The sequence below is a fragment of the Aedes aegypti genome, chromosome 3 (assembly GCF_002204515.2).
Source record: "Aedes aegypti strain LVP_AGWG chromosome 3, AaegL5.0 Primary Assembly, whole genome shotgun sequence".
Classification (NCBI taxonomy): domain Eukaryota; kingdom Metazoa; phylum Arthropoda; class Insecta; order Diptera; family Culicidae; genus Aedes; species Aedes aegypti.
The window spans coordinates 51,097,194-51,158,141 of NC_035109.1; the positions used below are offsets into that span (position 1 = coordinate 51,097,194).

The window sequence follows — 60,948 nt, forward strand, 5'->3', positions numbered from 1 at the left end:
CTGTCGACCAAAAATTTCGCTCGACTCAGCTCTGTCACTCGAGTTGATCGACAATTGTCACTCTATGTGACTGGATTACTATGGGAGTCGACCGGTGACATCTGAAATATCCATGCTCACTTTGATCGACAATGACTACAAACGAGTCACATGAATCTGCTCGATTTACAAAATAGACCCCTAATAAAAGGAACGCTCATATTTTGCACAGATCAAGCTCTGTCCCAGTTTGTACGTAACACTTGATGAAAATTACTTGGTAGAAGAAGGAAAAAAATATTTGCAAAATATTAAAAGCTCTTATCCAAAGATCTATTATTGCAGCATAATGCAAAAATAGTCTATATACGAGAGCAGATTATTTTTCGTTTAAAATGTGAAAGGCTATGAACAACACATTTTTGAAAGGAACGATTCAATATAAATTTTTATTTAAGTGTACATCAAAAACACTGTCTATTATCGAAAGGAGGAAAAATTTGTGATTGAAATAATATTTTCCAGCATATGTTGAAAGGAGATCTAGTGTTTGCAAAAAAATATGTTGAATACTTACAGGTTCTAAAGTAATTATTATTCTAACAGCACATCTTGCAAGAATTGCGAAATATATAAATGGTAAACATTGAGCTTGACTAAATAATAAAATTTGAAACAGTATAAATATAAAGAACCGCCTGTTTTTAGAAGAAGGCAAAATTTATAATTAAATCAATAGAAGATTGGACGCCAAAAACTATTGCGGCATAGTAAAACGAAAAGACATCAAAAATTGCGTTCAGAATCATAGCTCTTGTCCTACTTTTTCCCTAATGTCGTTTTTCTAAATGTCGGTTCCCCGAATGCCAATTCCTAGAATGATTCGTTTCCCCGAAAAGTGACGCAGTTTAAATAGGTGCTATAATAATCTTTAGTGGCTGGAAGGTGAACGAGCAAGAACGATAAGCAATCAAAAGAAGCTGGTGTTCTGTCATTCTTGACTATACACATGTTGGCAAAAATATTGAGGACGGTAAAACTCGAAAGAACCGCCAATTAAATAAAGAAGGGTGCATATCAGATGGTCAGTTCGCTCACCACCCTGAAATGTTTAAAGTTACGACAAGTATGAGTGCCACAAACCTTTCGGGGAAGTGGACTTTTTGTTGAAGCGGGATATTCGGGGAACTAGTATTCGGAATACTGGCGTGGGGCCTTCCTTAGCCGAGTGGTTAGAGTCCACGGCTACAAAGCAAAGCCATGCTGAAGGTGTCTGGGTTCGAATCCCGGTCGGTCAAGGATCTTTTCGTAATGGAAATTTCCTTGACTTCCCTGGGCATAGAGTATCATCGTACCTGCCATACGATATACGAATGCGAAAATGGCAACACAGGCAAAGAAAGCTCTCAGTTAACAACTGTGGAAGTGCTCATAAGAACACTATGCTGAGAAGCAGGCTCTGTCCCAGTGAGGACGTAAATGCCAAGAAGAAGAAGAATACTGGCGTTCGGGGTAATGACATTCGGGGAACCGACATTACGGGAAAAGTAGCACAACCCATCGAAGTAACTGCAGTAATCGATTTCTCTTTTCGCTGATAACTTGAGCAGATCAATGTTATCAATTGCCGCCATTTTGTCAGCCTATAAACAGCCTATGTATAAAAGAAGGTGAAACTTGTTTCAATTTGTTTTCAATGTTTGAAAGAAGGGTAAATTAGTGCTAAATACATCAAAATCTTCAGTGCAAAAAAATATTCCAATAGCGGAACTCAAAAGAAGAATTAATATTTGAAAGAAGGGTAATTTCTGCATAAATTATAAAAAATAATTGACAATAACTTTCCTAATGAGCAATTCTCGCTGAAACCAGGCCGCCATCGGCACCCATCGTTGAAATTGCAATTTTATGTCACTGATCGCTAGTTCTCGATAAAACTTAAGGGTGGTCCTTTCTGTTTTCTCAAATTGGTGGACCCCTCGTACGCCAGCTAGCTGAACAATTTGCAAAAAAGCCCATTTTTTTGATAAATCTTCGGTATTTCTTCACAGGATATGTCTCACATTTCGCTTGGAACACATAGCAAACTTAGTGGCATCGTATAGAGAAAGAATATAGCTTTCATTTAAACTTGAAAAAATTTTGGCGGGCATTTTGAATTTGGCCGCCATCTTGAATTTTGTTAGAAAAATCGATTTTTCACCATTAGCGCACCGCTAGTTTTTAATTCTGAGATCACCATCAGGAAGCTGAGGAAAAATTGCGTAAGATAGGCTACAGAAACTAGGTGAGCAATGGTATTTACCCTATCAAATGAACGATTTTCTAAATCATGTTATACGATTTTGACGTGTATGGCGAGTGCAATCAATGCAATCAAAGAAACAAGTTTTCAACCTTTGGTGTTTTATTCGAGTCGAGTAAAGTATAAGAATATTATTTTTAGTGAAAAAATCTGGCGGCCGTCTTGGATTTTGACGCCATTTTGATTTTAGGTAGTAGAATTAATTTTTCACCTTGATAGCACTCAGCATGTCGAATTTAGAGGCTACCAATAAAAAAAGTTTACGTATACTCTTCTTCTTATTATTCTTCATTTTACTGACGTTACGTCCCTACTGGAACCGAGCCTGATACTCAGCTTTATTAGTTATAAATCCAGGTTATTGAACAGGAATTTTATTTTTTAATGCGATTTCTGACAACAGAATAATTCTTCGACATATCTTTGAATTCAGTAATAATGAATAAATAAATTCAATAAATGAAAACCGTCAAAAAACATTGATTGTATTAAGGTGAAGATAAATCGAAGCCAAACCTCAAATTTTCAAGAGCACGGATCTGGAGAACCGAACATCCGTTTGAACTGAAAACTTATTCGATTGGTCACTCGCTGGGGGTGACCAATCGATTAAGTTTTCAGCTCAAACGGGTGTTCGGTTCTCCAGATTTGTGCTCTTGAAAATTTGATGTTTGACTTCGATTCATCTTCACCTTAAACAAACATTTTTTGCATTGTTGTTCATTGTATGAAGTTTATAGATTGCGTGTCGGGACATTAGTAAGCCTAGTGGTAATATCTGTAGTTCTAACGTAACACAAAGTGCATTAATTTATAATGAAAGTCTTAAATTTTGAAGCAAAAAACATCCTTGATTTTCTAAGCCATGAAGTATCGTTTTTAGTACCGCCCAACATGCATGTAAAAAATAGCGAAATTGAATTATGAGAAGCAGGTTTTGTTCTAATGTGGACGTAATGCCGAAACGCAGGTGTATAATTTCGAGGTTAGAAAAACTGGCGGCCATCTTGGCTTTCGACGCCATCTTGGTTTTTAGCAGTTGCATGATTTTTTACTATCTCAGTGCTCATCATGTTGAATTATAAGGCCAAAACAAAAACAATCAGATTCTATCTTTCTTGTCTTATCTCAGCTGTTCAACTGATTGTTCATTTGTATCAATGGCTTTAGACCTAATAAATGAAAGAAATAATGCTATTTTACAACTCGAAGATATGCAGAAGAATCATTCAGGTAGCAGATAAGCGTTGAAAAAATCCTATTTGATAATTTGTTTTTAAAACTAGTTAAGCTGAAGGGCTAGCTCTGTTCCAGTAGGGACGTTACGTGAAGGAAAAGAAGAATAAGAAGAAGAATAAGTGTAACGGTAGCATTGAAATTCAACATGTTGAGTGCTAACAAGGTGAAAACTCATTCTACTACTTAAAACCAATATGGCGTCAAAATCCAAGATGGCTGCCAGATTTTTTCACTCAAATTAATACTCCTATTCTTCATCTGTCTCAAATAATACACCAACGATTGAAAACTTGTTTCTTTGTTGTACAAAAAAATATGTTTGCCTTGATTGCACTCGCCATATACGTCAAAATAGTAGAACATGATTTAGAAAATCGTTCATATCATAGGGTAAATACCTTTGCTCACCTAGTTTTTGTAGCCTATCTTACGCAACTTTTCCTCAGCTTTCTGATGGTGATCTCAGAATTCAAAACTAGCGGTGCGCTAATGGTGAAAAATCGATTTTTCTAACAACATTCAAGATGGCGTCCAAATTTAAAATGGCCGCCAAAATTGTTTCAAGTTCAAACGTAGGCTATATTCTTTCACTATACGATGCCACTAAGTTTGCTATGTGTTCCAAGCGAAATATGAGACATATCCCGTGAAGAAATACCCAAGATTTATCAAAAAATGGGCTATTTCGCCAACTGTTCAGCTAGCTGGCGACCACCCTTAAGTTTTATCGAAAACTAGCGATCAGTGACATAAAATTGGAATTCTAACAATGGGTGCCGATGACGGCCTGGTTCAGCGAGAATTGCTCATTGCTAAGTTTCAACACAGTCGAAATGACAGTTAGTGTACATATTCACAGCAGAATGAAAGAGAGGCAGATAGAAAATAGTCAATAATGCATAAAGTTTAGTAATTGTGTGACTATTTTTATTTCTGAGAGTAGTGAAAAAAATATGACGTTGGTGCAGTCCCGTATTGAAAAATAAAGGCATATTAGTCTCCATATGAAAGTTCGACCTCCATAACAACTACAGCACGTTGAATTATGTTCGAGTTTACATTTTTGCTGTTCAATAGGTAAGCATAATTGTATTAGAAATTTGTCAACATTGTATGGGAACACAAGCTTCAAACTTCAAACATTTTCTTTTGGTATATGTTTTTATGGGCAGTGCACTACACACAGCTGCGTTAGAGTAACGTTTGCATGTTTGTCTCTTTGGAGTTAATGTTTATGCAAATACAGTCAACTCTTCCTTATTCGATATTCCGTATTTCGATATTATGTATCCGGTAGAAATCAAGACCAACATTTATTTATAATTATTGATTTCTTGGGCCCCGTGCGTCGCAGCTAATATGTGAATAGTGCGCTGTGTTCATAAAAATCGTAAGAATGCAGCGCCACACTAAAAAACTGATTTCAAAATCGCGCGAGTTGAGGCGCGTCGCGAGTCTCACTGGCGCGATCCGGTTTGGTGGCGGTGCGACAATATCGAGTTAGACAACCATAGTAAATGTTGGTTTTCATGGCTAACTAACTTCATTGTCCCATGGATGGCAGTTGCAATGTTGTTGCACAGTTGTGTTCTGTAATTCGATACCTCCCTAACTCGATGGTCCCTTTAATATCGAGTTACGAAGAATTGACTGCAAATCAATTGTTTTAATTCAGTTGGCTCTCCATAACTCAGTACTCGAGGGACCTTCGACTTATAAAATTATCAAGGTATAGAGTATACCGACACTGAAAAACCTAAAACCAAAGGAATTTATTCCCAATAAATGCATAATCACTTGTGTAAGAAAGCAATCTTATTTTAATGCTATTATTTTGAAAAAAAAAACTTAAAAATGGTCGAAAAATCAGGTTATTCTTAACGACAATCAATATATTTATTTTCATGGTTTTCAGCTTAACTTTCAAGAATTTATTTGCCTCCAAACAAGTTCAAATTTTCCCGAATAAGAAGGGTTTATAAATAGATATCAAGTTATGGAGATAAATCCCAAACAACCATAAGTTGCATAAAAATTGATTACATAAATTAAGTTGTAAAAGTATACAGATTAGTTCGCAATAAAATCTACACAATTGCAATGGATGCCATTTTTCGGCATATAAAATATGCACACATATCACCTCCATTTTTGTACGTATTTGACGGCATGTTATACGTGAAACTTTGCACATGTAAGTATCGCAAAACTCAAAAGGTGATTTCGTTATACAGTCAACTCTGCCTAACTCGCTAATCGGTATCTCGATATCGAGTTAAAGAACCGTTCATGGCTACCTCGATGGTCCCTTGGATCGCAGTTGCACTGGTAACTCGATACCTCCCTATATCCATGATCCCTTCAATATCGAGTTATGGAGAGTTGGCTGTACGCACATTCTGATTGTCTGGGAATGCACTTCTCACGTGAAATCGACTAGTGGAGACACCAATTTATGGAAATATCCACTTATGGAGGGAACGGTGTATGTGAATTTGAAGGGACCGAAACATCCATCGAGTAATAGAATATCGAGCTGAGGAGAGTCGACTGCATTATATTAGTATCTTCATATAAATTTTCATATAGATTCTTATCAACGTTTTTGGGCCACCTTTCGACAGTACTCTAGTATTGCAAAAAAGACATAAGTGATGGATTTTTCAAATTTATTTGAAATTTGATCCCCCCTTATGTATACAAGAGCGGTTTAAATTACAACAAAGTTTGAAATTTCTATCTCTCATCCTTAAAATTAAAATAGGGTTTTGTCAAATTTTCAGCCATTTTTGGTAAGAATTTAATGGTGGCCCAAAGGCGATGAAAATTTAACCCTCTAATACCCAACCCCGCCAAGTTGTTGTTTTGCTCCCACCGAGTTCGAACGTTGAGTTGAACTGCGGAATAGTGTTCAATAGCACACATTAGGGGAACATGGTCCAAGACGCACTGATGGGGTAAAATGGCTCACCTCATTAAATCATTCCTAAAACATTTCAATTTGTATTCTTTGCCAAACGATGTTAAAATATGTTCACCCGAGAGTTGCCGCCACAATACTTGTCTTTAAACTCATAGATTTTTCCTTGATTTTCCGATGAAATTCAACATTTTTCACTTTTTTGCCTAAATATTAAGGTTTTCCGATGATTTCATTAAGGAATAAACGTTTCCATACCACAGAGCAAACTCATGGAGAAACTTGGTTGCTAACTACTAGTTTTCCATACTAAATGGCATTTTAACTTATTCATTTGGTCATTTTGAACCACCTCCATTTTTCAACCAACATTTCTACTCGATCTAAACCCCTCCCCTTGGTTATGCGATCTTGCCGCGATGGGAGGGCATAATCTATTAGCCCATATGATAGAAACCAAAGGCGTAACCTGTAGTGGTGGTATCACATTTTGGCTTTTTTTTTTGGCTTAAAGCCGCGTCATAATTCATATGGCATAGACGCACTAATATCTCGGATGTGATCCAACGGACATTCTGCGTCATTGATAGAATTTATGCCCATTTCAAATAATTAATCTATTCGAAGTGGACATTAAGGGGCCTATTTTGTAAATCGATCAGATTCATGTGACTCGTCTATATTCATTGTCGATCAAAGTAAGCATGCATATTTCAGATGTCACCCGTCGACTCCCATAGTAATCCAGTCACATAGAGTGATAACTGTCGAAAAACTCGAGTGACAGATCTGAGACGAGCACATTTTTCGGTCGACAGTGACTCTAGTCGCGTCATTTTTATCGACTCGACTTATAAAATAGACCCCTAATACTATTGGTGACGATCAGTTTGCCTTTTGCTAACCAGAATGATCCATAGCCATGACTGTTATAGAAGCCTAAAGTAACTTTACTCTTAAATATTCACTATAAAAATTAATATGGAAAGTAAGACGCTGAGATCGATCATTAGGGTTCACTTGATAGGTTCGAGAAATTGTTGAACAGACAAGGAAACTGACTTATTTTCTTTAAGGATATATCAACGTAATGACCAAAAAATACTTTTAACAATAAAAAATTAAATTAACTAGAACTACTACTAAACAGCCTAATTTTGTTAAGACTTCACGACAATTGACTTTTAAGCCTCTAATCTTACGTAAAAGACAGGAGTAATCAGAATAGCACTTAAATGACAAATTATTCAAAACCATTTTGACTAGATAGTATTAGTAATGACACTACTACACTACTATTTCAAACAAATTCTGATGGAGCTGCTGATTTTCACAATGCTTCCTTTTCTCAGAAGCAAGGGAATATGGGTATTTTTCAAAAACTATCACGTCACAATACTAATAAAAAACAGTGTTCATGTGGGCACCATAGCCTAGTCCGTCTGAGTACCGTGCACCCCCGCTAATTTGAACGGTACCTCATGCAAACCATCGGGGTTCATTTTTAGTTTGTGTTAGAGGAGCAACGACCTCGTAATATAAACATTTTGTGCCAGCCTAATCATTCATGTGAATTGTACCAGTCTAATGTTTCCTCTGCTGGCTATGCAATGCGCGCCATTTTCTATCTGAAAAGTGAACTCGTTGTGTGCGCATCGTTGTTTTAATAAATCGTTATTTAATTCGTTATTCAGTATAACTCAGACTTTTATTCCACTGCTGCCTAATCCCAATAGGTTATGGGCCCAGTAATCGTGGAAAGTGCGTGAGTTTGTGCCGTCGCGAGTGTGAATTGTGTTGACAATTTCCTGAACCGAAAAATCGTGTTTGGTCGTTTCGGAAAGACAAGATGGCGGACGCGAAAGTATCAGTGGAAAAGTTAAATGACCAGAACTACGCGATCTGGAAGTTTAAGATGCGGCTTTTGTTGACACGGGAGAAATTGTTGGATGTGGTAATTCAACCGAAGCCTCCAGCTGCTGATGCGACCTGGGTCAGTAACGACGAGAAGGCGCAGGCGGTCATCGGGTTGGCACTGGAAGACGCCCAACTGATCCATGTGATGCAGAAGTCCACGGCGAAGGAGATGTGGGATGCTCTGAAAGATTACCACGAGCGTTCTTCTCTTTCGAGCATCATTCACGTCGTGCGTCAATTGATAATGTTGCGGATGTCGGATAACGGTGATATGGCGGAACACCTGAAGCAGATGACGGCGTTGCGAATTCGCTTGTCTGCTTTAGGAGAGGACGTGAAGGACAACTGGTTCGTGGCTCTGATGCTGTCCAGTCTGCCGGAGTCCTACGGTGGCCTCATCATGGCTCTCGAAAGTCGACCAGATGCGGATCTGACTGTCGATTTCGTGAAGGGCAAGCTGCTAGACGAGGGAAGGCGTCGTGTTGAAAACGCGTCGTTGAGTGAGAAGGCGTTGGCGACCGGATCTTGGAAGAAGAAGCCGGCTGAGAAACCAACAGTGAAGAAAGACAAAGTGTGCCATTATTGTAAGAAGGAGGGGCACTTCCGGCGCGACTGTCGGAAGCTGATGCAAGATCGACAGGAGAAAGAAAAGTCGCAGCAAGCAAACATTGTCGTGAAATCGGAGTCAGGAGGAGAGCTTTGTCTTGCTGCTGGCGTGACTGGAGACGCTGCCGTGTGGTATCTGGATTCGGGTGCCACAGCGCATATGACGAACAACTCCAGCATTCTTGAAGAGGTGGATGTGGCGAAAGCGACGACAATCTGTCTGGCTGATGGAAAGTCGATCAAATCGGCCGGGTCCGGCTCTGGGCGGCTAATTTCAGTGAATGGAAGAGGAGCCCGGATGTGAAACTGGAGAACGTGTTCCATGTGCCATCGTTAGCAGGAAACTTGCTGTCAGTCAGCAGAATTGCTGACTTGGGGTTTCGAGTCATGTTTGACAAATCCGAGTGCAAAGTGCTAAAAGGAGAAGAAGTAGTGTTAGTGGGTCAAAGGAAGGGTGGTCTATACCATCTGAAACAACTTCCAGAACAAGCGTTCTTAGTGGATCCAAAGCACGGTGAACTGTGTCCGCATTTGTGGCACCGTAGATTTGGCCACAGAGATCCACAAGCTGTGATGAAAATAGTGCGTGAAGACCTGGGGCACGGGTTGAAGATGGGCTCTTGTGAAGTGCAATCGATGTGTGGCTGTTGCTGTGAGGGGAAGATGAGCAGAGATTCTTTTCCGAAGGCATCTGTGACAAGGTCGAAAGTAGTAGGAGAGTTGATTCACGTCGACCTAGGAGGTCCGATGGAGGTAGCTACACCAAGGGGTAATCGTTTTTACATTGCTCTGGTGGATGACTACAGCCGTTACTCCGTCGTCTACCCGCTCCAGAGGAAGTCTGATGCTGAGGAGAAAATTCGTGAGTATTGCGCTTTGTTGAAAACCCAATTTGGTCGATACCCGAAATGTTTTCGCTCTGATAACGGTGGTGAGTTCGTGGGTGCTTCTTTGATGAAGTTTTTCTCGACGAATGGCATCGTGGTTCAGCGAACGGCACCGTATTCGCCACAGCAAAACGGTGTGGTGGAGCGCAAGAACAGGTACCTTGTGGAGATGATGCGATGCATGCTGTCCGAAGCGGGACTCGATAAGCGGTTCTGGGCCGAAGCGATCTGCACAGCAAATTACCTGCAGAATCGTTTGCCATCGTCTGCGATTGACAGGACCCCGTACGAATTGTGGAGCGGAAAGAAGCCGTCGTATGCGCATCTCAGGATATTTGGTTCGGAAGCGTATGTCCACGTTCCGAAGGAAAAACGCCGTAAGCTTGACCTGAAGGCTGAGAAACTGGTGTTCATCGGGTACGAGGAAGGAAGTAAAGCCTATCGGTTCTTGAATCTGGAGACGGATCGTGTGACGATCAGCAGAGACGCAAAGTTTCTTGAGCTGTGTACCGTCAAGGAAGCTGTTCGTCGTGAGCCTTTTGCGACAGGAGGAGTTCTTGAAGTCCCTTTGGCTTTACCGCCGGAGAAAGTGGAAGAAACTGCTGAAGCACCGGCTTTGGAGACCGACACAGAATCTGAAGTTGATGACGTTAACGATTCCCGATATGGTAGTGCTTCTGAAGGCGATTCTTCTGTTCACGATTTTCCGTTGGATGAAAATTTGCGTCGTTCGAAGCGGTCGACGAAAGGGAAGCCACCGTCCAGGTTGATCGAAGAGATTTTCGTGGCTGAAAGTGGTTCCGAGGAGTTCGAGCCCAGGAACTTGCGAGAAGCCTTGACCTGTGGAAAGAAAAAGGAATGGGCAGCAGCGATGAAGGACGAATTGAAATCACATTCCGACAATGATACGTGGGAGTTGGTGAATTTGCCGCCCGGCCGGAAAGCAGTTGGTTGTCGTTGGGTCTTCAAAGCGAAGAAGAATGCGGCTGGTGAAGTGACCAAGTACAAGGCTCGGCTGGTAGCCCAAGGGTACTCCCAGAAGTACGGGGAAGATTTTGATGAAGTTTTCACTCCGGTGACCAGGTACACAACTCTTCGAGCTCTTCCAGCTTTGGCGAGTAGCAGAAAAATGACGTTGAAGCACTTCGACGTGAAAACCGCCTACTTGTACGGCAAACTAGATGAGGAGCACGGCATAAAAATTAACAAGGCAGGCTCTTTACTGATGTAAATATCAAGTTTGATTGCAAACATGTGACGTCACTCCTATCGTACCATATACCTTCCGGACCACTAGATCATTTTTTTTCGCAAATTTGTTCGAGGTGGATAGGAATGACGTCGTCAAGTAGCTGTCAGTTTTCGGAATATATCACCTTCTTAATGTAGTACACCGTGATGAGGAGTTGTTTATGAGGCAACCGCCTGGTTACGAAGATGTTGGGAAAGAGCACATGGTGTGTCGATTGAAGCGTAGCATTTATGGCCTGAAGCAGTCGGCCAGGTGCTGGAATCGTCGGCTGGATAGTGTTTTGCGTGAAATGGGATTTCGACCGAGTGCAGCAGACCCCTGCTTGTATACCAAAGTTGTGAATGGGAAGTGGGTTTATCTGCTTGTGTATGTTGATGACATTATGGTTGGAAGTGAAGATGAATCCCAGATCGGTGCAGTGTATAAAGCGTTGAAGAAACAATTTGAAATGACCGATCTTGGTGAAGTGAACTATTTTCTCGGACTTGAGATTGGACTTGAAAATGGACAATACAGTGTATCGTTGGAAAATTACATTCAAAAAGTGGCGGAGAAATTTGGCCTCCGTGAAGCGAAAAGTGCCAAATCGCCAATGGAAACCGGTTATATTCGGATGGAGGATACAAGTCCGTTGCTATCGGACACAACAGCCTACAGGAGTTTGGTTGGCGCGCTGCTATACATAGCTGTGTGTGCTAGACCAGATGTAGCGGCATGTGTTGCGATACTAGGCCGGAAGGTAAGTGCTCCAACAGAAGCGGACTGGGTGGCGGCGAAGAGGGTAGTTCGCTACCTTAAGACTACGAAGGACTGGAGATTGAAATTCGGTAGCAATGACGGTCTGGTTGGCTACTGCGATGCCGATTGGGCTGGAGATGTTGGAACCCGAAAATCAATGACAGGATTCGTATTCCACTATGCGGGTGGAGCGGTTTCGTGGGTGAGCCGTAGACAAAATTGTGTGACGCTATCATCCATGGAATCCGAATACGTGTCGTTAAGCGAGGCTTGTCAAGAGCTGGTGTGGTTGCTGTCTCTGTTCAAGGATCTTGGTGTGCAACAAAGTGGTCCAGTCACTATTCGAGAGGATAACCAAAGTTGCATAAAGTTTGTTGGTTCGGAGAGGTCTACCCGTCGTTCAAAACACATTGAGACCAAGCAGCACTACGTGAAGGAGTTATACGAGGACAAAGTGTTAAGCTTGGAATACTGCTCGACCGACGAGATGGTGGCAGATATATTGACAAAACCACTGGGCACCATCAAGCACCGGAAGTTGGCAGGAATGCTGGGTCTATCCGCTTAAGGTGGACTCGTTCGTTGAGGAGGAGTGTTAGAGGAGCAACGACCTCGTAATATAAACATTTTGTGCCAGCCTAATCATTCATGTGAATTGCACCAGTCTAATGTTTCCTCTGCTGGCTATGCAATGCGCGCCATTTTCTATCTGAAAAGTGAACTCGTTGTGTGCGCATCGTTGTTTTAATAAATCGTTATTTAATTCGTTATTCAGTATAACTCAGACTTTTATTCCACTGCTGCCTAATCCCAATAGTTTGAACATCTAGTCATCCTAGAAACGTGTTCCTGGTTACCTTTTTCACTGTTTTGTTTTGATTCTGCGTTCCGTTCTATAGCGTTCCATTTCCGCTTTACTCCGTTCCATGAGCTAAATGACGTTTGAACCATTTTTAATCTGAACGATGTGCAAATTAGCGGGGTACAGATTAAAAAGTGTTCAGATTAAATGTGGTCAAACCAACGGGGGTACCCGGTATTGGTCCTGGTAGAGGGGAAACTTGGCAAAAGCCAGACCGAGGGTTCAGCCACAGACAAACAGACGTAACACTGACGAAATTTCCATCGACCACTCATTTAACGATCATTTCAAATTCGCTATGTTACAAATTTCACAAACAGAGGCGCGCGCATCGTTTTTCTTCGCGTTTGACGTTTCACACTACCGCCATCTGCCGGTCTTGTTGCACGAAACACCTTTTCGTACAACATGCTCACCAGATGATGATGGTGTAAACTGGGCGATGGCTTTTGAAGAAATTTGTTCTAAGTGTTACGTCTGTTTGTCTGTGGTTCAGCCTTGACAAGTTAAGCTGTCAGGCAGCTCCAACTGAATACCATACAAAAAAACATTTCTACTCAATCTAAACCCGTAAAAAAACTCAAATTTGGGAAATGTTTTCATGATGGTAGCTAGCAAATATTATTAAGTTACTGTTAGGACTTCGGATGGCGTTGAAATGTGAATCTCATTAGAAGAAAACGACACAAATCCTTAAAGAGGCGCGCTTTGTTTTTTCTATCCGCTCGCCCGAAATGAGTGGAATGATTGAATTTCTGTGATATTTCAATTCCCTGAATCGGCCCAGCGGCCGTCTTGGAATGAGATAGCTGATTTCTTGAAGCAGCTATATTCGAGGGAGAGGGAGACGATAGAAGTCAGTTGCATCAAGTACAAAGTTTCAAACGCAATAGACCACGCACTTGGAACAATTCTGGACACTGTCAAGTTCAAATATGCCGACGGAAAGTCAGTTGATGTTCGCATATCGCCAGCAGAGAGAAGAACTCGCCAGGAAAAATACAAACGGGATGCATCATTACAACGACAGGCACATTTGTTGAAAGAGCAAATGCGTTCACCACCCAAGAAGAATTTTCGCACACAATAGTTTCTTTACCCATATTAAATAGAAATAAGTACATTTGTATATTTGAATTGATGACTTCGGCTCCGTAATGTTTCAGGCCGCTTGAGCCTTCCAAATAAACTGGAAAAAATACCCAACCCCACCTTTAGAGGGGGTACACTTTGTAATTTTGTGTATTTTTCCGTAGCTCGGATATCAAAATGATTTTGTTTTTAGCTTAAACCTTGGCTCATAATACACATATAAATAAGGAAAGCTTTTTATAACTTTTACAACTTTTATGTATTTTTGAAAAAAGTGTGTAAAATGTATTGTTATGACCTTTAAATGCCTGGGGTTCATTTAACGTTTTACACAAAAAAAATCGTACCATTTATATTTTCCTACAATCAACCTATCACAGAAGTAGAGCCAGGTAGTATTAAAACAAATCAAACCCGTTTTTCCGGTAGTTACATAGAAAACAAAATTTGTTCAAGAAAAAAAATATATTTTCAAAAATACAATAAAAACTTAAATTTTTATATTGCCGAAAATCAGTAACCAGAAGAGGCTTGAAAGAATGAAATGAAAAAATGAAAATGGATGGAGGTGTTCTAAAATAAAAATTATGAAAACAAAAAACCAAAATTTACAAATTCACGAATAAAAATTAATCATTGTCTAAAAAGTGTTTGGATCGATTGTAGATAACAAAAAATGATATTTAGATCCAAAATAAAAATTTGGGTGTTAGAGGGTTAAACGATACGAAGAAGCTAAAATACTTCTATTGCCAGTAGAATTATCATATGGTCGGTGTTCAGACAGACTGAACTAAATTTTTTAAAGGTTTCAGTAAAACGTACCGAACGCATACAAGATATTAAAATATTTGCATTATTTGCTGTAATAAAGGTATTTATCTGTTAGATGATACGTCTGTATCAAAATAGCATCGAAAAAATCAGAATTTATTGAGTTACTAACATATCTTTAGAACGTTGGTTAAAATATGATCTAATCCGGTCTATTTGAACACCGACCATATTACTATTATTGTTATCTTTATTTGAGAGATTTTCACCCCTAGGCTGGTTCATCTAAAAGCACTGACCATATCTACACGGAGAAAAAAAAGTCCAGTTTGAAATAGCTGAAATATTTATTGTTTTACAACCTAAAAACTAAGTTGTTTTAAAATGGAAAATTGTTGCTTTAAAGTCTTTAATTTAGTTTGAGACAAATATGCAATAGGGTCCTAAAGCCTTGTCCCCATTTCAGTGCTAAACGCTTAATTTTAGGCCAGAAACACATGTCTACTCAATTTTTTAATGTTTTCCGTTTTTTCAAGTCCGAAAAACATTTTTTTATGTTAAGTTGAAAATTTTCACAGTTCTTATATTGCAACAAAAATAATGATTACGAGAGAACTAAAAATACGCACTGGAATAAAATAAAAAAGAAGGTTTAAACCACCAACGAATACAGATGTTTTCACGAATTTGGTTGTTTTCATCATTTTTTTTCTCCGTGTATTAAAGTATAACTTTCGTCGTGGATGAGATTACCGTAATTTGACATGAAATGTTATTCGGAATATGAGAACACGTTCATAGGTAATGCATTTGCTAATGCAGAACAAATATTCAGAATTCATTTGGTTTTCATTGAAACGTTTGAAAACTGGCCCATTAGCACCCCTTCGAGGGGGTGAAATTGAGCCAAACAAACTAGAATTGATTCGCAATAAGATAAAATCAAGAGAATCGTCTTGCGCTCAAGTTATTTACAGCTTTTCCATGTTCATATGATGAATATGATCGTGAGATTGTAAAATAGTATTCATCCTCCTAAGAGTGCATTTTTATGAAAATTTCAAAGGTCTCATTTTCAAGCTTTTTTATGGATTTATACTATTATCTCCCGAGATCCCGATGGCTGTTGATAACTTTAAGGAGTTCCTCATTAAAATTTGATATCAATATACTTAGCATTTGCTTTCATATCAAGTTTTGGCCTATTGCCACCCCCTAGGCCAGATGTCACCCCCGATGACGGTACCTTTTTTTGCTCATTCCTCGCTAAATGTATGATATAGTCCTAAAAGCCATTGGTAATCAAGTATGTAGCTTGTTGTTACCGAGCAAACGAATGATTTTACATGTTACTCAACAATGCTACGATGAAGGGAAGATCCTCACCTATCTTCCAGTGGTGATAGTTTTTATCTTGGTCCATTCATTTACTTAGAAACAAGAAGCTACACTAAGAAAAATAGTTACAGAATTACTAAAGTTTATGCATTAACGACTATTTTCTATCTGCCTCTCTTTCATTCTGCTGTGAATTTTCACACTAACTGTCATTTCGACTGGGTTGAAAGTAAATTCCCTGCAGGATGAAAGAGAGGCAGATATAAAATAGCCATAAATTACTAAAATTTAGTCATTCTGTGACTACCCGTGTTTCTGAGTGTACACACTCGGTTACCAAGGGTTTTTAGGACAAGATCACAAGTTATGCGAGATTTATATAAATTTGTGCATACTAAATTCCATATAAACCTACATTTGTTAAGGCCATCTTAAAATCACTACCCAAAGTGATGAAAATTCGACAAAGACTAATTTTAATCATAAAGATTGTAAGGAACATATTTCGCATAATTTATGATAACGCCCAAAAAGCAAGGTAATGTACATTTTAATACTTTAGAATTACCACGCCTTTGAGTGTCGTTCTCAGTTGTAGACGGGAGAAACGAAAAAAATGGATTTGGGATTCCAAATTGGGAAAGCCCGTCATAGGAATCGGTCCAACATTAGGTATGTAATTTTATTGCCCACACGTGGTATGCATAAAAATAAAAGTGTGCATTTTGCATATACCACAACAGCCATCTGACAAACTCACAAGAGTCTGCCTGCTCTTACTGCCTGGATCTATGGCCGGGAAATACGGACTTCCCACGACGACGAAAGGACTAAAGGATGCATGTACATTATGTAACATAAATCCTTTCAGACTCTAGACTGAGATTACTTTGAAGATTTTGAAGAAATAGGGTGCAGAGCTACTTGGGCACTTTCATGAATCACTTTGGCATGGGAAGTTTTTATCGGCCGAATGGTCTGAAACTTTGCAATACGACGCATATTGTGACCAAATATGAGATCTGTTGCTTTCGCAAAACCCCACTGCCGAAGTGAATCAAAAGTGCCAAGAATAGGATCCGGCTACCTATTGATTTTTTTAACAGTACTCGCACAAGCATCTTGTGTTCACGAATTTAGCCGGCAAAATTTGAAAAATTTGCTTATTGAATGGTTTACAAGAAAAAAATAAGGATCTCTTCAGCAATAACAAAGTTTGAAATAAAGGCCTCAATCAACTTACACGAATCCCTCCAGGCACTCGGGTTATTTTGGATCACCCTAATTATTCAGATGAAAGCGATAAAACAAAGCTTTTCGTTAAAGGCACCGAAGTCGCCGTTGCAGTAGAACTCAACGTTCGCCTACCCTGATCGTTTCAGGCTCGCGTCACTTCGGCTCAGTTCGGTCTCCAGTCTAGTTCATCGCAGCAGTTCGCTCGCAAAAACGTGGAATAACTTGGCTTGCTTTGATTAGTATTTTGCACTAGTTGTGTTTCTCGTTATCAATCCCGCGGTTTACCGATCTCGTTAGAATCATGTCCCATTTCCACCTACAACTGTTCGCCTTTCGGCTCAATGAGATTATCGATGACTATCTCCAGCGAGTCAACTGGATCTACGAGGGCGCCGTCCCGGAGATCGATCACCTGTTGGAGGCGATCGATTCCACCTGTTCGAAGCAGCATGTGTCCAGCCCGCAATCGCTGGTATTCGGAGATATTCAGTCCTGTCGGGACATTGTGCGGTTTTTTGAACCGATCCAGTGCTGTGGGGTAAGTATTTACAAGCAATCCTCCACAATCCAGTGTTGAACGGAGCATCGACTCAAGGAACAGATATTCTATGGGAAGCTATTTGAGAGTATCATCATAGTAACCATGATTTTTTGTATTTACTATGGTTCCATGAGTCGATATGGAGTTATGGAACATCGACTCATAGAGATTTAAATGTATATGATTTACATTCATATCCAAGAATCGATTCCCATATCCCATATTATGCAGGCATTGTTTATACTAATATGAATTCCTTTCTTCCTCTTCCCGCTGCGTAAGCAGAAAAGCCTCTTGAACAGCGACACGCTGATGGTGCACTTGATGCATCACGCCGCCGATGAACGGGAAGAACTGGACAGTGGCACTAAGCGCACGGTGAGTCAATGTTTTAGAATCGCGCATGAGATTTCATGAATTTTCACGTTAAGCTTAGTAAATCAGCTCAACGACGTTACAGTCAACTCTCCATAACTCGATATTGAAGGGATCATCGAGTTAGGAAGTTATCAAGTTATAAAACACAAAACCAGTGCAAATGCGATTCAAGGGACCTTCGAGATAGCCATGAAAACCAAGTTTTACTATAGGTTACTTGCTAGGGTTAGTTCCAGGCCAACAAGTGGCCATTTCCCCGGGGGCATTGAGTCTGTGACATGGCCGGGTGTTTCCAAGTAGGAGCAGACGTGGTTGCTTTGATCATCCTACGTAGTTCTAACATATATGTTTAATATATTTACACGTTATTTTTTTTTCAAAAAAATGAACAAATACAAAAAGGTATACAACATTAGAGTGATGCAAATTTTGAAATTTTTGCTCCCCTATGCTTAAACAATTTTAATTATGGTAAATAGCATCCTCCCAAAGTTTGAAGTGATTTGGAAGAAATTTGACTGTGCACACGCCATTTGAAGTTTATATGGACATTACTATGGAAAACGCCAATCTTATGTGTTCAGCCCGCTATCTCTTCGTCATAATATTTTATGGAAAAGTGAAGAAACTCTTCTAATGTGAAATCATCCCAGCTACAACTTTGCCGAAGACTACTTTTCGATTGGACGTCAGGATAAATTGTTATTCATCATCATAAAGTCGGTTTGCATCTGGGAGGGAGGCACCGATACTACACACGAAATATAGAACAACGTTATTTTGAACTGCAAGATAACTCCAGCATGCCAACAACAATCAAGGCAGGCTTCGAGAAAATCGGTAGTTTCCTTTTGTTGTGCACCTTCGATCTTTCCTGACAAACATGAAAAAAGGGTTTCTATGCAATAAATATTCATTTTCATTGGAAAAAGTAGAACGATGCGTTTTTCAATGCTTTATGTTCAATCAGATTAAATGGTGCTCATGTGACATTACTTGCGTTATGTGCATGAATTGATTTTCATTCGATTTTTATCACTTTTGAAGAAATACGAAAATGTGTTTTAATCAATTACGCGCTTTTTTCATGTTAGTCCAATGTTTGAGATCTGAGCTCACAGTGACAGTTCGTGACAGCGGAATCTCGGCTCACTATGACGTACAGAAATTTTGTACAGTGGGATTCCGTTTTTGGCACCCCCCGATTTTGGCAACAAAATGGATCCGTTTTTGGCAACATTTATGAAAACCATTGTAATTTGCATATTTTTGTAAATATAATTGTGTCTGTTGCTTTAAACATTCGAATAGCAAGATAACTTCACACCGACTACATTCCAAAGCTCTATTTTCGACGATATTCTTCAAAATTCCAGTCCAAAGGGCTCTTGTATGCGCCTATTTACTTCGGGATGTCATTGGTCATACATTCGCAACGTTTCATGAGGCCATTGATCTCCATCAGTATCTCAACTATAGAACAACATCTTTTCTAAGGCATCCATACTGAATGACCAGCCCATATGAGTCTGCCAGTAAGTGAGCGGCCACTCAATTAGGCCATTTTTCTTCAGATTTGAAACAGCTTGTTTGAACCACAGGACTGAAACGGCTGTCATCCACGAACAACTGGAATGAAGCCAAACATTTGGTGCTGAAGAAGGTGCTGATGTGACAGACTTTTTCAAAATTCCATTTAAGGCACAAGACACACTAGTTTTGGAATGCGACATTCATATTTTACTTACCATTCTGGTAATAAGTGCGTAGTACTTTATGTAATTTTCTGTAACTGCTATTTAATTTGACCACTTTTTAATTGGTTACAATAATAGATAATTATCAAAAGTATATTTTTTTTTTCTCATACGACATTTGTCGCTTCCGCGCGGGGTTTGATGAGGGCAAAGTCTAAAATTTGTTTACTCAGCACTAACGCCACACAGATGATGGCGACTTCAAGAACTAGCGCTTCCTATGTTCCTTACAGACTGGGTCTATGAGATTCCTAACTGAGTGATTCCAAGCAACAGCACCAAAATTTGGTAAATTTTTTAATTCATTTTTTTCTATTGAGCTGAAACTTTGCACAGTTTTCCAGTTCCATCTAAATCGTCATTTTCCGATATCAAATCTTCAAGTTGAGTCACGACTAACTTTTCAAAAGGGTGTATGTGAAAATGGTTCAAAAATATTCAAAAAGCTGCACAGCAAAAACGGTTCGTTCGATTGTTAGACAACTAAAGAAACAAAGTTAGACAACTAAATAAAGATTCCAAAAAAAATACACACAGTGAAAAAAAAATTTTTTTTTGCATTAAAAATAATAATTTTTGACACAAAAACTCAAATATCTCAAAACCCTATCGGAATACCAACGTAATTTTTTGAGGGAAAACGTTCCATTATATTAGCTATCTACCATAAAAATTTGGTGATGGTAAACCAATAAACAAAAAAGTTATGACATTTCAAACATGTCACAATTATCACATTTAGTAGAAAAAAATATTTTTTTTTTCGGTGTAAATTATTACGGGAACCGCAGTTTGTTGCTGATTTTATTGTTAAGGGCCTTGCGTGAATTAAACAAGTCGTTTTCATGTATTCATTAGTATTATGTATATTATATGTATAAATGTTATGTATATGTATAAATATTATATGTATATGTATATATGTATAAATTAAAATGAATTAACAGATTACACGAAAATAAAATTTCTTTTTACCAGGATATTTTTTTTAGAGTATGATCGATGAGTTTCTAAATGTTATATATAAACTTTAAAAGTTTTGGATTTGGGTATGCGTTATGAGATCATGAAAACATTTTATTAATACTTATTTATTTATTTATTGTTATTCATTTTTTTTACAATATCGGACACTTTTGCATCATTATCAGTACAGTTCGAGTATAGTTTTGCTTTAATTTTATTTTGTGACAATGGAATGAAACAGTGAAATTTTTGGGTTCCTTGGATCGTTTTCGCGTTATTATATTGCTCGCTGAGCTCTGATGCCGTTAATTCGTACTCTTCAGTAGTAGTAAAACAAAATGATAATTTTGTTAAATCTTCTTCTTTTCTGCGATTCGCCCAATCAAATAGTTCTTTTGCAGTTTTAATTGGATGCTCACGTTCTTTGGCTAAACTTGCTCTTGTGGCCATGCGCTTTATGGTTCCTCCAATAGCATCACAAGGACCTTTGCCATGTGACGTAGCAAAGAAATGCCATTCTGCATCAATTCCGTACTTTGATTTAAATAGACATAGGCTCGAAAAATTCTTACGGTTTTTGTACTGCGATGCTGCTCCATCAGACATGAAATATATCTTTCTGATTTCTTTATCCTTATCAACGCGTAAAAAGTTAATCATTTTGGCAATGAACAAATTTACAGATACTGAGTCGTGTCTTAAATCTTCGGAAATTACAATAAAACTAAAATGTTCAATTTGCGTACTTCCATTGAAATAAATAACGAATGGATGAATTGTAGCTTGTTGTACGTTCCAGTGATGGGACTGCACTTCATCTTGCAATACAAAGCTATAGTTTTCAGAAAAATCACAAATGACTAAAAATTCACCATCTTGTAATGTATTTTTCGTATTTTTTAAAAAGCGGGATTGCTCTGTTTTAATAAAGTCGCGAGGAATTAAACTTTCTAATTTCAAGCAAAAAAATGACACAAACTCATCTACAGGTTTTACAATAGTTTCTAGGTCACACCTATCCGTGGTCACCCATTGCTCAAATGATAACTGATCAATATAATTTTCTTCAAACTCAGCGAATAAAGTATTTTCCAATGATGAAGAATCTGGACAATCCGAACAAGATCGTAGATAGCAATTTGATGTTGTATTTTCACACAAAAGACTACCAGTTAACATTTTAATATCCTTTGATAAATTGATTCTTTTCAAACTATGTAAGATTAGGTTAATATTTTCGTGTGTTGTGCACACACAAACATTATGTGTTCCTGAATTGGATAGAAGCTTGCATTGCCTTGGACGAAGGCTTGCAAATGAGGAAAAACCTACCTTAATATTTTCGTTAATTTCCTTGAAGCGTGTATACGCTTCTTTCAAAGTAGTCATCATTAATCGTTTTTGAATTGCTTGACGCTTTCCATCTTTTTGGCCAGGCATAGCTCTACTTACTTCATCGTCTTCAAAATATTGAATTATTTTTTCTTTTGTCTCATCTGTTAATGAAGTACTCGACCTAGCATTTTTGGTTGCAAGACTGTTATTTTTGAATTGTTTTGCCTCTTTTGCTGTATTTCTATTGGTTTTGAACTCATCAATGGCGTCTTGAATAGACCACGAGCTTGGCAGCATCGACAAAATCAATAATTTTTCTTTCCTTGTCGTGGCTAGATTCGAGAACCTTTCCTTCATATTCATAATTACCTCATCGTAGTCTGTATTTTGCACATCCTCAGGTCCTAATTTGAAGAGGTTTCTTCGTACAGCTTCGTTGATTTCACGGTATTTTTTCTCGGGATAATTGACGTAACCCATCTTCGTCCATTTAATCGGAGTCACTTTTATTCCAGCTATCCCTTCGTTGAAGCGTTCGATGTTGACCTTCTGGATGCACTCATCTTCTGATTGATTTGTTGAAACAGATATCGCTGATGGTACCGTGGTAAGACTATCTGCACTTGGTACTTCTGGTAACTCCTCAGTTGTTGTCGGTGCATCTAGTAATTCCTCAGTTGTTGTTGTTTTCGAACTTCCTGCAACCTGATCCACCGATGATGTACAGATTGCCCGTTTGTCAACGTTTAAACGGCAGGACGTACAAATGCGTAAATTTGTATTCAATGTAGACATTGGAGCATAACCAGCCGCTTTCAGTTTATCTATGGTGCTTACGGTGAGATTTCGTAGCTCTTTCGAACACTTTTTTTCTGCAAACGGCCTGCAACAGTTGAGAAAGCGACTGCTCATGTTGCTCGTTAGATTTTAATTAACAAAATCACTTTTAAGTTTTTACTGACTAGTTTGGTGTCGTTTGCTTGACTGAAGAAAAATTTTACAATTAAATCTTTTATAACCATAGTGGTAGTATATTTTTAGCTTTTTCGTGAGTATGTTCATGGTATGTACCTATCATGTTTTTGATGTTGTTGAAGTTACTCGCTTTCTCCCAAATATGATTAACAAAGTCTATTCTCTACCAAGGCGGGTCTATACCCAGGTGTAATCAGATTTTAACTTTGTGGAGAAAACCAGCGCCGAGAAAACCGACCTGCTTTACGTATACTAGATCACCTGGGTATAGACCCGCCTTGTTCTCTACGAGGTAAACTTTTTGCAGGTAAACTAGTCGTATACCTGTATAGAAAACTTTTTTTGTAGCTTTTGTCTTCAATATTAGATTTCTTATAGGTTTCTTTTATCAAAAGGTTTCAACACTATTGAGAGATTTTTTCTTCAGTTACGTACAATAAAAAATATGACACTATCAAGACTTTAGATCACAACACTGGATCGCGTCTAACTTTCTAATAGATGCTATAATAGTTATGAATAATTAAATAAAATATCATGAAAACAACTTGTTAACCTCATGTGGTACCCTTAACAAAAATTCAGCAACAAACTGCGGTCCTAAAAAAAATTAACAATGAAAAAAAAAAAAATTTTTCACTAAGTGTCAAATTTGTGAAATATTTGAAATGTCATAACTTTTTTGTTTATTGGCTTACCATCACCAAATTTTTATGGTAGATAGCTAATATAATGGACCGTTTTCCCTCAAAAAATGACGTTGGTATTCCGATAGGGTTTTGAGATATTTGAGTTTTTGTGACAAAAATGTTTTTTAATGCAAAAAAAAAATTTTTTACTGTGTGTATTTTTTTGGAATCTTTATTTAGTTGTCTAACTTTGTTTCTTTAGTTGTCTAACAATCGAACGAACCGTTTTTGCTGTGCAGCTTTTTGAATATTTTTGAACCATTTTCACATACACCCTTTTGAAAAGTTAGTCGTGACTCAACTTGAAGATTTGATATCGGAAAATGACGATTTAGATGGAACTGAAAAACTGTGCAAAGTTTCAGATATTTTTGAAATGGTCGATCAGAATCGACTTGCATGCCTCCGTGGAATCCCTCAACTGTAGCCTGAAGAAACCTTTGGAAATTCTTAGTTTTAGGGTAAGTCTCAGAAATTTCAACGTATTCTTGAGGATGTCTGAAGATTCCTAGCGGACACTAAGTTTAGGGGTCCTGAGAATGTTTTATTGGTTATTTGGGATTATGCTCAATATCTGGTGATTTCTAATAAAATCTTAAGAATTCTAGGGCGTCCTGTGAATTCCTAGCGGTAATAATAGATTTGTAGTCATATTTTGAGTAGTACTGGCGATATTTAGGGGATTTTAAAAACGTGGTTTCCAGAGGAATTCGGTAAGTGCTAGTGGTAGCTTAAGAATAATAAACTTGAGGTTTTATAGCAGGATTTTGTGAATTTTCTTTGATTTTTGAAGCTAGGTTTATAACATATATCAAGTTCAATTATAACCAATTTCAAATATAGGGGGAGATCCCCCAGTACCGGACAGCACCCAATACCGGACAAAGTCGAAACATTGAGAAATCATGGTCCAATCAAGATGGTGTATTAGTAGTAAAGGAAGCTATTCTGGAGACTAATGTTTGCGTAGAATAATACATCCTTGAAATATGCATGCCTTTTTAAAAAAGTACAAAAGATTGAAAATTTCAAAAAAATTGATGTATTGCCTTAATTTTGAGCCTATTTAGTAATTATTTTGAATATGAAAAAAATACTTTGGATCACGCAAGCATATTCGAACATAATCCTAATTTGATAGTATGAATGTATTTTGTACCATAATTGGACTTAATATGGACAAATTACAATTTTGTTTAAGCACCTCCTGTCCCCCAGTTTCGGACAGCCTGAATTGTTATATGATATCTTTGTAATTATTGCACGAGTGTCTCAAAATACATTCATTTTTCATGGATTCCGTCGATCATGGTATCAAACATGCAATAAAATTAAGAAAAATGAACATTCAGTACAACATCGTAAAATGTGCTATTTTTCATCATATAAGAAAGAGGTTTTTGATGGACATCTTGCAAACTATGATATACTCAAATTGTTCTTATAAATGTTGCAAATGCATTGAATTGGCAATTATATACTATTCCTAAAATAAACACATTCAATGATGTTCAAATTTACAGAATTCGAGGCATTTCCAGATTGTGTCCGGTATTGGGTGCCACCTTTCAAGATCGATCAATTTGGTACTAAAATACATGATCAAAATGCAATGTCAAAATTCATACTTATATTTTCAAATTTATTTTTGTACACTATAAAAATGATAATATTTCTCATAAATGGGTAACACGAGCACATAAAATCAATATTTTTCGAATTATGAATTTAGTGGCTTAAGTGTCCGGTACTGGGGGATCTCCCCCTAAATTATTAAAAACCTGTATTCTACGAAATTACGAGCCGCATTTATGGACCATGAGATATAGTTGTTTATGTTTTGCTTTGCTTTATCAGAAACATTATTTAATTCTAAATTCACCGAATTTTGTCCAATTTTACGCTAGAGCATAAAAGTTAAATTGAAATTGAAACTCATGCAGTTTGGTAATACATCGCATTCATTGTGTAAATACGTCTTTGTAAGAATACGATAATACATTCCATTCCATTTTTTTGTATTCTTACACAATTTTAAGGAAAATTCAGTTCTTGAATAAATGTCACTTACACGATTGTGGATTATTCATAACCCACACATACAAATAGTACATATAGCTTCTAAAAAAATCATCGAAGGCATTTATGCGATAAAAACTTTGTAGAACATTTGTCAAAATTAACATTACAAGGTCATAGATTCAGAGCATAGCCCAACACTACGGAAATCTGCTTCGAAGTGATCCATTCCGAAGTCCCGATGCCATGTGGATCCAGTAATAACATACTAACGATGTTTTTCAAACAATAGTTGAAAAATAATATTAAACACATGGGTTCCGATTTTGGCACGGTTCCGTTTTTGGCAACTGAAAATTTCGACTTTGTTGCCAAAAACGGAATCCCACTGTATTGGTTTCTCCCTCCCAGGTTTGCATGTAGCATGCTTCACCAACTGTTCGGCAGGCAAAAGTAGTGCTCCTGGCGGGAAGAATAGATCAAAGTAATCCAGGCTACTCTGTTCTACTGCAAAAAGCAGTGTTGCTCTGAAAGTAATTGAATGATCATCTCAGCATGGTTTAGACCAGGGTTTCTCAACCAGTGGTCCGCGGACCCCTAGGGGGCCGCGACAAACTTTCAGGGGGTCCGCGAAGCCATTGAGAAATAAGTGTCGATTGATGAATAAATGTAAAACATCTCATACTAAGTTTGTTTCAAGAAAGCATTTGATGTATCAAATATTATTGAAGTATAACTGATTTTTCCTTTTATAGCTACGCAAATATTGATAAATTATTTTGATGTCATTATATCAATAAAAAATTAACACTAATATTTGAAATATTTGCAGCTTAACCCTTGTCAGTTATAATTTTGCAAGTTTACTGATGAGATCTTCAAAAGTTCCTCCGTTCCCTGGCAGTTATCGGTAGGATTGAAAACAAATAATCTTTCACAATAGTGATCATTGGTAGATATCTGCGAAATTACTTGATGGATATGTGACAAGGTTTTCAAAGTGTTCTTGGAGAAAATTTTAACGAATTCATCCCATGGCTGATAATCATAGACTTCCTTAAAATATCAATAGAAACCATTTTTAGCGAGGACTTTTTAAATTTCTGATTGAGTCCTTGAGTAAATCTTGTGAAACTTTTCATACAATCTTGTGAATCTCGAGACAATCTTCAATGAACTTCTGTGATTATCTCGTTACTTATTCCCGACACTTTTGATTTATTTTGGCAGGAGATTTTTGGAGATTTCTTGATGGCTACAGAACTCATATTTTGCAACGAGTCATAATTTTTATTCCTCATATTCGCCCGTATTCACACAACACGCATTACTTTTAACGTTCATGGAAGGTAATGAGACACGATAAAGGAATTGAACACACAATATCCACTGATTGGTGCCGATCACTGTGTGTCACTACGTGTAACATTCGCTGACACTCTCTCATTCTTGTTGTTACCAATTTTCAGCAAAACATAAACCTCTCGAATGGCTCGATATCGTTGTCGTCCTGCTCTCTCATCACGTACCATGAGAGAATGAATACCAACATTCATAGAGTTCTCCGAATGCGATGCCAAGAACTGTTATGATTCATGAACTGTTACATTCTCTGAATATGGATCGATCGGCTTATTCTGATCAAAATCCAAACTCTGGTGGTTTCACGAAAAACTGAGTTATTAACGTTTAAAATCTTCTCCAATTTGTTACACGTCAAAATCTCCGTAATCAAAAAGTGCACAAATCCTTACATTATCTATGATGAATTTCAAACGTTTTTTTTGTACTCCTGCCTAATGACAAGTACTTATGTCTGACAAATCATTTTGAGATCTTTGAGAGGTTTCATAAGCATCCATTCTTGAGGGTCCGCAGATTGTTTGTAGATCTTCAAAGGGGGCCGCAGCTTCAAAAAGGTTGAGAACCACTGGTTTAGACTTTGTTATTAATATTTTTGGAAAAATGTTCTGGCTTTTCAGCCTATTTTAACAATTTAAAACAACTGTATGGTTTCTTTCTCCAACGTTTCGGCCCTCATTGGACCTTTATCAAGGACTCGAAGTTGTATGTTGTTTTTCGTCTATATGTTTGTTTGAACAATTAATCGCCATTGATGTTATTGGGTGTTCGTTCACGGTTCTATTACTACCCGGAAACAATTTTATTTTTAAAGAATCCGAATTCAGTCTACCGTTCTACGCACTAGCGCAATTTTTTTTTTTTTTTTTTCAATATGACGGTTACCGTGTGAAGAAAAATATATCCAAACTTTTTTGCATTCGACTACAGATGACACGCAGACTTCGTCCTTTGGCGGAGAGGCCCGTGTAAGCTTACCAAAAGAATATTTCAAGAAGGGAGGACACTTTGCTTTATTGCTTTTGAAAAAGGAGGACATTCCAAATATTTGCCATGCCCGAACAAAAATTGAGTTTGTGAAAAAAAAAATAGAAAAAAATACATTGGCAAATATTGATTTAATCACTTACCCGTGAAAAAAAACATAAATTCATCAAGAAAAGTTCAAAAACGTATTTTTCTGAACGAAACACTTAAGTGGCGGACTCGTCTTCGGTGAAAAGTCACATAATGAACAAACAAACCTCATATTTCTACTTTCTTTGGTACATAATTTAATTAAAGGGCAATCCTATAATGAATGTTTTGTTTGGCTCCTGAAAATGCAACGATTTTTGTTAGGTGGGTGATTCATTTAATGAGATCATTGTTTGATTTTTCCCTAAGAAGTGTATTTTTGGAAAAGGATCGCTTATATTGTTAATAGCTTATTTCCGCTTAAGCCCCGTAGCTTTAATTATTACATTATAGCGTTTTGGAAAAGGTGCAAATATTGTGCCTCTAAGAAAAAAAAAATCTATAGCAAATCACTCTAAATAATGTTTCCCACTTCCGAATTTTTGGTAACGAGTGTTAGTTTGGTTGACAACTTTGCTTAATGTATGCCAATAAAAAGTTAATTGTAATATATTCGTGAGTGATGCAAAAATATTACTTATTAAAAAACATCCAAAAGCATTTTTTCCCACCAAATGGTCCCAAGACAGCATTCAAAAGGTCACTGTTAACTGAACATGCACAACGAGGTGACGAAAAATAGTTCATAAAGGTATCATTTAATGAGCCAATCAAACATTATTTAGAAAACAATATACTATTTCATATCAGATTCTGAAATTTTAGAAACTGAAAATATTTTCAAATACTTACCTAATTGGCAATTCACAAACATATAAAAAAGTGGTGAAAATCCATCAAATTTAACATTGAGTTTCAGGCATGAAGGCATCCTTACTCAAGGCTAAAAAAATAGCTAGAGATTCTAACGAATTAGGAATCAAATAACTGATAGATATAAAATTTAATATTCGATTAATTTGAAAAAGGAGGACATTTTCAGCCCAAAGTAGGACGGGAGGACACCTCATCAAAAAGGAGGACATGTCCTCTCAAAGGATACCATCTGGTAAGCCTAGGCCCGTGTCATCCGCAACTGAGTGGGGTTCTGGAAATTTCCTCCAGGTTTCTGGAAATGTTCCCATGTCACACGGATATCGAACATAAGTCTTGCTTTTTCCAAAGCTTCAATATTATTTAGATCTTTTTTGTTCAAGTGAACTAAATAATATTCTTGAGAAAGCCCTTTCCGAACAATGCCAGATTGGGTTCTCTTTTTCATAATGATTACTTGGACTGGGGAAAATCCAAGTAAATCATTTATTCCATTTTTGATCTCTTCATATCACTTATAGTCACTTGAGAGACCTTTCAAGACGACTTTGTATAAACGTTCAATTTTGTCTCTCTTTTGCATTCCGAAAAAACGTCCATTCTTCCATTCTTGCCACGTTTAGTGACAGTTTTAAATTCAACTTTTTTAGAATGAAGTTGTGAATTCAGAGATTCACTCTTCCTTTTGTTAGTAGTTGAAAACACCGCTAGCTTTCGCCAACGGGTCCAACGAAAAATCGAAGGCACGGGTCCAAACAAGCATCGTAAAGGAATCAATAGTAGAAAATAATAGTACTGTTTTAGTAGCACTGAAAAGTACTGTTTTTTTAGTACTGAGAAGTACCTACTGTTTAATTGCTTTAGGTAGTTTAAAAAAACTTCCAAGAGCAGAGAGAATTCGTGTACGCACAGCACGAAAGTACGATTAGATCTTAGATAAATATCTGCTCTGATCATACCCAAAGGTCGTATACACAAAAGTCAATTTGGACAAATTGAGATGTGAAATTGTGAAAAATAATAGAATCGTTCTGGTGGGCTTCGATCCCACGACGCTAGACTGGGCGCGTCAACCAACTACGCCACAGAACGGGTAACGAATCTGCAGCGCAATCGGCCAACCTGCAACCAAAGTCCGTCACGACCCCATATTCTCATTCAAAACCCTACACCTCCTTCGGCTCTCTGAGATGCCCAATTCGACTCTCCTGAGCGTACCTACGAACAACAGTGAGAGATTTTATTTTTAGCGTCGCACTGTTGCCTGGTTTGTACCACACTACTCATAATCCAACGTTGGCTCAATGAGATGGATAGTATGGGTTCGGCTTTCTACTAGAGATGGTCGGGTCTCGGGTTTTCAAACCCGACCTGAACCCGAACCCGACGGGAAGCAAAGAGTGCCGCCTAGCGTGGTCAGTTGTTCCGAATTTGGGCTATTTAGGCAGGAGATCTTGAACTCTATTAGGGGAATCAAGGTTTCCTTCCAAATCGCAAAGAAAGGAGACTGTCGCGTTTTGCCGGAAACTCTTAAAGATCGCGAACTTCTTCTCAAACATCTTGAAGAGAAGAAGCACAAATTTTTTACTTATGACGACAAAACTGAACGTTCCCGATCAACCAGTCAGTGAATTTCGATAGCGATCGATATCGATTCGTTTTGAATCGTTGGCGATTGCCATCGCTGGACAAAGATCGATAAAGAAATTGTAACACTTGTTGATCGGGTTTGTTCAAAGTTGTCTTGAAAGGTCTCTCAAGTGACTATAAATCACCTGAAGAGATCAAAAATGGAATAAATGATTTACTTGGCTTTTGTCCAGTCCAAGTAATCATTATGAAAAAGAGAACTCAAGAATTTTATTTAGTTCACTTTAACAAAAAAGAACTAAATAATATTAAAGCTTTAGAAAAAGCAAAACTTATGTTTGATGTCCGTGTGACATGGGAACATTTCCAGAAACCTGGAGGAAATTACCAGAACCCCACTCAGTGCCGTCGGTGCCAAAAGTGGGGTCATGGTACAACAAATTGTCGCATGGATGCTGAATGCATGATTTGCGGAGGTTCTTCTCACGCCAAGGACGTCTGTCCAGTGAAGGAAGATACCACCAAGTTCATATGCTCTAATTGCGGGGCTAATCATAAGTCAAATTTTTGGAATTGCCCTTCACGCAAAAGAGTCATTGAGGCTCGTGCCAGGCAGATGAAAGATAATATCCGTTACGATAACGGTCATTTCCGGAATAGGGTCCTAAAATGTTTAATGAAATCTTGTTTTCATTTAATAACACGAAAGAGCATGTTTTTGAAACTACTTTAACAATTTTTCCCGCTCAAATAACGGATAATTCATAATAAAACTTTAATTTAAAAATTGGATCCATAAATGAACCTTGACACTTGAGATCATGTTTGACGTTCGCTTAGTCGACAAAAATACCACAGGGGTTTTAGTTTTAACACTGGGGTTGTTCCTTTCTGACATTTCGGAAGGGACACGGAAAACAAAATATACCCAAAATTTAAGTTTAAGCCAAGTGGTGTGACAAAATCTATGAAAACATAAAATAATGTGTTTGTGCTTCTACAAATGAAAAACATTAAAAAAAAAAAAAAAAAAAAAAAAAAAAAAAAAAAAAAAAAAAAAAAAATCAGTGCGCATCGTACCTTCGTGCTGTGCGTACACGAATTCTCTCTGCTCTTGGAAGTTTTCTTAAAAACTACCTAAAGCAATAAAACAGTACTTTTCAGTGCTACACAAACAGTACTTTTCAGTGCTAAAATTAAAAACGGTACTTTTCAGTGCTACTTAAACAGTACTTTTCAGTACTATTTTTTCTACTATTGATCCCTTTACGATCCTTGTTTGGACCCGTGCCTTCGATTTTTCGTTGGACCCGTTGGCGAAAGCTAGCGGTGGTAATCCTTCTTGGACACCGTCTTGGGAAAAAACCTCTCGAAGGTCACGTCTTTCTCGTTTATTAACTAAACATGGTATCAACAACTAACAAAAGGAAGGGTGAATCTCTGAATTCACTACTTCCTTCCAAAAAAGTGGGTTTTAAAACTGTCACTACACGTGGCAAGAATGGAAGAAAGGACGCTTCCCCGGAATGCGAAGTTTCTTCCAAGGGTGAAATGAATAATTGTATTGAAATGAGCAATCAGTTCGATGCTCTAGACAAATTTTCCGAACACCAAATCGAAGCAGCCTCTAGCCCAGGCTCTTTGATTCAAGTGAGGAAGCAAAGAGTGCCGCCTATCGTGGTCAGTTGTTCCGAATTTGGGGGATTTAGGCAGGAGATCTTGAACTCCATTAGGGGAATCAAGGTTTCCTTCCAAATCGCAAAGAAAGGAGACTGTCGCGTTTTGCCGGAAACTCTTAAAGATCGCGAACTTCTTCTCAGATATCTTGAAGAGAAGAAGCACAAATTTTTTACTTATGACGACAAAACTGAACGTTTGTTCAAAGTCGTCTTGAAAGGTCTCTCAAGTGACTATAAGTCACCTGAAGAGATCAAAAATGGAATAAATGATTTACTTGGATTTTCCCCAGTCCAAGTAATCATTATGAAAAAGAGAACCCAATCTGGCATTGTTCGGAAAGGGCTTTCTCAAGAATATTATTTAGTTCACTTTAACAAAAAAGAACTAAATAATATTAAAGCTTTAGAAAAACCTAAACTTATGTTCGATGTCCGTGTGACGTGGGAACATTTCCAGAAACCTGGAGGAAATTACCAGAACCCCACTCAGTGCCGTCGGTGCCAAAAGTGGGGTCATGGTACAAAAAATTGTCGCATGGATGCTAAATGCATGATTTGCGGAGGTTCTTCTCACGCTAAGGACGACTGTCCTGTGAAAGAAGATACCAGAAAATTTCAATGCGCCAATTGCAAGGGCCCTCACAAAGCTAACTTTTGGGAATGCATTTCACGCAAAAGAGTCGTTGAGGCTCGTGCCAAGCAGATGAAGGATAATATCCGTTATGATAACGGTCGTTTCCGGAATTTGCCTGGTAGAGTATCGAACAATGCTCATTTTTCAGTTAACGATCGCTTGATTAGGAATCATACCCACCAGGAAGATCATAATCATGCTCATTCACAAACAAATTTTAATCCGTCGGGTAGCCGTTCGAATCTTTCAATTTCGAATGTATCTACCCACGGTAAATCCTTTGCCGATATCGTAGCAGGTAATTTGAACTCTTCCCCTGTTCGTTCCATGAGTACCCATTCTACTTGTTTCAAATCAAATGGAAAAAACCCTACCGCCACAGGTAACTCCTACCCCGCTTCTTCGTCTACCGAAAATTCCAATGGGAAATCATCAGATGATATGTCTGCCTCTGATTTTAATTTTCTAACTGAACAATTGAATCTAATGATTGATGCAATGTTCAAAGCCACCACTATGACTGAAGCAGTCCAAGTAGGTGTAAAATTTACAAATAAAATTGTTATTGGATTACGTTTTTCTAATGGATCCAAATAATAATTTAAATATTTTAAATTGGAATGCTCGTTCTCTGAATGGTAAAGAGGACGAGCTGTTTAATTTTCTTACAGCAAATAACGTGCATATAGCAGTTATTACCGAAACTTATTTAAAACCTGGATCCAAATTTAAAAAAGATCCTAACTTTTTTGTTTATCGTAATGATCGACTTGATGGGGCATGTGGGGGAGTTGCAATCATCATTCATAGGCGTATAAAACATCAACTGTTTTCGTCATTTGAAACTAAAGTTTTTGAAACTTTAGGTGTTTCTGTTGAAACACAGTTTGGTAAATATACTTTCATAGCTGCCTATTTGCCTTTTCAATGCTCTGGACAGCAAGTTAATTGGCTTCAAACTGACTTGCGAAAATTGACTCGCAATAAGTCAAAATTTTTTGTCATTGGAGACTTTAATGCCAAACATCGGTCATGGAATAATTCTCAAAGTAATTCCAACGGCAGAATTTTATTTGATGAGTGCTCTTCAGGATATTTCTCAATTCAATACCCTGATAGCCCTACATGTTTTTCCTCTTCTAGAAATCCATCTACGATTGACTTGGTCTTAACCGACTCTAGTCATCTTTGTAGCCAATTAGTTACTCATGCTGATTTTGATTCTGATCATGTCCCTGTTACATTTCAAATATCCCAAGAAGCGATTCTCAATCCTATCAGCTCCACTTTCAATTATTTACGAGCCGACTGGAATATATATGAAACGTATGTTGACTCTAATCTTGATGTTAACATTTCTTTAGAAACTAAAATTGATATTGACAATGCTCTTGAAACTTTAACAAATTCCATTGTTGAAGCCAGAAACATTGCAATTCCAAAATGTGAAGTAAAATTTGAATCCGTGATTATAGACGATGATCTTAAACTCTTGATCCGTCTTAAAAACGTGAGGAGAAGGCAATTTCAACGCACTCGTGATCCTGCTATGAAAATTATATGGCAGGATTTGCAGAAAGAAATCAAGAAACGTTTTGCAGATTTAAGAAACAAAAATTTTGAAAATAAAATTTCTCAATTGGACCCCGGCTCTAAGCCCTTTTGGAAATTATCTAAAATCTTGAAAAAACCTCAGAAGCCTATACCGGCATTGAAAGAGGAAAACAAATTATTACTAACTAATTGCGAAAAAGCTCAAAAACTTGCTATGCAGTTTGAAAGTGCGCACAATTTTAATTTAGGACTTACTAGTCCAATTAAAAATGAAGTTACTCAGGAGTTCGAAAATATTCTCAATCAAGAGAACGTTTTCGAAAATGCCTGGGAGACTGATTTGGAAGAAGTGAGAACTATTATTAAAAAATTCAAAAATATGAAAGCTCCTGGCGATGATGGAATTTTCTACATCCTCATCAAGAAACTTCCAGAAAGTAGCTTATCATTTTTAGTTGATATATTTAACAAATGTTTTCAATTAACATATTTTCCTGACAAATGGAAAAATGCTAAGGTTGTTCCAATTTTAAAACCAGACAAAAATCCTGCAGAAGCTTCTAGCTATCGTCCAATCAGTTTGCTTTCCTCCATCAGTAAACTTTTTGAAAAGGTTACTTTGAACAGAATGATGGCCCACATCAACGAGAATTCAATTTTTGCCAATGAACAGTTCGGATTCCGCCATGGACATTCGACCACTCATCAACTTTTACGTGTAACAAATTTGATCCGTTCCAACAAATCTGAAGGCTACTCTACTGGTCTTGCTCTTCTAGACATAGAAAAAGCATTCGACAGTGTTTGGCATGAAGGTTTGATTGTAAAATTGAAAAATTTTAATTTTCCAACATACATTGTTAGAATAATTCAAAGTTATCTGTCAAATCGTACACTTCAGGTTAATTATCAGAACTCCAGATCTGAAAGACTTCCTGTAAGAGCTGGTGTTCCCCAAGGCAGCATTTTGGGACCAATATTATACAATATTTTCACATCTGACTTACCTGAGTTACCTCAGGGATGTCAAAAATCTTTGTTTGCGGATGACACAGGCCTCTCCGCCAAAGGACGAAGCCTGCGTGTCATCTGTAGTCGATTGCAAAAAAGTTTGGATATTTTTTCTTCATACTTGCAAAAATGGAAGATTTCTCCTAATGCTTCCAAAACTCAACTAATAATATTCCCACATAAACCAAAAGCTCTTTATTTGAAACCTTCAAGTAGACATGTTGTCACGATGAGAGGGGTTCCAATAAATTGGTCAGATGAAGTTAAGTATCTAGGACTCATGCTAGATAAGAATTTAACTTTCAAAAATCACATTGAGGGCATTCAAGCCAAATGTAACAAATATGTAAAATGTCTCTATCCCCTTATTAATAGAAAATCAAAACTTTGTCTTAAGAACAAGCTTTTGATATTCAAACAAATTTTCAGGCCAGCCATGTTGTATGCTGTACCAATATGGACTAGCTGTTGTAATACCAGGAAGAAAGCTCTGCAGAGAATTCAAAATAAAATTTTGAAAATGATTCTGAGGCTTCCTCCCTGGTATAGTACCAATGAGTTACATAGGATATCCAATGTTGTAACATTGGAACAAATGTCAAATAAAATAATCAATAATTTCAGGCAAAAATCGTTACAATCTTCTATTGTCACGATTAATGCGTTATATGTTTAGGTTAAGTTAGGTTAAGTATATTAAAAACTTTTTTTTTCTCTTATAAGCAGGTGAAATCAACTCACCTGTAAAAAATCTGAACTGCTACGGCAAATGAAATGTAATATGTTGTTAACAAAATGTTAATAAAATCTTAGATTTGTTTTACCAAATTAGGATGATAGTGTTGTCTAATAACACAGAACACCTAGATATAAGAAATAATGAATGTAATGTTTGGAATGATACTAATAAAGAAATTAAAAAAGTAAGAGGTTGTTTCAGAGATACGACCGCCAAGTTGACGTTGGATAACGTTAGCTTCTTCTATTTTCTGATTTAGGACCGTCACGAACTTATGAAAGATTTACCTAGAAATCTAAAAATCTAATCAATTTTTAAACTATTTGTTGCATGTCAATTCTGATCTATTATGGATATTAAGTGTTATTATTTGGTTCGGTTAACACTTCAACACCGATAGAACCGGTCGATGGAAGAAGAAGCATGGGCGGTAACTTTTGCTCTCCAAATAAACAGAGAAAGAGTTTTGGGTGATCTGTTTGTAGTATGAAAATGATGTCCGTAATAGGGAATGCATCACCAAACTCGCAACTAATCAATGATCATGACTGCGATAATTGGGTCCTAAAATGTTTAATGAATTCTTGTTTTTATTTAATAATACGAAAGAGCATGTTATTGCAACTACTTTAGCAAGTTTTCCAGCTCAAATAACGGCTATAACATTTTTAAACTTCAATTTTAAAAATGGTTTCGAATATGAACCTTGACACTTGTGATCTTGTTTGACATTCACTTTTTCGACAAAAATGCCACAGGGCATATAGTTTGAACACTGGGGTTGTTCCTATCTGACATTTCGGAAGGGACACGGAAAACAAAATATACCCAACATTTGAGTTTAAACCAAAAGGTGTGACAAAATCATAAAAAAATGTTTTTTGTACTTAAACCAATAAAAATCAATTAAAAATTGAGTAAACATGTGTTTCTGCCCTAAACTTAAGCGTTTGGTACTAAAATTGAGACAGGGCTTTAGGACCCTATTGACAAGAAAATTATGAATGAAATGGATCACTTGGGAAATGCGACCGTTCCTTATGAATAATCCCAGAGATAATCATATTCTTTAGTCCTTACATTTAATAGATGGAAATAATATCCTTAGGGGCCATCCATTTATTACATAAAGGTTCATGGGGGGAGAGGGTTTCAGATTTCTCACGCGCCATACAATTTATATTTTAATTTCTATACAAAAATCAGAGGGGGCTGTGTACAAGACCCGATTGCATGACGTTAACTACGCTGCGTCCTCGGAAACAGCCTCAAATTGCCGTATTGTCAATTATTCGTAATAAATCAATTATTGTATGATGGAATGAGATGAATTAAGAGATTATAGCAAGTATGTGGTAAACACATTAGGGAATATCATACAAATAACTCTTTAAAACACATTTGTTGGCTCTGAAAAGGGCCCATTGAATTGTTGAATTTGCGTAACACGGACACATTTTGACGGCGCACTGGTTTTAATCCTCCTCGCCCGATGAGATTTGCGGTGCGGATGACGATGTGCGCTTCAACAAGCGGCTTTGGTCGATTTTCTTCAGCCATCTCGTACAGCAGCTTGCCTCTGGTAGCGAGGAGCTGAGCAGGTTTGGAGGAGCTCTTACCAGCTCGAAAGCGAAAACAGAATGAAACCAGATTCAACGAAGGAGGGATGCTTTATACCCTTAGAATAGCAGATGATGCTCCTCCTTTCATATTCTTCGTTTTCTTATCTGGGAAATACGCTATATGAAACTGATGTCTGGGTAAGGGATGTACAGATTAGCATTATGCTGTTATTGCAACCCGACGGCACTGCAGCAGCATCCTCGGAAACAGCTTCAAATTGCCGTATTGTCAATTATTCGTAATAAATCAATTATTGTATGATGCTATGAGATGAATTAAGAGATTATAGCAAGTATGTGGTAAACACATTAGGGAATATTATACAAATAACTCTTTAAAACACAATTGTTGGCTCTCAAAAGGGCCGATTGAGTTGTTGAATTTGCGTAACACGGACACATTTTGACGGCGCACTGGTTTCAATCCTCCTCGCCTGATGAGATTTGCGGTGCGGATGACGATGTGCGCTTCAACAAGCGGCTTTCGTCGATTTTATTCAGCCATCTCGAACAAATTAGGGAATATTACACAATCAACTCTTTAAAACACATTTGTTGGCTCTGAAAAGGGCCCATTGAATTGTTGAATTTGCGTAACACGGACACATTTTGACGGCGCACTGGTTTCAATCCTCCTCGCCCGATGAGATTTGCGGTGCGGATGACGATGTGCGCTTCAACAAGCGGCTTTGGTCGATTTTCTTCAGCCATCTCGTACAGCAGCTTGCCTCTGGTAGCGAGGAGCTGAGCAGGTTTGGAGGAGCTCTTACCAGCTCGAAAGCGAAAACAGAATGAAACCAGATTCAACGAAGGAGGGATGCTTTATACCCTTAGAATAGCAGATGATGCTCCTCCTTTCATATTCTTCGTTTTCTTATCTGGAAAATAGGCTATATGAAACTGATGTCTGGGTAAGGGATGTACATATTAGCATTATGCTGTTATTGCAACCCGACGGCACTGCAGCAGCATCCTCGGAAACAGCTCCAAATTGCCGTATTGTTAATTATTTGTAATAAATCAATTATTGTATGATGCTATGAGATGAATTAAGAGATTATAGCAAGTATGTGGTAAACACATTAGGGAATATTATACAAATAACTCTTTAAAACACATTTGTTGGCTCCGGAAAGGGCCGATTGAATTGTTGAATTTGCGTAACACGGACACATTTTGACGGCGCACTGGTTTCAATCTGCATCGCCCGATGAGATTTGCGGTGCGGATGACGATGTGCGCTTCAACAAGCGACTTTGGTCGATTTCCTTCAGCCATCTCGTACAAATTAGGGAATATTACACGGACGGTGACGGCTGTGCCGCTCGATCTAATAACCAGAATGACCGCGTTAGCCTCCCGCATGGCAATGACAGCGGAGCACTGGCTGGTAGCGACGATTTCTGGCCGAAAACGATTATGCTGGCTGGTGCACTCAAATGAGCGGCTTCAGTTGCTGCGGCTCCGAAATGCGTGGTTCTTCGGTTCTAATACGTGTTGTATTCGCGTCCTATTGAAAACTGAACTGAGGACGCGAATGACTCTCGAAATTTGCTCGCCGACCGTGTTCACAGTCTGACGGCAAAAAGAAGAATGTGGGAAGAAGCAGGGTGCGGTGCGCTTTTATAGTGGGAAGCGGAACCGAAAAATGTGCTTGAACGTGATTGGTTAGATAAGAAAGGGGTCAACGTTTTACGATATTTCAATAGTTTGTTGCTAATAATCAATAGTGTCCTCCATTTGGATCGACGCGTAGATAAATTTCCAATCGATTCATGGATAAATATTGAAAATCTATCGATAAATGACTGAGTTATTAGCGGTCAAAACCTGACCATTTTTCGTTACATGCTCAATTTTTCGTTTTTCTGAATTGTACCCCCATATGTTGCCGTAAGACGTTATCCAACGTCAAAAAAAAAAAAAAAAAAAAAAAAAAAAAAAAAAAAAAAAAAAAAAAAAAAAAAAAAAAAAAAAAAAAAAAAAAAAAAAATTAAAAAAAAAATGAGTAAACATGTGTTTTTGGCCTAAACTTAAGCGTTTGGCACTAAAATCGCGACAGGGCTTTAGGACCCTATTCTGGAATGGCATTCGCCGTTTTGTGCATAGCAAGCGAATATACAATAAACGCCTCCTTCGTTTGAGAACGGAATGAAGACAAAGTTATTCGTTGACGATTTTGGATTGACGTTCGTCGTGCATTCTTTCGTCGATGACGAGACGACCTGCCAGAGTTATTATACTGGATGACGATGTCTTTTTTTTATTTCGTCATCGCACTGTGACGAATCTGACGATTGCCTGCCCTGGGCATGATTCTTTCCACCACTGGTGGTCAGCCACGTTGGGTGAGCTAGTTTTAGAATAGCTTTTAACATGCTGTATCACACCAATTTTGTCAGAGTAGTCAGTAACTAACGATTTTTACCCTTCTTCCTTCCGCACAGGCCATTCTCTTCAACTTGTTCGTCCAACTTGGCACGGGTATTCTTGACCGCTACGACAACAACTACGACCAGATTGAGCAATACACCGCTCAACTGCTGCGCAAGGCATCCGAATACCTAAGCTGCATTCTGGGCAAGCCGATCCGAGGAGATGCCCAGGCTGCGGTCACCTTCATCGAGAATGTCACCTTTGCCAAGTGGAAGTACGTGTTCGACTACACGTGCATCCCGTGTACCAACAGGGGAATCGACAACTGCCGCTACGAGGATGCAATCGCATGGTACAAAATCCACCTCAACACGATGGGGTCCAACCCGATTCGCCACCTGGGCACCAAGATGCATGGAGTAAGCCTTCGGGATTGTTTGGGGGATCGCGTTGTTGCACCAACTCCTTCGGTGATTCGGGAGGTTCGACCAAGTCCCCAGCTCTCCACGGCTACCAAGTACCTCATGGAGGTCCGTGAAAGCGAGCTGGACAAGCTTTGCACGATCGGAACGGCAGTTCAACGGAACACGCCTTACCAAGCCGTCAGAGCTTATCTTCAGGCGAAACTAGGATCTATTCTCAAGAGGAGCACCATCGAACCATTCGGCTCGCGAGTAACTGCAGTAGCCAATCAGAATTCGGATCTTGATCTGGCCATCAAAGTGGATCCTAGCATGCAACCGAAAACTGCCTACCAAAAAGTTCTTGCATGGGCCAGAGCAAACGATCAGGAAGTGAATGTAGAACGTCAGATCCCTGACGGACCTTTGGTTCTTCGCTTGCAGATTCATTCCCTGCAATTGATCGTGGACCTTACGTTCAACAGCCCATACGTGGTTGGTAATGCAAAGATCATTGACTACTTCTACCGACTTCAACCGATGGCCCGCAAACTATTCTTCTTGCTCAAGGAATGGAAGAAGCGAACTGATATCGGCAAGAACTTCCACCACAATGTCCTAACTTCCATGATCGTATTCTACATGCAAACGGAACAGTATCTTCCCCCAATCACTCCGCTGATCAACGGTCCCCAAAAGGTCAACGCCTTATACAACACGGAATTCGTTGAGCTCATCACCCTGTATCGACTTCCGAACAGCTTTCTGGCCCTCGTAAAAGACTTCTTCACCTATTGGTCTCGCTTCGATTGGGCCCGTACCGGTGCATCGGTCAAGGACGCCAGAGTCCGACCCAGAAGCACCTTCCACAATGTGCGCAACCCGACCCAGCCGATGATGATAACGGATTATTTCGACGTTACTCGCAACGTGGCCGGAAATGTCGCCCCAGGGGACTGCGAGAAGTTTGTCCGGGCCTGCAAAGAGGCAGCAGGCGCTCTGAAGGCCAAACAGACCATCTGAAGCATCGTATCAGGTTCTTAGTTGACGAAATAGCTCGTAGCATCTATTCCGAAGGCGCGAATAGAAATCATTTGAATTCTTGAAATGTGCTTATACCTTGAATTATAGAAACTTCAATAAAGGACAAATAGTTGTATGATAAAATACTGACGTTTAACATGCCCGTGAATTTTTCATGGTAAATTGTTTTTCAATTGCCGTGCTAGGTTCTACCGACGCGAGCGTCGGTACCGTACATTGTTGATGACCAATATAGCAGTTGCATCATCGCGAGCCGGGTTTAATAACCCAGATACGATTTCACAAGATCAATCCGATTTGTTTGCTTTGCGGATTATATGGATATTTTCGACAGGACTGTACATCCGCCTGGAATAAATAGCCACTAACAGATTTTCGATCGGCAATGTCCGCGGCCCAATCTACATCAGCAAAGCCTACAAGCGGCTTAGCACGCTCGTCTGACTTGAGTTCCAGTACCAAATGCTTCGAGTTTTGCAGATACCGCACAACTCGCTTCATTGCAATCCAGTGTTGCTGTCCGGCATTCTACCAGGAACTCCTGTCGGGATTCCACTAGGAATTTCTCCTGATATTCTACAAGTAATTACTTCACGAATTCTTAAAGGGATTCCTCGAGAGTTTTCTTCAGAAATTTTCTACAGATAGCTTTAGCAAAATCCCTACAGGAAGTAATTAAAGAATTTTTACAACTACACAACTATTTTGACAAATCCTCCAGGGATTTACCAAGAAGTTTGTCTAAAGAATTGTTCAGGGCTTAAAAAATACTTTCAGGGATCTTTTCAAAAAATCCCTTGAGAAATTCTTGCCGGAGTTTTTGGAGGTATGCCCGGGAAAATCTCTGGAGGAATTCCTGAAAACATCCCTAGAACAACTTTTAAAGGAAACATAAAATTAGTTTCTGTCTATATTTTTCCCTTGGAAATCCCTTGGAATAATAATTTGATGAATTACCAAATTTGTAAAGAATTACGTGGAAAAATCATTTGATTTTTTTCAAGAGGAATTACTGACGGAGTCTCTGAAATAGCTCCCTAGTAATAAAATGAGGCTTTATCGTAACTGGTCTAGAAAATACGGTTTTGATTGAAAGTTCTTCCTAAGGACATCCCTGGAGCTTTTTTTGAGAAATTTCTTACAAAATTATTTGAAGAATCCCTGAAGAAATATACTTACTATAGCATAGTTTCCCAAACTGTGGATAACGAGGACCGAAAGTCGGTGAGTGGCTTCATGTTCAAGGTCTTCAATGCTACCGTATCATGGTCTCGCAAAAAGCAAACGACGGTAGCGACATCTTCAAGCGAAGCAGAGTACGTCGCTCTGAGTGCTGCAGCATCAGAAGCCATCTGGTTGACGGGGATCCTAGAAGATTTGAACATCACCGTGAAACCCGTTGTCATTCACGAAGATAACCGGGGCTGCATTGGTATGGATCAATGCACGAGTTCACTAAATTGACGTTTAAGCGGTGCCGTATTCACTCGTTGCCATGATCACATAAATAACACGGCACCGCTCAAACGTCACATAATGAACTCGTGCATTGGTCCATGGCGAAGAATCACGAGACGAAACGCAGCAAGCATATTGATGTGAAACATCATTTTATTCGTGACCACGTAGAAGAAGGACGATTACTGATCGAGCCGGTGAGCACCCAGGATCAAGATGTGTGGATTTTACTCTGTAGCCAGAGTAAGGTGGTCCCACTTGGCGAAGATGGCTAGGAGGCCATCTTTAACTTGCTGGCCGTTTTGTTTACAAACATTACTGCTTGGTCTGGATAACGCTCAGACTGAAGCTAACCGTGCTGCCAATAGTGCGAACGAAATAGTTAAAAAGAGAGATAAAAGTAGAGTACGCTACGCGCAGATGCGGCTGCATTAGAATAATGTTTGACACCACTTTTTCTCCAACCAATCAGAAGTCATTACTGCCTGGCCCGCAAGATGCTGAAACTTGAACTAACCGTGCTGCCATAGGTGTGGACGAAATTGTAGAAAATAGAGAAAGAAGTATAGAGCACACATGGAGCAGATGCGACCGTATTAGAATAATTATTGACAACACTGTTTTTCCAACCAATCAGAAGTCGATTGTCCGACTACCTGTCTCAGATGTTTGTAAACAAAACGGCCAGCCCTTCCTCACCTACCCTTCCTGGTTTTCTCCACAAAGTGAGCATAATGTATCACCTTAGGAGGAGCTGCAGCCGCCTTGCCCAGGATCAACTTGCGGATGTTTTCACGAAGGCGCTAGAGTCTAGATACTTCCCGTTTCCAGGAACTGCGACGTAACCTCAGACTAAACGATTGAAAGGGGGTGAAGACGAAGCAACCCGATGCAACCGTTATTCAAGTCGCAGTAGCCTACACTTTTTACGTATCATATTTGTGTCATTCCAAACTCAAAGAATAAAGACGTGTTTTTCCAAAACTTGAACCCTGAGAGAGACTCGCGAAGAGGAAAAATATCAACGTCATATGCAGCCCAGATTCCCCTCTCACGAAACGTCAAATGCAGCCCACCGTTTTCGTGGCTGAAAAAGTGAAGAGTATTGTGTTCAAAGTAAACTGTTATTAAAAACCTCAGTCAGCGGAGCAGTTTTTTCCAAAGTTGCTGATAAATCTAAGCAGAAGATTAATTATTTCTAATGTCTGCTACGTTTTCTGGCATGAAATTTCACTCAAACGGCTATTTATGATTCGATGTGATGCAAACTCAATCATTTTTTGCTGAGAGGTTCATGTGAGAGTTTGAACGGCTTGCGCATAATTGGTATAAACACAAAATGGAATAAGAAAAAAACTCAGCAATCACAGAAAAAGAAGACCGTCTTCGCGAGTCACATCTCAGCTTGAACCTAAACTTATAAAAAGTTGTTTATTGTAGAATCCTTAGATGAATTATCGATGGCAGAGTGGATCTAGATAAGAGTGGCGTCAATGTCAAAATTGTAACAGCGGCGATCTGTCATTTCCATACAAATCCGCGTTCCACTCGAGCAGGAGACCTGTCAAAACTGGAACATGACGTCACTCTTGTTTACAGGCACTCTAATCGATGGAATCTCTTGCTTCGTTTTCATGATCGTAACATTTCAGTCGTCGCGCTGTTGTATTTTGTACAACACTGTTGAAAAAACCTCGCTATGCGTTCACAACAACAGCGCGGTGGATCTGACGGTAGCAAACCGCGCGATGACTGGAAGGTTAACCCTCTAATGGACCAATGCAAAAGTTCACTAATTTGACGTTTGAGCGGTGCCGAATTCATTAGTTGCCATGGTCACGTAAATAACACGGCACCGTTCAAACGTCAGATAATGAACTCGGGCATTGGTCCATACCCAACCCCGCCTTTAGACGGGGTACACTTTGGAATGTTGTGTATTTTTTCGTAGCTCGGAAATCAAAATGATTTTATTTTTGGCTTATACCTTGACTCATAACACGCATATAAGAAAAGAAATTGTTTGAAAAATTGCATTCTTATATAACCTACAAATGCCTGGGCTTCATTTAACGTGTAATATAAAAAATCGTACCTTTTATATTTTTCTACGATTAACCTATCACAAACGAAGAGCCTGGTGGTATTAAAATCATTTCAAACCTGTTTTTCCGTTAGTTACACGGAAAATAAAATACGCTCCGAAAAAAATTAGCAATTTTTGAATCGCTGCTTGACGCAATGTCGAGAAGAGATGTCGGTTTTTGAGCATTTGATGAATCCAATTGGTAATCATTGTAGGTAGCCCATGGGCTGCAAGAACCCTCCCAAGTGCTTAATTTGTTCCGGCAAGTCCGTGAACAACAAGCATCCAACGGGAGGCTCAAGGTGCCCGACCTTCAAACGAGCCATAAACGAAAAGTCACAGTGCAGGTAACGCAGCTGAACCTGAACCACTGTGACGCAGCTCAGCAACTGCTGTATCAGTCAGTTGTTGAGTGAGGGACGGACATCGCCATCATATCGGACCCATACCGAGTACCCGCCGGCAACGGCAACTGGGTCGTGGATGGATCCGGAAAAATGGCGGCGATATGGACAACGGGTAAATACCCTGTCCAGCAGTTGGTGTCTACTACCTACGAGGGCTTCGTGATCGCCAAGGTAAACGGGGTCCTCTTCTGTAGCTGCTATGCGCCTCCGAGTTGGTCGACCGAGCGGTTCACGCAGATGCTGGACTGTATGACGACCGTGCTGACAGGGCGAAGGCCAGTAGTAATAGCGGGTGACTTCAATGCCTGGACCGTGGAATGGGGAAGCCGTAACACGAACCAGCGAGGTCAAATCCTGCTAGAGGCACTGGCCGTGCTACATGTCGATCTGGCTAATGTTGGTACCAAAAGTACCTTCAGCCGAAACGGAGTGGAGTCGATTATCGACGTTACTTTTTGTAGTCCTGGCCTAACGAGTAGTTCGAACTGGAGGGTAGACAATGCCTACACTCACAGCGACCACCTGGCGGTTCGCTACAGTATCGACTACAACAACAGCAGGCAGCGGGTTGAGGAAGCGGCTAGGTCAAGGCCAAGCCCTCGCAGGTGGAAGACATCGTACTTCAATGATGAAGTACTTAGGGAGGCGCTCCGCCATGAGCGTAACCTACTCGGCCTAAGCGGGGACGAACTGGTAGCGGTGCTTTCGCGTGCATGCGATGCGACCATGCCTAGAAAAGTCCACCCTAGGAATGGGAGACCACCGACGTACTGGTGGACTCAAGCTATTGCGAACCTGCGCCGTGCCTGCCTACGGGCCAGGAGACGGATGCAGCGAGCACGTACCGAGCAGGAGCGTGAAGAACGACGGGCGGTGTTCACCGCTGCCAAAGTCGCGCTGAAGTCCGAGATAAGGACAAGCAAAAAGGCCTGCTTTGAGGGACTCTGTCAGAGTGCCAACGCGAACCCGTGGGGTGATGCCTACGATCGTTATGGCGAAGACAAGAGGTGCAATTGCTCCTACGGAGCAATCTCCACAGATGCTGGAGGGGATCATCGAGGGGCTCTTTCCGCGCCACAACCCTAGCCCATGGCCTCCTTTTGTAGGACAGCCGGGGATTGGGGCTGGCGATGAGGATAGAGTAACCGACGAGGAACTTGTAGGGATTGCAAAATCCCTAAGCATGGGGAAGGCACCAGGTCCGGACGGAGTTCCAAACCTGGCCCTCAAAGTCGCAATCTTGGAGGCTCCCGGTATGTTCAGATCTGCTATGCAGATATGCCTGGACGAGGGAGTATTTCCAGATGCGTGGAAGAGGCAGAGCCTGGTACTATTGCCAAAGGCGGGGAAACCACCCGGTGACCCGTCGGCGTATAGACCAATATGCTTGATTGACACGGCGGGGAAGGTGCTCGAGAAGATCATCCTCAACAGACTGTTGAGGTACACTGAGAGTGTAAATGGTCTCTCAAGCAACCAGTTCGGCTTCCGGAAAGGGAGGTCCACCGTAGACGCTATTCTGACGGTTAAGAAAACCGCTGAGATGTCACTCCAGCGTAAGAGGAGGGGTATTCGCTACTGCGCAGTAGTGACTCTGGATGTAAGGAACGCATTTAATAGTGCCAGTTGGGCGGCTATTGCTGATGCGCTCCTGCGTCTGGGGATACCCGAGTACCTGTACAAGATTCTCGGAAGTTACTTCCAAAATCGGGTATTAGTCTATGACACAGAGGTGGGTCGGAAGTGCTTTCACATATCCTCAGGAGTCCCGCAAGGTTCCATCCTGGATCCAGTGTTATGGAATGTCATGTACGACGAGGTGTTGAGATTAAAATTCCCCGCGGGTGTGATCATTGTTGGCTTTGCCGACGATATTACGCTGGAATCGATCGAAGAAGTGGAATTGACTGCAGCCCACTCGATCGCAATTGTGGAGGAGTGGATGAGCTCCAGGAAACTGGAGCTGGCTCACCACAAAACTGAGGCTGTTGTTGTCAACAACCGAAAGTCGGTGCAGCAAGCGGTGATCAGTGTAGGCGATTGCACAATCACTTCGAAGCGCTCCGTCAAACACTTGGGGGTGATGATCGACGACACTGGCACTGTCCCGGATGATGTCCAATAGCTCTGCGGTGTACGCCAGTAAGCGTAAGCTTCTGGCCAGTGTCGCCTCGTCCATACTGAGGTATGGTGGCCCGGCTTGGGGCACGGCTTTGAGTACCGATAGCTACCGTAGCAAGCTAGAGAGTACTTATAGGCTATTGTGCCTGAGAATTGCGAGCGCGTACCGTACCGTGTCACACGATACACTCTGTGTCATCACCGGTATGATGCCTATTGGTATCCTTATCATGGAAGACATAGAGTGTTTCGAAAGGCGCGGCACAAGAGGCATACGCAGGACTGCCAGACTGACCTCCATGGTCAAATGGCAGCGTGCGTGGGACAGTTCCACCAAGGGAGTGTGGACTCACAGGTTGATTCCGAGGTTAGATATCTGGGTCAATAGGCGCCATGGGGAACTAACATTCCACCTGACACAGGTCCTTTCGGGCCATGGTTGCTTTAGACAGTATCTACACCGTTTCGGTCATGCGGGTTCTCCCGAATGTCCAGTTTGTGCAGGTTTAGAGGAAACGGCGGAACACGTTTTGTTCGTGTGCCCACGTTTCCGCATAATGCGTGACCGCATGTTTGCCACATGCGGTCGGGACACGACTCCGGACAATTTGGTCCAGAGGATGTGTGAAGACGAGTTTGGCTGGAATGCCGTTTCATCGGCTATCACCCACATCGTCTCGGAACTCCAAAGGAGGTGGCGTGTGGACTCGAGGAGTGACTAGTGCAGACGCTAAACAACAGGTGGTCCAAGGGTTCGCAGTCGGCTACGTAGGTCATACCGGTGCCCTACGGTCGAAATCGACCCTTACAGCGATTAAGTGGCCGCGGGGAGAACATCCTGGTAGCGCTGCTGTCGTGGCGTCGGCCTACTGGGTTGGATACGAGCCTCTGGTTGTTCGGGGCAGCAATCCCAGCTGGTGCTAGCTGATAGGGCCTGAGCCTTCAGTAGGTCAAATTGCGAAGCCCGCAGTATCAGTTCTTGATACCTGCGGTGCAGCTGGGCGCGGGCGTAGTGGTCGACCCGCTTTTAGCGGACAACGGGAGGTGAGGACCACCCGGGAAGCTGGCAAAGCGCCAGCATGCTACCTTGGTGTACCCCCTTAAGCTACGCAGCTAACATGGAGGATGCGATGTGCAATAGCCCCTCTCCGAAGCAATGCCTTCTTGGTGGTCCCGGAGAGACAAAGGGTTTGGCGGCAATGGAAATGGTTTAGTGGGTCCTGTTTACTGCTTGCATGTAGTAAATGGTCCCCAACCCCACACTCCCGGACCTCGGTCCGGAGTCTGTTGAGCAGATTATCCCCCCATTGCTTAGAAGGAAAAAAAACTGGAGCCTCTCAAATTGATATCCGAGCAGCCCCAGATGATGTGATTAGCATTGGCATCACTGCCCACAATTAGCGGAAGGCCTTTTGTTACGCAGTGTACGACAACCTATTTTGAAGTCATCTGTTGGGGATGGTTCATCATGTGGTAAATATACCGAACAATAGACTTATTTCCTGTTGAGGTCACCAACAGAAACATCGATTGTGACAGCACATACATCTCTGGTATTTAACTCAGAAATGAGTGTAGCAACGATTGCTTTATTAACGAGCACGCATGCGCGGGGCATGGAGCGCGAGTTTGCCATTTCAAGTTTGCTGAAAGTAGCAAAAACTGGGTCCACAAGGTTACCTAGATAGAAGTTCCCTCCGGAAGTAGGGTTCTTGAACTAGCGCCACTTGGGCTGCACCATTTTGCATGAGTCTGCAACAATTGATCGCTGCTGTTCTTTTATGCTGAAGATTGATCTGAGCTAACCTAACCGTAGCCACTACCCAAACTAGGCAGGATTAAGCTTTTTGCAATCTCAGCAAGAAAAAGACCAGCTTAGCTTAGCTTAGACTGACTACACATATCAATGGTTGCTATTCCGTGATTGACCGAAGTCAGTGAAAATGCACAAAGAATCAACTAGAAGTTTGGCTGGGATTGGCCATAATCTTCTTCAATGTGCATAATTCAGTGCCTCTATTTATACAGGGTCAATAACGGCGCCGGCCACGTCCTTGCAGTCAGGTGGGATTGGGGGAAGGAATGTTAGTGTGTAACCTTTGCTATTTGGAGACCGTATTTGCCTCTGCATCTCCACAAAGGTTACTGGGAGGGATGTTTGTTAATGGGAAGGATCGTTGGGTCACAGGATTCACTTTGATAAGCGATTAGACCATGATAAATAATGATTTGTGAGATATATACATGCTTATTTGTAAATATAATATTTTCATTTGATATGAACAATTTCTATGTAGAGGAAAATTATGCCGACACTTGAGGTGACGAACCATTCAAAGTGTGTTGAACAAATATCTAAATGTAACATTCCTACAGCTGTCAGGACGAAAGCATGTGTTATTATATTTTACTTATTTGAAAAGAAACAAAAAACTTGATTGGTTGGAACATCATAGAACACTCTTATTCTTATGCCGACACTTACAGTGGCGAACCATCCAAAGTTTGTTGAATAAAGTGAACTTTTCGCAAGTCTACACTTGTAGTGTCGAACCATTCAGTTTTTTTTTAATTACAAAAATAAAGGTAAAAAGGGGTGTTCTGAAAATAAAAAAAATGTGAAACATAAATAATTCATGAATCAGAGTTTGTGTCGACACTCACAGTGACGAACAATTCATAGTTTGTTGAAAATTATTATTTACGTCCCACAATTGTAACGATTAAATGTGCAGTCATACATATTTTATAGATTAGAAATAGTAGCATGAAACGAGCTCACCAATTGATCCTTTATCCTTCACTATGCAGCCACAATCCACTCTCAGCCTCACTCGTTTGCTCGGCTATATAAAAGCACTCAGAAAAAAATAGGCGCGCGACCCGAAAAGGAAAAAAAACTTGGCTTTCTTGACGCACTGCCCAGCAGCAAGCGTCAAGGTCAAAGGATCAAAAAGAACTACCAATCTCAGCAAGAAAAAGACCAGCAACGAAAAAACCAGATCGGTATCTATTTAAAGTCGCCAAAGGCGAAAGAGCCCAGAATACACTGCGTAAAACGCATAATGCGAATCCATAGGTCCAAGGTGGGGCAAAAGTTCGACCTTAGTGGTATAATCAAAGTTTCCAGGAAAACAGTAGCAGATAAAACAAAACAAATACCATACAGTGAACCTTCAACACATTGGCTATAATTTTGCTGGACAAACTTGTGTCAAAATATTTACCCATTTTTAGTTATAAAAGTTTCGAAACTGATTGTCTTAAACGAACTTTTGCCCCACCGGTGGGGCAAGAGTTTGAATCTAGTGTGGGGCAAAAGTTCGTTGGCTAAAACACACAAAACCATTGTTTTTTTTATGACAGGCATATTTTGTTGTAAACTTATGTTTGTCAAAAAATACACAATAATTTTCATAAAAAATGCCCAAAACAGGATTATTTGTAATATACCTAAAAATAGCAGTTTTTGGCAAAGCTAAGTGGAAATGCAAAATTTTTGTGACATTTTTCGAACGATCAGGCAATTTTTGCTAAATTTGAGAATAACACGTGAGTTTCAAGCAATTTGAAAATTGTTCCGCGGGTTTATACATGGGTCGAACTTTTGCCCCGCAGATTCGAACTTTTGCCCCGCTATGGGCCAAAAATTGTTTCCAAGCATTTATGCAAACACTAATACACGTCAAAGCATCCTTATGATAGGCTTAGAAACGCCCTTACATAAAATATCGAAAAATATTTTATCTTCATTTGGTTCCATGCATCGAAAATTTGACCAAATATTACAAACATACGTTAATTAATATTACGTCAAAAAACAACAAATAGCCATAACTTTTCCAAATCTCAATCGATTTTTATGATATTTTGAGTGAAAGTCACTTACTTACAGTATTGGACAAAACATATGCAACTTTTTCGATTTTCCATACAAAATGACCAACTTTGGTAAGCTAGATCTCAGTTATTTATGGACCGATTCGAGTGAAACTTTCACAGAACATCAGATATAACTTGAATTTTAACATATATTTATGAATAATTTTTCCAATCACGAGTTTATAAGTAATATCGGTTTAACTAAAGTGTAATTTTCGGCGAAAAATTCAAAACTTTTTATCTCAAAATCTGATAGCCCTATACGAAAACTGTCTTCAGCAAACTTATTCATCTCGTCAAAATCTACAACTTTGCTTAAGATACCATGAAGCTATTCCTTCAATATGTTTAGTTATGTCAATTATAAAAAATCGTCAAAAAATTCACTTTAGTCAAACCGTTACTGCTTTTCAACTTATGATTGGAAAAATCACTCAAAAATATATGTTCAAATTCAAGTTATGTCTGATATTTTGTGAAAATTTCATTCAAATTGGTCCATAAATAACTGAGATATAGTTTATCAAAGTTGGTCATTTTGTATGGAAAATCGAAAAAGTTGCAAATGTTTTGTCCAATACTGTAAATAGCATTCTAACTACCATGACATTTCTAAGTTTTGTTTTGAATTGAGCTAGAAATCTCAAAAAGAAGCCTCAGGATAGAGACTGAAGAAGGGCAGCCGATTATCTCGGAGAAACACAAGGTCACCTGCACCATTGCTCCGGGTAGCACAGGAAGGACTCAATACTGTGGAGGGCGCCCTGGTACCCCACAGGCTCCGTTAGCGGTTAGGTTTTTTTTAGACCCCCCTAACCATTCATTCTTAGGCACGGTACGCATCACACCATAAATTAGGGGTCACCTGTGAGGTGGACTTTTACCACCGGAACAGGCAGTCCGTAGTGTTAATTCTTAGCCAGTTGAAACAACCGCTACCGACACTACGTGGCTATCTAGGCTGCTCGGGAAACGGAGGTTAATATTGATGATTAACTCCTGACGTGCCCAAGCAGCCTGCAGGTTCATTGAAACATACGTCAGTTTAGTAAAATCCATTCATAAGGGACTAAGTAGGAGCTCTTCCAATCGTATGTATATTTTTTTTTCGTTTGTTTACATGGTTGCTAGTCGGATCGTTCTGTTTCTCGCACCGTAATCGAACAGTTTTTCCCGTGTAAACAGTGTATTTTTCACCTGTGTTTAGTTTATTTTCGTTAATTATCGATCTGTGCTCTCCGGCATATCTATTATTGTGGTGTTCTCAGTGACAATACGTAGAAAACGTCGATAACATAATCGTCTCGCGAACAACGGCGGATTATTTTCCTTCACGCTTACAGTGACTCGAACTCATATTCGTACAGGTGCGGTGTTAGAGAATCTCCATCATGTCTGATGCATGCGATCATTGTGCGAAACCGGTCAGAAACGATGACGAGTATATTTCTTGTATGGCTTTCTGTGAACGGATGGTGCATATAAGATGCTCGGTTACGAAGCTCAACAAACCGTTTGTGAAAATCATCCAGGGAAGCCCGAATTTGATTTGGATGTGTGATGAATGCGTGAAACTGATGAAGATTGCCAGATTCAAATCTGTCGTTTCGTCGTTCGGTGAGGCTATTCAGTCTATTACTGAAAAACAAGAGTCAGTACACGCTGAAATCAGAAAGGAACTGGCAAAACAAGGACAGCAAATCGCTCTTTTGTCTAAACGAATGACCCCATCTTCTCCGTTTTTGCGCGAACCTGGCTCGTCTTTTCAACAACCACCTTCTAAGAGACGGCGTGACGAAGAATTCAACTTTAAACAGGTCGCTACTAAACCTCTGCTCGGCGGAACGAAAGATACAACTACCGCCAGCATACTCACAGTCCCCGAGCCGGAAGAATTATGTTGGCTGTATCTTTCCCGCGTCCATCCAAATGTTAAGCCAGAAGCAATCGAGAAATTGGCCAAAGATTGTTTACAATGCGATAAGCCCATCAAAGCAATTCCGCTAATAAAACGAGGGACCGACACAAGCCGCTTGAGTTTCATTTCGTACAAGATTGGAATCGATCCTAAGTTTCGTGATGCTGCCCTGAGCCCTGATACTTGGCCCAAAGGAGTTTTGTTCCGAGAATTCGAAGATCAGAGTTCAAAAAACATGTGGTTACCCCGCCTGCATACGCCGACTATCACGGTCTCCCCGGAAATAGGAGCTTCACAGTTCTCCACTCCCACGAGTGTAGTCAACTCAGCGAACTAGATCTGAACAACATGCAACGTAGCAACGTAGCTACATCTGTCACCAAATGCCGTAAACCAGAACGCTTTGCCTGCCGCATTAAGGGAGCTCTTGATCCACTCGACACAGTCGCGCCAGCTTGTTTCTGCCATCGAAGTCGTTCTGGTCCTGTTGTCGAGATTGGTGACGGAGTCTCCCAACCTTCTATCTCAGGCAAGTACGCATGCTTTTGTAGCAATTCTCTGCCTGATCAGCTCCAATTTTTCAGTTTTCCTTCTGATCTTGTCGATCACAATAACATCGATACTGGAACCCAGTATTCCATCCAACTAAATCCGAACAACCAGTCTACTCCGACGACAACAGAACATCAAGTGGAACGCAGTTTTACGTCAAGCTCACAACCAGGACGCAGTGCAGCTAGCATTTTGGAAGTCTCTGGATCCTCTAGCTCAGTCCGGCCTTTTCCAGCCAGCGTTCTTCACAGTCGTCCTGGTCCTGTTGCTAGATGTGGTTCAGAGATCTTCCAGTCTGCTCTGCTAGGCAAGTACACTCAAGTTTCCGCTTTCCCGATGCCTGATGCGGTTCCAAATTTCAGTATTTTGGACTCGACCGACGCAAGTGATGCTTCTTCAACACTTACTCATGGACACCCGGAACGCACCGTAGAAAGCCATATGGAAGCTCTCAATCCCTCCGACGCAGTCCAGCCCCCTGCCGTCGTCGTTCTCCATAGTCGTTCCGGCCCTGCTGTCGGAAGTGGGGCGAGGGTCTTCCAACCACTTAACAACGGCGAGTACTCCACTTATGTTAGCTCTCAATCAATGCCTGATGCACACGTGCCTTCCAGAAATATTGGCGTCTCCAAAGTGCGGCGGAAAGAAGACATCGTTATCTACTACCAGAACGTCGGCGGTATGAACTCGCGCGTAAACGACTACCGAATGGCCGTGTCGGATTCCTGCTTCGACATTATCGTCCTGACAGAAACTTGGCTTGACTCGCGAACGCTATCTAGTCAGGTGTTCGGAACTGATTACGAAGTGTTTCGCTGCGATCGTAATCCTAACAACAGCAGGAAGCTCACGGGAGGCGGCGTACTCGTAGCAAAGTTAATCGAAAAAGAATCGTGGAAATGTCTGGAACAAGTTTGGGTGTCCATCAAGCTTGGCGATCGATCTCTTTTATTGTGCACGCTCTACATTGCTCCTGATCGAGTTCGTGATAATGAGCTCATAGAGGCGCACTGTGACTCAGTCATCACTGCAATGGAATCCGCCAATCCCGTCGACGATGTTTTTATTGGGTATTCGGAGGGCAGGAGAAGTTCGACTGAACGGATTGACGGTTGACTAAAGACTAATTTATTCGAGTAATCGTTACATTCAATATAATTCAATGGTTGCTACGATTCGTAATCTCTAACACTCCTCCTCGACATCGATAGCTACAATTCCTGCTGCAATTCTTAATTTTCCCAGCTTCACACTCGTCAACGGTTTGGTCATCATGTCTGCCAGCATGTCTTCTGTAGGACAATACGACAAACTGATAATGTTCTTATTTTTCAGGTCCTTGATGAAGCAATATTTTGTGTCGACGTGCTTCGATCGTTGATCCACTTTCTCGTTCTCCACCTGCCGGATGCAGCTTTGGTTGTCTTCACGGATGCAGATCGGATGATCCACTTTCTTCCCCAGATCCTTAAGAAGCTTGCGTATCCATTGGATTTCTTGGCACGCTTCAGCCAGAGCGATGAACTCCGATTCAGTGGATGACAAAGCCACGCACGATTGCTTCCTGGAAGCCCAACTCACGACTCCGCCACCGAGAAAAATGAGAAAACCAGAAGTTGATTTCCGGTCCTTGGTGTCACCGGCCCAGTCGGCGTCGCAGTAAACTTCCAAGCCTTTACCATTCGCTGCTAGCTGTAACTGGTGATTTCGAGTGCTGTAGAGATACCTCAACACTCTCTTCGCTTCTGTCCAGTCCCTAACTCGGGGCTGGCTAACGGATCGTCCGAGAATCGATGCGCTGATCGAAATATCCGGCCGTGAATTTACTGCAATGTACAGCAAACCACCCACCAGACTTTGGTACTGGTCGCTATTCGAAAGAACAGCCGAATCCTCCTCATTGGGTATTCGGAGGGCAGGAGAAGTTCGACTGAACGGATTGACGGTTGACTAAAGACTAATTTATTCGAGTAATCGTTACATTCAATATAATTCAATGGTTGCTACGATTCGTAATCTCTAACAGTTTTCATCTTGGGCGACTTCAATCTACCAGGCATTTCGTGGTTATCATCTCAAAACGGCTTCCTTTATCCAGACCCTGTACACTCTTCTATGCATGATTGTGCAGTCAGTCTTCTAGACAGTTACAGCGCAGCCACACTAGCACAAATCAACCACGTGGTCAACGAAAATAATCGTAGCCTGGATCTTTGTTTTGTTTCTGTGCAAGACCAAGCTCCATTTATTGGAGCGGCACCCTGTGAGCTCGTAAAAGCAGTACCGCACCACCCTCCGTTGATTATTGCCGTTGAGAATAACCAGGCCCATGATTTCGACAACTGTCCTGCAGGTGTGTCATATGACTTTTCTAAGGCGGATCACCGTAGCATAGCAGCCGTATTGGCCGACATCAACTGGGATAACGTTCTCGATCTCAGAGACATTAATACTTCTGCGCAAACTTTTTCTCACATCTTGACATACGTCATAGACAGACACGTGCCGAAAAAGGTTGTCCATCATGACTCCCGCCCTCCATGGCAAACTAGCGAATTGCGAAAATTGAAATCAGTCAAGAGAGCAGCTCTAAGGAGATATACAAAGTATCGGACACCTTCATTGCGAAGCTACTACCTGAGAGTCAACTACGAGTACCAACGTGTCAGTCGTCACTGTTTTTTGAAGTACCAGCGGAGCATAGAACTGAAATTTAAACGCAAACCAAAATCGTTCTGGAAGTACGTAAATGAGCAGCGCAAAGAATCGGGCTTTCCTTCTTCGATGGAATGGAATGGCAAATCCTCGTCATGCTTACAGGAAATCTGTCAGTTCTTCGCTAGCAAATTTTCCAGCGTATTCAGCGGGGAAAGTATAAGCACTGATCAGGTCATTTGTGCAGCCAACAATGTCCCCATGAATGGCCAAGCTTTGGGGAGTCTTGATTTGGATATCAATGCTGTATCCAGGGCCGCTTCGCAGTTGAAATCGTCCAACCATCCTGGACCAGATGGAGTTCCCTCAGCATTTCTCAAAGAGCATATCGGAAATTTGCTTGCACCGCTCTGTTGTTTATTCCGATTATCTCTATCTTCCGGAATTTTCCCTTCCTGTTGGAAAGTGGCAAACATGTTCCCGGTGCATAAAAAAGGAAGGAAACGCGACGTGGATAATTACCGTGGTATTACGTCCTTGAGTGCTGTGTCGAAGTTATTCGAGCTTGTTGTGATGGAACCTTTGCTCTCTCATTGCAAGCACCTGCTGGATTCCGATCAGCACGGATTCATCGCCGGCCGCTCAACAACCACTAATCTACTGTGCTTCACCACTTTCATTACCGACAGTATGATCACTCGAGTGCAGACTGACGCTATATATACTGACCTGTCGGCCGCTTTTGACAAGTTGAATCACGATATTGCTATTGCCAAACTTGACAGATTTGGCGTCTGCGGTAATCTTCTGAGCTGGTTCGGCTCTTACCTAACCAATCGTCAGCTAAGAGTTGTGATAGGCGATTGCAGTTCCGACAGTTTTCACGCTACATCCGGTATACCACAAGGAAGCCACCTGGGACCACTGATTTTTCTGCTTTACTTCAACGACGTTCATCTCGTTATCAAAGGCCCCCGCTTATCGTATGCAGACGACCTGAAAATATTTTTACGGATATGCTCCGTTGCCGACTGTTTATACCTACAACAGCAACTTGATAGTTTCGCCAGTTGGTGCTCGCTGAATGGAATGGTGGTTAACCCCACCAAGTGCTCCATCATCACGTTTTCTAGAAAAAAGCAACCAATCACGTTCGATTATAGTTTGCTTGGCACGAAAATTGAACATGTGAATCACATTAAGGATTTGGGCGTGTTCCTTGATTCACAGTTAACGTATAAACAGCATATCTCGTATACCGTCAGTAAAGCGTCAACGACTTTGGGATTCATCTTTAGAATCGCCAAGAATTTCTCCGACATATACTGTCTAAAATCACTCTATTGTTCTCTCGTGCGTTCCACGTTGGAATATGGTTCCGCTGTTTGGAGTCCTATTTATAATAATGGCGCAGAAAGGATCGAATCTGTTCAACGCCGATTTCTCCGATTCGCACTCCGTAAGCTACCTTGGAGAGATCCATTCCGCTTGCCGAGCTATGAGAGTCGATGCCGATTGATAGACTTGGACCTCCTCCGGAACAGAAGGGACACATTCAGAGCTTTAACAATTGCAGACGTTTTACTGGGTCGTATTGACTGTGGGACAATCCTGGAGCGAGTCCATCTAAATGCCCGTCCACGCTCCCTCCGGAACAGCGTCATGCTGAGATTGCCTCTAACTCGAACCAACTACGGACTTCACGGAGCACTTAGTGGGTTGCAGCGAGTGTTCAATAAAGTCGCATCATTGTTCGACTTCAATACCACCCGAGAGATGCTTCGCCGAAGGTTTTTAGCATTTTTTGACGAACGAAGAGTTTAATTTAAGTTTTATCTCTTGACTGTTTAGTGCTTTTGTTAAGTTTTTGTCCTCTGATTGTTTTATATATATTTTAGACATCATTGGGGCTACAATTTGCCTGTTGATGTGTTTCGAATAAATAAATAAATAGACAAATAAATAAATATTATTTATATTGATACCTGCATTTTCAGCTATAAACATCAAGACGGTGAAACTTCTCCTAATCCAAACTGAGTTTGAATCTAATTCAACGAAATGTTTATTCGAGTTCAACAAATTATAAAATCAAAGAGATAAAATTCAACTTACCACCGAAGGTGAATGAGCAATTCTTTCGGAAAGGTTAAAACTCCCCCACTCCATTCTGAAAGCCCTGTTTCATCTTTTGGACCATCTTCTTGAACCGTTGCTTGGCAGGCTTGTTCCGATCGAAGCACCTCGGCTTACGTCCTTCCGCCATTGCCTTTGCAATCCGCCTTCGCTCCCGCGAAATCTTTTGCTGTAGTCGTTTTTGCTGCATCTGCTTGGTGGGTCCTCTCCGCAGGGGAAGAACTGGCTGTTTCGGTTTCGGATCAACGTTCGGACGTTCGTTCCGCAGCAACATGTTGGCGTACTTGTCGTTGGGATCCATTTGGAGGGCATTCGGATGGTACGCCAGGTAGGCTTCGATTTGGTCAAGGATGTCCTGCTCGAGGAAGCGCTGCTTCCGCAGCCTGTGGGGGACGGGCTTAAACTTGAACAAGCGTTCACCAAATTGTGCCTTGGCCTTATCGGCAGTACTGGCGAACTCCATGGCACCGGATCTGGTGTCGAACTTGACCGCACAGGTTACCGTAACCTTTTGGATGAATTTGACGTGTTTCTCGAAGAACAGTTCACTGTAGATCCGTCCGCTCTTCATCCTGGTGGCCTGCAGACTTCGACTGGGATCGAAATAGACCGGTTCCCGCCCGGGGAACACATTCAACGGATACCCCTTGTAGATCTCTCGGTGACACTTCCGGATCGCATAATCGGCGTCCCGTTCCGAAACGAAGTACACCAACATGTCGTAGATTCCGGCCTTGGACTGGAAGTCCCGGTGGTACTCGTCGATATTTCGGAACCACAAGCGCACGTGAAGTCCCTTCCAGGCAAAGTACTCCCGGACGCTATCGAACTCGTCCGAACGGTTCTCGCACCGGAAGTTGCCCACGTAAACCGGCCACAGACAGGCCAACAGCGTGTCGGATTTGCAACGGGGATCCCGAACCGTAGGACTCATATCTTCCTTGGTATACCCCGGATGAGTCAGGGAAGACCCCTTCGAAGAGGACGCCAACTTCCTGCTGAACTCTTCCAGTTTCGAGCTTCCGGTCTCAATGTTCCGTGTCTGTTCCAGTGGTTCTTCCCTGTTCAATTCCATTTGCTGGAAGCTGACATATTCGGCATCATCGGCGGTGAAATCCACATCCTCTGCTTGTCCATTTGTGGCGCAAGGGTATCCTTGTTCCACTTCAGGCTCCGTTTCGGTGAAGGATTCGAATTCCTTCACTTTGCGGCCCTGTTCATCATAATACTCGTCCGATTCGTAGTCCGTGTCGATGTAATCCGGTTCACTCATTGCGATCTTAAGCGAAGGCTTCGTTTTAGAAGATTTATTTATAGAAGAACTTAAGTACTCACCTGAGAATCCTTTAGAGACAATTTTGAACGCCTAAAATTAATCCCAGAAAGTTCTTGTTGGCGAACGAATATCGAGCGAGACACAACGAAAAAATAAACGATCCACCGAAACTCTAAAAACCAAAAAAGCATGGGTCAAATCCGTTGTTCCAGTCTGGAAAAAAAAAACAAATAAGCCGCCCGTTTTGTACAACCATGATGTAAGCACACGCTAAGATCAGTCTACTCATATGAGTAAGAGTAACGGGTGACTCTTCACGGTGGTTTGCGAATACCCTTTAATGGGTAAAAAATTACTCGTTTTGAAATAGAACGGATATCTGTCACAAAATGGGTGAATTCAGATATGTTAAACGGGTAAATAAATACACATTTTAGACAAGCAACGGAACTTTAAAAATGAGTGTTTTTAAACCCATTTATGGGTGAAAAAATTGTTGGGATTCATTTCTTTTTCTTTTTTTCTTTTTTTTTTTTTTTTTAACCATCTTTGGCTTATTTGAAGCTCAAATGCGTTTATTTCATTGGTTTTAATACATTTGTTAAGGCAGAGATTTGTACTACTTACAACTGCGAAATTATCAAAATTCCTTTGGAGAACTAATAGTAATGTGATACATTTATGCAAAGATAGGGAGAAAATAGTTCAACAAAAACCCTAGAATTCACTTTTTGTTATTCTTAACCTAAT

General features: G+C 40.4%; 2 protein-coding genes across 2 annotated transcripts; one reads left to right on the forward strand and one right to left on the reverse strand.

Moving 5' to 3' along the window:
- The first annotated feature begins 17,279 nt into the window (after positions 1–17,279).
- On the forward strand, positions 17,280–41,843 carry LOC5564549 (terminal uridylyltransferase Tailor). Its single transcript, XM_001648854.2, has 3 exons — positions 17,280–17,683; positions 17,972–18,064; positions 40,334–41,843. Exons 1-3 carry the CDS (start codon positions 17,447–17,449, stop codon positions 41,684–41,686), a joined length of 1,683 nt encoding a protein of 560 aa, XP_001648904.1. The 5' UTR covers positions 17,280–17,446; the 3' UTR covers positions 41,687–41,843.
- A 16,990-nt stretch (positions 41,844–58,833) lies between these two features.
- On the reverse strand, positions 58,834–60,435 carry LOC5564548. The gene is made up of 2 exons (XM_001648855.2): positions 60,258–60,435; positions 58,834–60,201 (listed from the first exon to the last, which is right to left on the reverse strand). The coding sequence occupies exons 1-2, from the start codon at positions 60,387–60,389 to the stop codon at positions 58,936–58,938; spliced, it is 1,398 nt and encodes a 465-aa protein (XP_001648905.1). The 5' UTR covers positions 60,390–60,435; the 3' UTR covers positions 58,834–58,935.
- Positions 60,436–60,948: the final 513 nt, after the last annotated feature.

Excerpts from the sequence above, each read along its gene's own strand:
- LOC5564549 (XM_001648854.2), top strand. The coding sequence starts at position 17,447 with ATGTCCCATTTCCACCTACAACTGTTCGCCTTTCGGCTCAATGAGATT. Across the intron at positions 17,684-17,971 it reads AACCGATCCAGTGCTGTGGG|AAAAGCCTCTTGAACAGCGA; the intron begins GTAAGTATTTAC and ends CTGCGTAAGCAG. Across the intron at positions 18,065-40,333 it reads ACAGTGGCACTAAGCGCACG|GCCATTCTCTTCAACTTGTT; the intron begins GTGAGTCAATGT and ends CCTTCCGCACAG.
- LOC5564548 (XM_001648855.2), bottom strand. The coding sequence starts at position 60,389 with ATGCTTTTTTGGTTTTTAGAGTTTCGGTGGATCGTTTATTTTTTCGTT. Across the intron at positions 60,202-60,257 it reads TGTCTCTAAAGGATTCTCAG|ATCGCAATGAGTGAACCGGA; the intron begins GTGAGTACTTAA and ends CCTTCGCTTAAG.